The sequence below is a fragment of the Nelumbo lutea genome, chromosome 1 (assembly GCF_056320005.1).
Source record: "Nelumbo lutea isolate HS-2025 chromosome 1, American lotus-T2T, whole genome shotgun sequence".
Lineage (NCBI taxonomy): Eukaryota > Viridiplantae > Streptophyta > Magnoliopsida > Proteales > Nelumbonaceae > Nelumbo > Nelumbo lutea.
In genome coordinates, this window is record NC_142684.1 from 186,654,723 (window position 1) to 186,725,629 (window position 70,907).

At 40.9% G+C, this 70,907-nt stretch overlaps 4 protein-coding genes and 1 long non-coding RNA gene across 10 annotated transcripts; 2 read left to right on the forward strand and 3 right to left on the reverse strand.

Annotated features, from left to right (window-relative positions):
• Window positions 1-1,217: 1,217 nt before the first annotated feature.
• On the forward strand, window positions 1,218-8,134 carry FRO2 (ferric reduction oxidase 2). Of its 2 annotated transcripts, XM_088961561.1 has the most exons (8): window positions 1,218-1,654; window positions 1,805-1,910; window positions 2,073-2,270; window positions 2,417-2,651; window positions 6,218-6,545; window positions 6,652-6,895; window positions 6,978-7,684; window positions 7,811-8,134. In XM_088961561.1, the coding sequence occupies exons 1-8, from the start codon at window positions 1,480-1,482 to the stop codon at window positions 7,948-7,950; spliced, it is 2,133 nt and encodes a 710-aa protein (XP_088817687.1). In that variant the 5' UTR covers window positions 1,218-1,479; the 3' UTR covers window positions 7,951-8,134. The 2 variants fall into 2 exon arrangements, with proteins under 2 accessions (XP_088817687.1, XP_088817688.1); XM_088961562.1 differs by lacking the exon at window positions 2,073-2,270 and having other exon boundaries at window positions 1,295-1,654.
• Window positions 8,135-20,574: 12,440 nt separating this feature from the next.
• LOC148879854 (homeobox protein BEL1 homolog) lies at window positions 20,575-25,491 on the reverse strand. Of its 4 annotated transcripts, none has more exons than XM_088961565.1 (5): window positions 25,075-25,491; window positions 23,027-24,082; window positions 22,171-22,553; window positions 21,725-21,785; window positions 20,575-21,625 (listed from the first exon to the last, which is right to left on the reverse strand). In XM_088961565.1, exons 2-5 carry the CDS (start codon window positions 23,951-23,953, stop codon window positions 20,921-20,923), a joined length of 2,076 nt encoding a protein of 691 aa, XP_088817691.1. In that variant the 5' UTR covers window positions 23,954-24,082; window positions 25,075-25,491; the 3' UTR covers window positions 20,575-20,920. The 4 variants fall into 4 exon arrangements, with proteins under 4 accessions (XP_088817691.1, XP_088817693.1, XP_088817689.1 ...); XM_088961567.1 differs by lacking the exon at window positions 25,075-25,491 and adding an exon at window positions 24,792-24,927; XM_088961563.1 differs by lacking the exon at window positions 25,075-25,491 and adding an exon at window positions 24,293-24,687.
• Window positions 25,492-37,023: 11,532 nt separating this feature from the next.
• LOC148879855 (uncharacterized) lies at window positions 37,024-49,763 on the reverse strand. The gene is made up of 2 exons (XM_088961568.1): window positions 38,561-49,763; window positions 37,024-38,445 (listed from the first exon to the last, which is right to left on the reverse strand). Exon 1 carries the CDS (start codon window positions 46,797-46,799, stop codon window positions 45,570-45,572), a length of 1,230 nt encoding a protein of 409 aa, XP_088817694.1. The 5' UTR covers window positions 46,800-49,763; the 3' UTR covers window positions 37,024-38,445; window positions 38,561-45,569.
• LOC148879856 (uncharacterized) lies at window positions 37,024-51,787 on the reverse strand. 2 transcript variants are annotated; one of them, XR_016104360.1, is made up of 5 exons: window positions 51,448-51,787; window positions 50,628-51,350; window positions 50,189-50,429; window positions 49,770-50,108; window positions 37,024-37,273 (listed from the first exon to the last, which is right to left on the reverse strand). It is a non-coding gene; the product is annotated as an uncharacterized LOC148879856 (long non-coding RNA). The 2 variants fall into 2 exon arrangements; XR_016104359.1 differs by having other exon boundaries at window positions 50,189-51,350.
• Window positions 51,788-63,614: 11,827 nt separating this feature from the next.
• On the forward strand, window positions 63,615-69,462 carry LOC148879857 (phosphoglycerate mutase-like protein AT74). Its single transcript, XM_088961574.1, has 6 exons — window positions 63,615-64,062; window positions 64,191-65,142; window positions 65,654-65,773; window positions 65,934-66,147; window positions 68,682-68,762; window positions 68,867-69,462. The coding sequence occupies exons 2-6, from the start codon at window positions 64,551-64,553 to the stop codon at window positions 68,961-68,963; spliced, it is 1,104 nt and encodes a 367-aa protein (XP_088817700.1). The 5' UTR covers window positions 63,615-64,062; window positions 64,191-64,550; the 3' UTR covers window positions 68,964-69,462.
• The last annotated feature ends 1,445 nt before the right edge of the window (window positions 69,463-70,907 follow it).

The following is a 70,907-nucleotide window of genomic DNA, read 5'->3' on the forward strand; positions in this document are numbered from 1 at the left end:
CATGTTTACAACTTGTTACTCAGTTCCATGCACCCCTTCCAAACTAAGAATATGTTCCAACTATTATTTTCCAATCCACCCAGCTAACATCCGTTTTGGATGGTTAGATTCTTGATTGAGAACGTGGCTGGCTGAATGGCTTGAATTCAAGTAGGTTATGATTTAATTAGAGTCTCAAATTCATAGGTGTTTCTTCATAGAGTTTGACGCATTGTTTGGTTAATATTTGTCTCGGTTAATGTTAAAACCATCTGTTAGACGAACCTTCTTTTTTAATGTGTATTTTTTTGTTATTCAGCTTATGGAGCTAAACAAACCTAATAGGGTCTAATGGCAAGGGGTGCATGGAGCTAAATTATCAAAAAACCTAATAGGGTCTAATGACAAGTGCCTAATTATCAAAAAAACATTTTTCAACCATTAAATAGTGGACAATGGAGCCAAACAACCCCCTTAGTACAAACTGGCCAAGTGACCAGTTGTTGAAGGAAGGAGACAGGCCTAGTGTGGTTGAGTGAGTAGAGACCAGAGAGGAGAAGAGACTTTTTTGTAGGAATTCCGGATTATATATTTTGATCGATGTCCTATATCAGAGGTGGTCTGTGATTGAGGGCAGTGGGGATTTGGTCATCAGGGTGGCAGAAGAACATGAGACTAATGGATGACGGACGCATATATATGCCTAGTTCCATGAAGGAGCCATGACGTGCACCATCTCCACCAAAAGCCTTCTCAGCTCTTTAATATCCATCCAATGTACAGACTAGAGAGACAAGAACACACAACAACACGCGCCCGGGGAACTACACGTCAACCTGGCCACTTGTGCAACACGCAACGACCACACACAGACACACGCCACCACAACTTGAAATTAAATAATATATAGAGGAATAAAACAGTATAACCCACTCAAAATCCGGGTGAGACTTGATTTGTTTCAAAAGTTGAAGATTTCTTTTCCACTAATTCCCATTCCCAACTATCCAGTCCCAGATTAATATTAAACTCTCTCCTTTTAACTTCCACCGCTTCTTCCCAAGAAGTGGCAAAGCCAGGAGACATATAAATTGCGGTTGTCTGTATATTATTGTTAATTAATCCATCACCGCCATCATCATCATCATCAATCTTAATTTGCTTGCCCACTCATCTCCTTTCTAGGCCTACGTACATACATATATACTCCTCAACACACCGTTTGACTCTGAAATTAATACACATGCACATTCTCGAATGGAAGTCGATCGCCATAACATCAGGCGTGGCGTGCAAAAGCAACTTTGCCCTGTGTAAGCTGAACATGAAGCATGCTCCTTCCCCCCAAAATTTCCTTCTTTTATCTTATAATAAAATTAAAAAATAATAAAAATAATAATAAGTCGGCTATAAATAAAGGGTGTCAACAACACAAACCCTCCAACCAGCAGTGAGGTTTGGAGTAGTAGCTAGAGCTTGATAGCAATATATAGAGAGAACATGACGAAAGGAGAAGGGATGATGAAGGCCGTCCGAGCAGCGTTAATGTTGTTCATCTTGGTTATCTCACTTGGGTTTCTCATAATCTGGATCATGATGCCCACCTCTACGTATAAGCAGAAATGGTTGCCCAGTATCCGAGCAAAGGCCAATTCTACGTACTCCGGAGTCCAAGGTTGGTAGCTTCTTCTTTCTGATGATGATGATGATGAGTATGCTCCCAAATCATCCCATCTCTTAGTACTCGACATGTCACTATTTGATGATGAATGAGTTGCTGATGATTTAGTTTCATGCATGGTTTTTCTTTATTTTGTCATCACAGGAGCAACACTACTGGTCTACACATTTCCTGTCCTTTCCATTGCTGTTTTGGGCTGTTTTTATCTCCATTTGGGGAAGAAATATGGTGATCATCAGTGCATCCAAAGGTACGTATGTGTTCTGTACAATTAATCTTTTCTCCATGGATCAACAGTCTCATTATTTTTAATTTCTTCTCTCTCTCTCTCTCTCTCTCTCTCTCTCTCTCTCAACCAAGTTATGAATAAATGATGGACTTTGCTTGGTTAATTTTAATGTCTTCTTAGCAGAAACCCGGCTGAAAGTAGTCGGTTGGCCCTATGGAAGCGGCCTGTTCTAGTGAAAGGTCCCTTAGGGATTGTTACAGGGATAGAGCTAGCCTTCTTCGCCATGTTCATTGCACTCTTGGTCTGGTCTTTCTCCACATATTTGCACGTCAGCTTCGCAAAACTTACTCCACAGGCTGCCGAAAAGAAGGAGGAGCACCTGTAATGGATAGTTCCTCATTACTTGATGATCAATTTCTTAAATATATAAATATGATTAACAAAAATTATTAGACAGTATTGAGACTAACTGATTATTAATTAAGGGAACTTGGAATAATCAATGGTGTGATTATTGTGCATGACAGGTGGCAAGCTAAGTTGGACAGTGCAGCTTTAAGGCTAGGCCTGGTTGGCCACATATGTCTTGCCTTTCTCTTTTTCCCTGTGACTCGAGGTTCCTCAGTGTTACCACTTCTGGGTCTCACATCGGAATCGAGCATCAAATACCATATCTGGCTGGGACATATGGTCATGACCCTCTTCACCTCTCATGGCTTATGTTACATCATATTTTGGGCCACAACCCATCAAATTTCGGAGGTAATTCCAGTAGCTTAACGTCTTCCTCTCTCAGTAATTAAATACGTTCATTTGATATAAAATCTATATCTTTGTTCACAACAAATGATTATATATGTATGTTACAGAAAATACGTTTTTCTGTCTCTGTACTCGTAATAGATTATTTTTATAGTTAGTTCTTTATGGTGAGAGGAAAACTGATTAATATTGCTTCTTCCTTGGTGATGATGCGTTTAGTGTCATCTAAAATGAGACTGTTTCTGAGTAATTTTCTTGGTCTACGATCCAATATTAATTATATCCATCCAGATAACTTGTTTTTGAACTAGGAAGGGTTGGAAAAGGTAAAATGATAGAAAGGGACCAAAGAATCTCCATTAATGGCGTATGTGGCTTCCGGCCCCCAATCTGCTGGTAGGTGTATGGTGCATTGGTGCGCCACTAAAGAGTTGGATGAGGCATCCTTTTTATTAATTGCCGCTATTTTGTTCTTTTTCGTCAACTCTGCAAATAGGGCTTCTGAGTTGTGACAACTTAAGTGAGGTCCACAGGTTTAATCCATCATTCCTTTGGGTTGGGCCCCATTAAACATCATCCTTCCGTCTTTCATCTTTCAAAAAAAGAAAAAACAAAAACATCATCATTCCATTTACCATTTGCAATTGGATATATATGTTTTCCGCAGTTGGATATATATATGTTTTCCGCGGCATCAGACCAGTGTTTTGATTAGTCAAATCATCAAACTGTTTGATGCCATAGGAATTTACCGCAATTATTTTTATTTTATATGATGAATATATACTAATTTTTCTATTTTTCTTTTGGGCGTTTGGCTTTCAGGGCATTTATTCAATAAATATTATCACATAGGCATCACTTCAGTAGTTTTCTTCTCATGTTTTTTTGTATGCATCGAAAAGACGAGAATAGTAAAAAGTGATTTTGGTTTTTGTATATGTCTACCATTTGAGAAAATTATTTTTCAAAACTTTCTCAAACAATTAGATATTTTTTCATTGTTACACTGATGTAATGCTTAATTGTCATAAATAATCATAATAATTATCTTTTTTGGTTTTATAAACAAATAAAGTACAAATGTTTGAATGAAAAAAACATAAACTAAACCAAATACATAGCTTATAAGGCAATGGACTGTGGTCTCACCCTAAGGCTATGTTTGGGATGAAAGAAAAAAATAAGGAAAAGAAGAAAAAATTTATACAAAATTTATATATACTCCCCTATTTTTCCTTTTCTTTCCCTATTTTTTTCTTTAGAACCAAACACAGCTTAAAGGTATGAAGAGGATGAGTTCAAACCCGGGAGACAAAAAAAGGAAGAGAGAAGAAAATCTTGTCAGACTAATGGAGGGGCTGCCTACGTATCGACTAATTAGAGATTCAACAAGAGAGAGAGGAGGAAGTAAGTCGGTGGTGGTGATTCAAAAAAGTGAAGGAAAGAATATGAGAGAGAGAGAATGAGAGGGAATGGGTCTGTAAATAGTGGGTCCAAAAGGCCTTCAATTTGGGTGTGGCCGTGTGGGTTATTTATGGTAAATTGGGTCTCACACACTCCAAAAAAAAACTTGTTGGATTTTTGTCTTTACCATTTTACCTTTAATTATTCTGAAATGCTTTAACACTTAATGCACGTCCCTTTCATTATTATTCTGGAATTTGACCACAAATGTTCTTGATTAATGTTCTGGTATATTCTAACACAAATGCTTTTTATTGTTCGAACATTCTAGTGAATATAGAAGGCTTTAAAGTTTAAATAGACAATTGTTTGGCCCCAAAAACGGTTTGGTTTGACCAAAGTTTTCGCTTAGCTGACCGAATCAACATACTTTTATAACATCATCGTCTTATAGACCTGTTTGATCCCGAGGTTGGAACCATTCTCCTACCACGTGGAGGTGAATTAGGGGGGTTGCAAGTTGGGTGGGCTGGGCCGGGTTTTAACTCAACCTAGGTATAACCCTAAAAATTGGGCTTAAAGATTGAACCTAGTCCAAGCCTGAGATAAAACCTGAATTATCCAGCATGAGCTCAGTCTCAGCCCAATAACAAACCTGAACTATTCAGCCCGAACTCAGTCGACACTAAAATTTGATGCATTTGGATTGGGCTTGTGTGAGTGTTTTTCTAGAGTGGTAATGCCTTTCTGTCCTTCCCTCTTCCCCTCCACCCCACACCACCACATAGGCTTTCTTATTTATATTAATAATAATTTTGTGGTGGCCCTTCCTCCACCAGGAGTAAAGTTTGGGGTTTGAAAAAAAAAAAAGTTTGCATGTATGCATGTATATATAGTTTATTAAAAAAATATGTATATATGTATGTATGTATGCAAATATATGTTTATTTATGTGCATATACATGTATATAATGGAGCCAAGCTTGGATTAGGATAAGATTGAACCAGGTTTAAGCTTCCTAAGGGCTAGGACCAAGCCCAGCCCAAAAAAATTATAAACCCAAACTTTTGGACCCAAGCCCAGCCCAAGGACTAAAAGTTTAAACCCAGCCCATATAGTGGACTGGGCCAATCTGGGTTTGGGTTGGGGCCACCAAAGTTGCACCCCTAGTGAGAGTGCATGGGCTCCCCACATAGTGCACTCCATAGCATGATCCACCTTTGCATTGGGAACATCTCCCCAACTTATCTTGAGGAGATGTTTTGTATGCATTGGTGGTTGTGTTGTGGGGTGTGTTTTGAATATTCATATATGCATCTTATTTATAGAAAATATCTTTTCTAATTATATATATATATATATATATATATATATATTAATAAAATTTATACATATTTTTGTCCTTTCAAAACTGATCAATCCACTCATACCAGCCCAACCCAACCAGAGTTGTGTTGGACTAAGTTCGGATTAGGCCTGAATTGACCCCTAACCCGACCAAACCCACCCAAGTACCTGGATGGGAAAAGTCGTGTAATATGTAGCCCTCTTAATTAAATAGTCTTACTATAAATTTATGAATAGGTGGGAAACAAACTAAAGGAGACTAGTGGCCATTTGATAACAACTGAAGTGGCTGAACTAAATTAGGATTGTAAATGAGTTAAATTTGAATACAAACCTATTATTGTCTGAACTCGAATTGGGCTCTATCTCTTGGATTGTCTGAACTCGAATTGGGTTCTATCTCTTGGATTTCGATCATATACGGATATTATATATCATTAACAAACTAAACTACAAAATGAACAAAATATCATTTTTTTGTTAAAATAAATTAAAAATAAGTTCCACGGGACCTGAATTTATGAGCCGTTAAGGAAAATGTGATATTTAGACCACCTTTATCAATAAGAATAAGTTGATGTTATATAAAAATATGCATATACATTACTAGTGTTATTGGTCTCTGATCTTAATTGGACGGGATTGGGGTGGACTTATTATTTGTCCTTTTCAGGGAAGTTGAAATTGGGTTGATTATTATATATTTATATCCTTGAATATTTATTTATTTGATCAAAAAATAAAAAAGCAATAAGTCATTCAGTACATCACTTCAGTCATAACTTACAAATAATTTTTGGTTTCAATGCAGATGCTAAAATGGGATAAGATTGGGGTATCTAATGTGGCTGGAGAATTGGCATTGGTCTGTGGATTAGCCATGTGGGTCACCAGTTTACCTCGCATTAGGCGAAATATGTTTGAGCTCTTCTTCTGTACCCATTACCTCTACCCTCTCTTCTTCTTCTTCTTCGTACTACATGTAGGAATCTCCTATGCTTGCATAATGCTTCCTGGTTTCTATCTCTTCTTGGTGGATCGTTACTTGCGATTCTTGCAATCAAGGCAAAGAGCTCGGTTGGTTTCAGCACGTCTTCTACCCTGTGAAGCTGTTGAACTGACTTTCTCGAAGAGCCCAGGTTAGGCTAACATATATCATCGTGCATATATAAATTAAAGCCTATGATGAAATCTTTCTGTCCCTTCTTAAAGAAGAAATTACAGTGCTGGTTTTCTTTACCCCAGGTCTGAGTTACAACCCCACAAGTACCGTCTTCATCAACGTGCCATCCATTTCCAAGCTACAGTGGCACCCTTTCACCATAAGCTCCAACAGTAATATGGATCCAGAGAAGCTAACTCTTGTCGTCAAAGGCGGTGGGAATTGGTCCCAAAAGCTTTACCAGACTCTTTCATCTCCTTCATCTATGGGCCGTCTTGAAGTCTCTATTGAAGGACCCTATGGACCTGCTTGTACTCATTTTCTGAGGTTTAATTTCTAAACAGCAACTAAACCCACCAACATGCTTTCAAACTTGACCCCACTTGACACAGAAATTAAATGGATGCAGGTATGACATGCTTGTGATGGTAAGCGGAGGAAGTGGCATCACTCCTTTCATTTCTATTATTCGAGAGATCATCTTTCGGAGCATTACGCACAGCGGCAACACGCCGCGAGTTTTCCTCATTTGTGCCTTCAAAAGCTCTGCAGATCTCACCATGCTAGACCTCCTTCTCCCTGTATCCAGCACCCCCTTTGATATTTCCCGTGTGCAACTACAGATTGAGGCCTATGTAACAAGAGAGAAAGAGCCAAAAGCTGAGAACCAGAAGCCCCTACCAACCATCTGGTTCAAGCCCAATGCAGCTGACGCACCCATATCTGGAATTCTTGGCCCAAATAGCTGGCTTTGGCTTTCCATGATAATCTCATCTTCTTTCATAATTTTTCTTCTTCTACTTGGTATCCTCAACCGTTATTACATATACCCTATTGATCACAATACCAACAAGATCTACCCCTTCTCCTCAAGAGCTCTTCTAAACATGTTATTCATATTTGCCTGCATAGCCATTACAGCCGGTGCAGCTGTTCACTGGAGCAAGAAACAAAATGCCATGGAAACGAAGCAAATCCAAAACATAGATTGCCCAACACCAATTACATCACCAGGATCATGGTTCCACAACGCTGATCGAGAACTAGAAAGCTTTTCCCACCAATCCCTCCTCCAAGTGACCAAGGTCCACTATGGTCGAAGACCTGATCTTAAGAGTAGGTTACTTCTTTTCTACAAGAATTAATGGAAGGGGCAAACATTAGATGATTAAAACAAAAACCTCAAATTGGTTTAGTTTTGTTTAAGCTGAAACCTGAAAGTAAGCTTTGCTGTCTCTGCAGGATTTCTATTTGAGAGCGAAGGATCAAGCGTTGGAGTTCTTGCTTGTGGCCCAAAGAAAATGCGACATGAGGTTGCAACCATATGTTCATCTGGTTTGGTAGATAACCTCTATTTCGAATCTATCAGCTTTAGCTGGTGATACACCGTATACCATTTCAAATAAAAAGAAGGCCACGGCTCATCTTTTGTTGCAGGTTCCTTTTTCCTTGTCCCTTTCTTCTTACAAGTATGATTTGTTGTTGAATGTTAATTACCTCAAAATGTAAACAAACTCGGGAGAATTTTCTTCCTTTGAATGCATAATATCTGTTCATAGTTATCAAGTGGATATACTTTGCAGAAAAAGCAATTAATCCAAAAATAACATTGATGCGGGAGCTATACATCCTTCTTAAGGGGCCTGTGCTCCAGTCCAGAGTTCAGCACAACCTGGGCTATAGCCCATATCATAGGCGCTTCCGCACCTGGGCTATAATATGACACATATTCAGTCTACCCCAGAAGTCGATGTTAATAGATCAAAGCACAAGCATGACTGAACCACTGAATTCCCACACAAGTTACATTATCTGCTTCTCCTGAAAGACTCAATAGAAGAGGGAAGAAACGGGGAAAAATAAAAATGATAAATAACCCATGCAGATAATAAAAATTATGCTGAACCTTCCATCTTTCTGCTCTAACTTTCTATAGGAAAATCAAGGCCTTACAATGATATTTACATGTTGAAGTTCACTATATAATCACTTCTAGAAAATCATTGATGGTTTCACTCGTACAGGGAGAAGATCAACCGTCTTTTGGGCTTGTATCAGTTAGCAGTCATTCACCATTAAGACAACTTGGGATTGCCTTAACACGAAATGAGATGTCCAATTCCCTGCTTATTTCCTTTTCTAAATTTGGGATGGATTAGATTTTCTCTTCCAACACTTTCAGTAGATTGTTGTATTCGGTAAATGCCGGTTGCGACTGAAAAATCAAATATAAGCATTTCAAGAAGGCTGGGTGGTAGTAGGAAGCACACACAAGCACTCTTACAGTTTTGGGCAGGGAAGAAGCTCTAATGAGGAAAAAAAAAAAACGTACCTGAAGGGTTGTCATGTATGCATTCCATAACTGCATATCATATAAAAAAAGATCAAATAAAAGATGTTCAAAGAGTCCCATAAGATTCTACATCAGAGGATAATCACATAATAAAAAGGCTTTCAGGCTTAAATAAAGAAAACGTAAGATAAATTTCATTTGAATTTTTTTCTTTCTTTGTTCCGTTTCAGGTTTACTTGAACAAAATATGAAAGAAACCACAAAATATACTTTTTCCTCTGTTTTCTTCCCTTGCATTTCTATCAGTGTTGTCTGACTTGGATCACACCAGATGGTTGGGCCATTCACCAGAAACCAATATGGTTTTTGAGTTAACTGGTTCTTAGAAATGTTGACTTAGTAAGATTGGCCCTAAATACACGTGTTAATATGTGTTATAACCTCTAATATTTATTGCGTTAAGATCATTTGGACGAAAATAGATTTAAAAGACAATCTAACCATTTTTATTTTCACATTCTTTATTTGAGCAATTCAAACAGTCAAACTAGACAATTGAACTGTTCAGTCATGACCCAGTTACCAAAACAGTTTTATGTCCAGTCGAGTCTGACAACTTAGATTTTTACAAGCATGATTTATGCACCTTAGAGATGCATGACCAGAGGCATGATTTATGTATCTCTAGCTATGTCTTTCATGAATCATGAATCATGAGTGCCCCTTAGTTGGAAAAGCCAGTTGTGGATCCTTGTGAATAGTAAGTTTCCTAACTATGGTCTAAAATTGGTTAGTATGGCCTTCTAAGCTAATCCATGGGTAGGGCTTTCATGGAAGGTGGTCCCATATAGTATGGGTGGTAAATTAGCAAGGGGAATGTATGGTATGGGTGGTAGTTGATCCAGCCATCCAGGTCAGTCCAGATAATTATAAGTTTACTAGGCTAATTTTTTTTTGTTTAATATAAATGAGAGAACTTTACCTAGCTTCCAATATTATGCTAACATTGTATAAACAAATGTGTGCATTTTTAAAGAAATTAGGTCCTTTAGCCCAAAGTATACCATTAAGAAAGGTGTAGAAATTTATTATAAGCAACACTAGATCTACATGCTTGTGATGTGAGGTCAGATTGAATTGAGTGAAATGAGATCAGCAATTGTTGATTAACCTAAGATCAACAAGGAAACGACATTTTCTGTACCAGGTTCAAAGTCCAGGCATACCTCTGAACGTCTTAAAAGTGTTGCCAATACATTATATACAGACAGACTGTGAGAGATAAAACCTCTCATCTCAAAACAACCAGATCCCTTACAGTTGTGCCCAGAACAATGAGTATCTCTCCACTCCTTGTTTGGCTAAGGCATCTGCTACAGAATTAGCAGATCTCTTAACCCACCTAACAATTATTTCCATAACTCTGGTTAGCCACCTGATCTTCTTCCTTTCATTATTGAAAAGCCACAGTTTCAACCCCCCATCTTGTAACCAGCTAATTACCAGTTTAGAGTCTCCTTCCACAATTAGCTTTTGAATGTTCATCAGCTTTGCCCTTTGCATGCCTTTCATTACTTCCAACACTTCTGCTCTCATGGAGTCTCCTTCTCCAACTGGCCCTGAGAACATAGCAATGAATTTACCCTCCTCATCTCTAAATATACCTCCAATACCTGAAGGTCCAGGATAACCCAAGATGACTATCCACTCTTTAAACTTCACTGACACATATGAGCCAAAAGGAATTCAGCAGCTAACCAGCTCTACAAAGTACTGCTCATTTGTAGCTACAAGATATAACAAAAGTAAGATACCTGCTAAGAATACCGATAATTTCTTATTCTGACATATCTAATTTAAAGTTCATGAAACTTAGCAACATTCCTGATACCCCAACAGGGGACTTGTAAGCATTGATTACATACTGGAAGCTGCATAGTAGGCATATAATAACTTTGTACTTTATTTGTTTACCCAACTTCTTGTAACTTTGAGGGTTCAAAATCACAATATAGTAAAAAATAGTACACATTTTCCTTCCATAAGCACTTATATGATCATAGTTGAAGTCCCATGCTATTGCTAGCTCATGTTGAGGCCATTAAGAAACTCAATCATTTATTAAGAGAATAATGCCAGTTGGAATCAAGTTATAAAGCTTAATAAGGTATAATCTCTTTAAGGCTATAAATAGGAGAGCAGGGCGAATCCTTAGTACACAACAGAAATCATTTGAGTGACTGTTGATTTCCAAAGAGAGACAACACAATTTGACTGCACTGTCTCCTTCTCTCATGCTCTTGCCGCCATACCAGTTCGATCTCCACCTCTGAGAGCGATCAAGAAGAGTTATTGATATTATCTTTTGGTAGAAAAGGTAATCTAAAGTCGTGCTCACTAACCCTCCATCAGATTCTTGCTGAAGAACCATTCTGCTGATTCTGCTTCATCTTACACCGTGTCATCTTCAGTGGAAGTAGTCTTTGGATCATTCCTTGGGCGTGAACACCTTCATTGGAGGTTATTACTACTTCGTATCAGGTATATCCCTCCACTCCCTTTTGGTTTCAGATCTGGTATGGTTTAGGTTCAAAATTGATCCTTAAAAATGCGGTTTTCTAAAATAGGGAATGTGATTCCCACATGGGAGAGAGAAATTTTTGAAATTTCGCCCAACCTACCTACAGGGTTCAATCATCCACATGATAGATATCTCTCATCCCTTCAAAAATATATTATTTTTATAATTTGTATTTTTTATTAAATTTTTTGGGAAAACTAAATCTTAATTTTCATATACTATTTTTTAACTTGTATTAAATATGCAAAACAATCCAAATGTACTCAATGTACAATTTTGTCAAACTAGACATGGATACACCTCCATATCAATGTGTATTGGACCGTATCCACCGATGCAGAAGCGTACCATACCGATATGCACGACTCATAGGATACGTATCCAGTCGTAGCGTATCCTGTATCCATTATCATGGATATAGATACGATACGCCCCCATATCAGGAGTATCGTATTGATGCGTTAATCCTTGATCCGATCCATTTGCACCCCAAACTCTAAGTAGATCCCCTTTGTTAGAGTTTTATAAAAAGAGGTAAAAATGTCCAAAATGCCCATACAATTACTATTGAGGCTGGTTTCACATAAAAAAACAATACAAACTTTATAGACAACAAAAAATAGAGAACTTGAAGTTGCAACTTTACATTTAAATGATTGATATGAAGGGAAGACTTGGAAAATAAATCAATTTCAGAAAAGAGATCAAAAGGGTTTGGGCCAGTGATTCATATGAAGAGAAAATTGAAAAATAAACATTTTGGTCAAAAGTAACTGCATGGATCTTTTGAACATTTTCATACTTCTTTTTTGGAAGATTTTAACAAAGGGGATCTACTTGCAATATGTCCAAAAGTTCAGAGGAAGTAATTGCAATTACCAAACTTCAGGGCAAGTTTTAATAGTAACCAAAAACTTCAGGGGAGGTTTTAGCAATTTAGGCAAAAAAATGAAGCAACTGTTACAACATTCAATTGCCAGAATTCGGTTTATAAAATATGGATCTACCCCTATCAATATTAATAAAGTTGTTTTGAATGTCGTGCATTTTATAAGGGGGTGTTGGATTAATTTAAGTTGTTTTGTTCATGAAATATTGTAATGCTAATGTCATTTTATTAATAATATAATATTCTGATTTTTTTAATTTAATTTATTTATACTATTCAACATTCCAATAATCCCAATTGAGTTTGACTCGGATATAAATATGATGGACAAGATTTTAATTAAATTTGGAAATTAAAACAAATCAAATTTGGGAGTTCAAATCAGCTCCCCACAAGACTGCCCTCACAACATTCCACATTACATCCCTGCCACGTATTGAGGACATCTCCTGATGATAATACCAGGAATAATGATGTCATCATCAGAAGATGTTCCCAATACATTGTGGGGATGTGCTGTGGGACATTGTGGGGGGCAGTCTTGTGGGGGCTGATTCGGTCTCCAAATTTGGATCAACCTATATATGATTCAATCCAATCTGTTTACATTGTACTCCCATTTATGTCTTGCAATAAGAGCAGCGATTGTAATGCTAAATGGGGGTGATCATTTTCAGCTTAGGGACAGTCCGGCTGGCCTGGGCCTTGACTCTTATCAAGCGCGCAAATTTTTGGGCCAAGTCTGGGCCCAATACTTTAAGCCTAACCAATTAATATATATATATATATATATATATATATATATATATATAATATTTATACACATATATATTACTTCATGTTATATTTTTATGAGTTTATAATACAATTCTATAATGCATATTATATAAGGTTCGATTATGACATGGGAAAGAAATGATGATCAATCGATATATAACCAATGAGGTGGTATTTATTGAAATTCACAAGGGATTTTGATAGGGCTGTCAATGGGTCAGGTCTGAATCGGAATCAGTTAGAATCAGAATCAACCCAACATGAAATGTTGAGGGCTTGGACCTGGAACCGGACATGTTAGGGTCTGTAATTTTTGGATCCCGAACTGAATCGATCAGTTCTTGGTACAATCAAGTCTGACCTGATTGTAATAAATAAAAAATAAATATTTATATTTAATATATTATATATGAAAATATCTATGTTGGCGGAACATGCATACACCAGGATCCATGCACATATGTATCTATGTATGATAAGTCAACGTTCTTCAATGTAATATACGCATTAATGTTGGAGCTAGCTAAACTTGGCTAATCTTAAGTTTAAGAAATGGGAATATATTTTTCCCAAAGGCTCAGTTTGGAAAAAGTATAAATACAAATTTGTAGAGTGAAAAAACTTGTATTTTGTATTATTCTGTATGTATTTGCATTGTACATATTTGTATTTGTATTCTTTTCAAAATGAGCTTAAGGTTGTGTTTGAGTGCAGTGCAATTTTATTTGTATTAGTAGAAATGCATGGGAGTGCAAATGAAAAAAAAATGCAAAATTTTGTTTAATTTTATTCTATTTAATGTCTTAATTTACTTCATTTGTAATGCAATCAAATGAAATAAGCTAAAACTTGAAACAAAAATAAGTGCAAAACTTGAAACAAAAATCATTCACTGTAATAGTTTTGCATCAGTGCAAATTTATTTGCATTGCAACCAAATACAGCCTAAAAGATGCATTTGGTTTTCTGTACTAATGCAAAATTATGGTAGTGCAAATTATTCAAATGCAAATACTGATATATTTTTATTTTAAAATTTAACTTATTTTGTTTCGTTGCAGTAAAGATGAAGTAAAATAAGATAATATCCAAGACAAAATTAAAAAGAAATGCCAATAAATACATGATCAAACAAAATTTAAAAGGCCAATAGGTCCTAGTTCAGTGGTCTAATAATTGAAGAAGTGGGGTTTAAAAGATTCTAGTTCAGTGGTCTAATAATTGAAGAAGTGGGGTTTAAAAGATTCTAGTTCAGTGGTCTAATAGAAAGTTTAAAGTTTAAAAGGCCAATAGTTCATACAACCTACCTAATAAGTAGCTTGTTACAAAAGTATATTTTAATGAATTAAAAATGTAGCTGTTGCAGATCTATTAAGAAAAAGACGACGGATAGGGTCTGGAATCCGAATAGTTATGGGTTATTTTGATTCTAATTGTTTGGTTGGACAGAATTGGAATCATATTTTCATTTCTGGTGAAATAACATTCTTCCATTTGAGGGAATAGTCATTCTCTAATTCCTATCCCTCTCTTGGGAATGAAACCTTATTCCTATTAATTTCAATTTTCATTCCCATTTCAATATGAATCAAATGTATAAATTATGGGAATAAACCATTTCAATTCCAATCTAAAGAATTTCAATTCCGATTCTAACTGTAAACCAAAAGGACCCTAAGATTATATCCTCACCCTATAAGAAGACAGGCCGGTTACCAAATAGGGACAATTCTATCACAAAAGTAATCAGAAACATTAATACACTTCATATAATGCATAATAAATACATGATCAAACAAAAGTAAAGAAGAAATCCTTTCATTTAAGATAATTAAAATGGAGGAAAGTTGACAAATAGGGATGCAATTTTGATTACAAAAAACAGTCCACAAAATCTTGAAAGGCAGATCCATACTTTTTTTGAAAGAGTATAGATTTATTCTGGTGTGTAAATAAAATCTTGGGGTTGACAAATGAGAATATGGGGTTCAAGTATGAGAATAGAATAGCCACTTATTGCTACTATATTCAAGGTTAGGTTAGTAGTTAGTCCACTCCTCCCAAGTCTCAGGTTAATTTAGTCAAGATTGAGTTGAGTTTGACTTGGCCGGTCCGGCTACCAAAACCTGATTTGAATGTGGATCAACTTTAGTCCAACTAACGATCAAAAAGACCCAAGTGCCAGAGCCCGAGTTTAGTAGTGTCAGTATAGTTGTCCAATGAAAATGCTGTGGTTTGCATAATCAATAGAATGAATCAAAATGATCAAATAAATAGGTTTTAGGCTAGGACTAGGAGTACATCACGTCAATTAATGAAAAAGTCATATTACATTATATTAATGAAAAAAAGTAGTATGGACCCTAGATCCCCTCTATTTTATTACATGCAAGCTGGGATTCCAAATTCAAAGGCATAAAAAAAGACTAGAATTAGACCTACTAGGATGAAACAAAACAAGAGACTTTCAGAAAAAAAAAAAAAAAAAGCAAAATATACCTAATTATTAAAAATGAGTGTGATAGAAATGCAAATGTTTAGATGAATGAGTGATAAAGTTAAAAAGAATTGGGCTGGAGATGAATCAATACATAAGAACTTAAGAGTTGGCTTCTATAGGTGATAAAATAGGGGAGAGTAGATTGAGATGGTTTGGTCAGGTGTAAGGGTGGATTTGAGCCAAGCCAAGCTAAATAGTTAACTAGTCGAGCTCAACTCTTCAAGATAGTATGAGGCTCGAGTTCTGTTCAAGCTAGAGACTTGAATTTGAAATTGGCTTGAGTCAAAAGCCCATAAGCTCGAGTCGATTGTGAGTCAAATGTTGTATAAAAGTAAAAAAGAAAATTATATATAAAAATTTATTTTTATTTGATATTTAAAAGTTTAATAATTATAATAATTAGTTATTATTATATATAAAAATAAAAATGTTATATATTTGTATGTATGTATGTATGTATGTAGAAGCTTGATTAGGCTTGCGAGCCTCACAAGCCAAGTTTTATTAGGCTTGAACTCGGTTCAATTAGCAAATGAGCCTATAAATTGGGCTTGAGCTCGGCTCAAAGCTCGGTTTAAATCGAGTTGAGCCGAGCTCGAATAGCTTGTGAAAAGCTCAGCTCATTGCCACCCCTAGTTAGGTGTATAGAAGACCATCCACAACATCTGTTAAGAAGAGTGATTTGTTACAAGTTGAAAGGACTACAAGAGCTAAGGGCAAGCCAAAGGGATTGGGTGGAAATACCATATATGATTTAAGAATCCATAATTTACCGATGAATATAATACTGAATAGAACAAAAAAGACAATATAATTTGGACAATGCTTAGATGATGATGATGATCAACTAAGGCCATGTTTGGTTCACTGCTCTAGGACTCATTCTCTTAATTCTTGCTCATTCTAGGCAAGAATGAATAACATTAGTATTTGGTTACAAAATTCTTGCCAACGACCACATTTCTTATAGAATGAAAAATCAACCCCATGGCACAAAAAATTGACTAGCTTGTAGCATGAAAAATAATCATGCCCCATCTTACTCATTTCATTCTTTGATGAAACTCTACCTAAAACTATTGTCATAGATGTTTACTTTTGTGAAAGCACTTTTACAAAAATACTTTAAGAAAACACTTATAAAAGTTCTTTTGCGAAAGCACTATTGTAAAACTACTTTTACATGAAAGCACTTTATAAAAGTACTTTTATAAAAGCACTTTTACGAAAGTACTTTTATGGAAGTACTTTTACGAAAGCACTTTTATGAAAGTACTTTTATAAAAACACTTATGGAAGTACTTTTATAAAAGCACTTTTATGGAAGTACTTTTATGAAAACACTTTTATAAAAGCATTTTTATGGAAGTACTTTTATGAAAGCACTTTTACGGAAGTACTTTTATAAAGACACTTTTAGGAAAGAACTTTTATGAAAGTACTTTTATAAAAGAATTTTTATGAAAGTACTTTTATAAAAGAACTTTTATGAAAGTACTTTTACAAAACATCTATGCCAATTAGTAAACATTAACTATTGGAGACCTAGGTTGGCGGTTTGTGAGTAGTGGCACAATTTTTTTTTTTTTTTGAAGAATGAAAATGAGTAACATAGGACACTTGTTAGTCTGAAAAGAATTTATTTTTAGGAAAAAAGTGTTTGGTTCATAACAATATTTTCTCATTCTACCTGTTTTTACCCATTTTTTTTTTCATTTTAGAATTTCATCTTGGATAAGAATGAGAAAGAATGAGAATTGAACCAAACATAACCTAAGAAACCACCTAAACGGATTTTTTTTCTTTTAGGTTAATGGTTTTCAGTTTAAAGAAGAGCCCTATTCCACTAAGTTGAACAGGATAACCTCCCACAAAGGAGATGCTGCTGTAAACACCAAAGTAGCAAGGTCTGAAAATAATTAGCTCCTCTTGGAAAATAGGAGTTAGAGAGCACAACCATCACATACAGTACCGAATTCACTTGTTCTTACATTGAGAAATATTATTATAGAATTAAAAATTCCCAACTAATTGCCGAGTTACATGAACATTCTCAAAATATTTTGGATACTCTAAGAAACTCAATCCATTAAAAAGATTAGCAGTGCTTGTGTGCATCAAATATCAAATATCTAACGCTAAACCTATTCATTGCCATAAGAAAAAAAGAGTCAATGGCATGTTATAAGAAATTAACCAATAGACCTGCAACAACCTGGGTTGGGTCGAAAACTTCCGCCCCTATGAGGCTACAAATGATTTCCAACTCATCATGCCCTTATAATTAAGTAATTAATTAACTACATTATCAATTTTGAAATTCTAATATAAACAATACCAAGCATTCGCATGTAAGAGGCCCATGATCAACTATACATGTGATTTATGTGCCTTGATAAAGCCATTGTTAACATTTGATCATAATGTTCATAATTGAACATTGGTTTGGTGTTCCTTTCAATTTCTAATTATGTTTTATTGTTATCCCCACTTGATAAAAGTTTGGGTAAATTGCTGAAACCTCCTTTGAAAATTTTGACCATTGCTGAAACCTCCATTAGAATTAATTAGTAATTGCAATCATGCCCTCTGAACTTTCTGATACATTTGCAAGTAGACCCCCTTTGATAGAATCTTCTAAAAATAGTATAGATGCCCAAAATACACATGCAATTACTATTGAGACTGGTTTCTACAAAAAAACAATACAAACTTTATGAACAATAAAAACATAGAGAATTTAAAGCAGCAATGCTTTGAGTGATTGATATGATGGAAACTTTTGAAAAATAAATCAATTTCAGAAAAGGGATTGGAAGAGTTTGGGGTAATGAAAGTGATTCATATATATGAAAAGAAAATTTAGAAAATAAACTTATAAACATTTTTGTCAAATGCAACTGTATGGCTATTTTAGACATATTTATGCATCTTTTTAGAAAATTCTACCAGAGGGGATCTACTTGCAACTATCAGAAAGTTCAGGAGAGGTGATTGCCATTGCCAAACTTCAAGGGAGGATTCAAAAATTTAACCTAAAATTTTTCATATGGCAGTTTTCTTTAGTTTGCAGGGGGTCATTGCTTGGTGCAATGCTAAAACCCGGGGCTGTCAAGCATGAAAATACTGGTTCAAGTGTGAGATTTTTGTTCAAAAATGTCAAAAGGTTTAAGGTCCGTATTCAATACCCCCCTCCTCCAAAGGCCCCCACACAGTTGGGATCATTGTGGGGTAACGGCCCTGGATTTACTTTAGTCCAAAAACAATGAAACCAAAAGTCCTCAATCACATTAGATATTTTTTCTTTTTCTTTTTTTGCTTTTAAGCTTTTACATATGAATCATATTTGTCCATACATACAGTACCGAATTCTCTACACAGTCAACTACCAATCTCCTATTGGTAAGTTCATTTTTTGTATTACAAATGAGAGAGATACTATTTATAAGATAAAAGTATAATCTCTCTACGATTATTTTTTAAATAGCAAATGGGAGTAGGGTCCATGGATTGATTATATTTAAAGAATTGGAGTGACAAAAGCATCTGACAATCCTTTTTAGGTTGCTGCTGGTGCGTCTCTCTCTCTCCCTAAGTAGAAATACGAAGAGAACACGAGCAAATTTTGTCCGATATGACCATTCTTATGATAGATATGTTGAAAAAAGTATTCTTTTACTCTTTCGACTTGATAAGAAATTCCTAGGTTCATCATATAGATTCAAAAGTTCTAATCAAAAGTAGGTTAAAATCCCAGTTACTCCTTTCATCATCATTGTCCAGTGAGCTGCTCCATCAACGCATAACACTTCCTGAACTATATCAGAACTCCTGTACTATCCAAAAGCAATACATATATATATATATATATGGTTAAAAGGCAATGTTTTTTACTTTGATTAAGCTGTTAAAACAAAATTTAATGTAAAAAACTATATTTTCACCTACAAAAAAATGTATTCTTTGTTTTTAATAGATTGTTGACCAAAATTAATCCCATTAAGAACCATGAAGTCATGAAATATTTGGATTAAAATTCCAGTTTGCAACATTAATATCAGTATTGATTGCTGGAACTTGGAACATATATGCATTTATAATTATTTTAAATAATTTTGTCGTTAAGTGCTTTAGCCATATAACAATTGAATTATGACTGAAAATCCAAAAAATTAGTGAAATAGATTTTGAATAGTCAAATTCATAGCTGAAATTTCTGGAATAAAATAAAAAAAGAAAAATATAAGATTTTGCTAGAAATAAATCTAGTCCTTTATAAGTTAATTTCATAGTGCTTGAGCAATAAAAAAATTTTGCTATAGTTTGTCCACATTTAATCTAAGGGCACCTCCAGATGGGAAAAAGACTGTAATGTTAACTAACCTCAAATTCTAATGAATCAAAGGCTTGCGAAAAATACAGCTGCAGGAGAGAGAGAGAGAGAGAGTAGCAAGTAGTAATCAAGGACCACAATCTTAAAGTGATTGATCAGGATATGAGATTTAAGGCGACATTAATTGTTCAAGCTGAGGACTCAACCTGATGGCTTGTTATTTTGTCGACCATTATATTTATTGTCCATTATCATGCATCGATCATCTTGCAAGTTTTGTTCTATCTATGCATTCAAAAAGATTAATCAAGCTGCCGACTAATTAGTTGCTTTTATTAATCCTGTGGATCAAGCTCGGTTCTTTCTCCCAGTCCAAGATTACCTAGCTAGCATTAAATTATGTTAATCCTAACGATGCTAATGCCTGCTGTTGTTCATAACTTCATCTTTTGGGTCATCAGGTTCTGTTGTCGTCACCTTAACTCCGACTCTATGGCTTATCCAATTAAAAGAAAAAAAAAAAGAACAGATAAGGGGGAAGAAAAAAAAAAAACTACATTAAACTAGAACCACAAGTGATTCAGTCAGTCAAATTGGTGGAGGGGAGAGGAGAGAGAGAGAGAGAGAGAGAGATGAAGGGAAAAAAACTCAAAAAGTATATGTATATCCTTGCATCCATTGATCAATGGCAATACAAATCCAGACAATCAGATGTTGAATGAACTAAACAAGCTATATAGTAGACTATATATTAATTCCACGATTACGACACAAATATACCATTCCAGCTAGCTATATAGCTGCAAAGTAAGTACGTTGGATCATAGTATATGTTGATTTATGTTTATGTATGGGAGTATGTACGTATGTTCATCTATTAATTACCTTCATTCTTTGACATGCAATTAACTCCAGCAGGCCGTCTCGGCGGAGACGGAACAAATGTTGGGTCGAGCTTTAATTTTTCTGCTGATTTTGTCTATCCAGCCAAGTCATGGAGCAACTGCGCTCCCATCAAGTTCCTATACGGTAGATTATTTTGTCCTTCCCCATCTAACATGGAGTACTGATGAATTGATTGGCAGTCTTCATTAATGTGATCTCTTGGGAAGAAAAGAGAGTGTTGTGATGCTGGGGAGAAGGAAAGACTCACACCGCTCCCACCGTGCTGTTGCAGTCCCAGTGTTAGAGACACACCACCGCCGATATTCTGATGATGGACACCGCCATTATTTGCGAAAGATATGGTGCTAGCAGCTGTATGCTGGTTGTAAGCTGAGAAATCCAAATCCACGGCACCAAACAGCTCGGGTACTCTGCTGCTACCCAATTGTTGTTGTTGATTCTGCTGATGATGACAGTGGTTTCCTTGATCGTTTCTACCATTAATTTTGCTGCTGCTGCTGCTGCTACCATTTTTTTCAGGGTTGCTGATGATGGAAGAGAGAGACTCAGATTCGGCGCGGACAAGTTGGTCTGTTGTTGGTTTCTGATCCTCGGAGTTGGGCTGAGGAGTTTGATTGGAATTATGGTTTTGGTTTGGCCGGCGGCCGGCGTAGTCCCCGTGACTTGTACCACCTTCTGAGGCAGTCATGTTGTCAAGATCCTTTGTTTCTTCCAAGTACATCTCTTCCACCATGGGTTTCCATAGTCTAACCCTTGCGTTTATGAACCAATTGGACACCTGCGCGCATGCGACAACAAACAATTATTATTATCTTTTAATTGTTGTTCGTAATATCAATGTATGTACACAATAGTTGTGAGAGATATGGAAACGTGCCTGGCTTCTTGAAAGGCCTGTTTGGCGGGCTAAAATGTGTTTATCTACATCGCTTGGATACCTGCGAAAGTTAAGTACTAATTAAGTAGAGAATTATAGAATTTAGTAGTTGTTATTGGCAATGTAACTTAAGTAAGGTCACATACATATATAAATAAAAGTAGAGGTTGGGGTGTTAAATCACATATGGGTCCTCATGCATTATAAAGAAGCACAACAAAATCATAGAAAATATATATGGAAGAAGGCGTCTCAATTGGCATTTGAATAATGATGGACATGGACAGAAACAAGCAACGACGTGTTTGTTTGTTGGTTTTCAATAAGTTGAAACTGGTGAAAACACTACTATACATATATACATGGATGGAATGGAGAAAATTCAAGTACTGATTAATTTGATATAATAAGAGATCTATGGAGCAAGAGTCAAGAGAGGAAATTACGGGTGAAGGAAATGCTCGAAGAGCCAGGCTCGAAGTACAGAAACAGAACGTTCAGGGAGGCCTCTCTGTGGTCTCCAGGGATGACTCTCCATCATGCTCATTTGCTGAAAAGCCCTTTGTTGTCTCAGGGCTTGGTCAATAAGCCTGAGCCTTGGCGTCTCTCCCTTAGTCGTACCCGGTGCAACTAGATCCTTCTCTCCCATCGCCTTCTTCGTCGCCTTTATCTGACCAACAATTCCATCTCTCAAACACCTAAAATGCTTCGACATGGCCTTTGACGCTAACGCCGAGTACACTTTTGCGCCTCCCGTCCCAGCCACTGCTTCAAATGATGATACGACGCCCTTCATCTCTTCACAGTATTGCCTGTATCTCCTATCCACCTAAACAACAAAATTAAAAGAAAAATACAAAGACAGAATGTCGGTGAGTCTTTCTTTCACTCTATTCTCCTGCTGATCTCACCAAGGGGAAAGGAGAAACGGAAATAAAAAGTGATAAAAAAAATCACCAATTACAGTATGGAAGATATGAAAGACGACTGTGTGATGCCATGTAATAAAGAAAAGGAATAGAGATGATTCTGAAATTAATTAAATAAAGGAATGAAATGTCGAAATTGTCATGATGCGGGGCATTAATGGAGGAAGGCCCTCAAATCAATTAGTTCCCGATTTAATTTTCCACACCCAATCAATCAAACCACCCAGTAAAAGTAGAGCTACGTTTCCACTATTATTTCAGGTTGAAAAAAAAAAAAAGTCCATATATTTGGTGGAATAAAAACCAAAAAGTTGGGAACGGAAGAAGATTAGTTGCAGTAAAACTATAAAGAAGGAAACGCAAATCAATATACCTCCTCGAGCATGGAAAGCAATTTGGCTTTTCGTTTCTGCAATTCAAGTAGGTCTAGGGTGTACAGAGGTTGCTTTTTTGAAGAATCACCACCATTCTCCTCCTCCCACTGGTTGGCCTTAGGGGGCTTCTGTTTGGGTTGATCAGTTTGCTTTGTTCCAAGGTTGCAGACCTCGTTCAGAAGCTCCTGAGCAGGTGCTAAGTACTTTGAGTTCTTTAGCTGAAAGTGGACCTGGTGAACACTTGCAGCTTTTCCGAAAAAACCATCTTGCAGGATTTGCTGCTGTTGTTGATGATTTATTGATTTTCCAAACAGCCCATCTCTGGAGTTGGATGAAATAAACCTCATATCATCTTGATGTTGTTGATGATGATGATGATTCGTGTCTCTCAGCTCGAACGACTGTAGTCCTATGCTAGAAGGTTTACTCGAAGAAAGAGAGAGTGAAAGTCCTTGACTCGGCCTCTCGTTTCCTTCACATGGAAAAACGCACCTCAGGGAGGAATCATCTACTAGTAATCTATTGTCGTTCCAACCCGGTTCAGGTGTAACCATCAGGTTCTCACCCGTTGTTTCAGAGAACCCGGTTGGGAAGTCGGCAGGTTTGTTGAATTCGGGTTGGTAGAAGTCGCTTGTATGGCCGGTCATCGTCTTTGAAGAGGAAGATGCCTGGTTTCCTTGTTTGCTGAAGAACCCTTTCCACATAACCGAGTTACTGTCTCTCTGCTGTAGGTTTTTGGAAGGAAATCCTAACATCTCTATACCTGAAGTTAGGTTGAAAAGCTCTGGACTTGATTCGAAGCTTTGCATCTGGTTCACGAGATGGCTTTGAATGGTAGGGCTGCTGTTAGACGAGGTACCCAAGTAGCAAAAACCAGTCGGAGACACCAAGTTCCTGGATTTATCTTGTGGAGATTCACGAGCCATACAAGAAATCTTTCTTGTTGTTACTGCCGTCCTCTACATCTGCCGTTGGTTAAAACGATGTCCACGATACTGCAACTGAAATACCATCGCCCGCTTATTGTCCATTCCCAAACCGAATTCTCAAAAACCCTAAAAGAAAAGTAGAAAACCCACCATTAAAATTAAAAACACTATAGAAGAATTAAAAAATAAATAAACGAGATCAACGAAAACAACCAAGCAACCCAACTCCGCTTTTGGCTCAGAAAACTAAAAAAAAAAACAAATTTTCATTTTTTTCTCGTATGCGTGTGTGTGCATGTGTTTGAGAGTTGAACGAGAAGGAATCATGTAACCAACCGGCGATGGAGGTGTGTGAGATGTTGTTGGTGGTGGTGGTGGTGAAGGGTTGTGATATAGTGGAAAGGCGTGGAGGGAGGGAGCCGGGGAGAGCGCGTACTGCGCCTTTTCTTCTCTGACTTCTCCTAATAACCCAACATAGTGTGCAATGAAAACCAACCTCGGAAGGGAAGTAAGATCAGATATCTACTCAGAAACAGTAGTAGAAGGAGAAAGAGGCGATGATAACCACCAAGCAGTGATTTGATTCCCCCCTCTATTTTCCATCTCCCTACTGCACATTTTGGTGTGGGTCAATGCTCCGTGAGATAAATAACATCAAAATAGGCATTCCCAGAAATCTATCCATTCTTAAGTCTTTCCTCTCTCTCTCTCTCTCAATTATTTCATGGCATACGGTCCCTAGTCCATACCCAACAAATTATTAATACTGAGTACAATAATAATATAGCATAAGAAAGGAGAATAAAATTTATATTTTAAATAATGAAAAAACAACCATTCCCCTGCTTTTCCAAGTAGGTAGTGTCAAAGAAACAGCAATTGCAGAAAAGATAATCGTCCTTTTCCTGCTGCTTCACAAACTACAAGCCGCCACATGACCTATGCAGCTACGCTTTCACTTTAACAAGAGCTCCAACCCACTCAGAACAGCTTCATATCTTCGGATCTCTTTAAAACCCCATCAACCCAATAGTTTTACTTAACAAACCAAAAAAAAAAAACAGCAAGAAAAGGACAATAAACAAGGAAGAAAGAAAGAGCAATAAAATAACCCATACAGATTTCTGATTGATAACCCGATTCCCAATGACTCCTAAGTTCACTGGCTTTTCAGATGGGTGTCTGAAGTCTGTTCTGTTTGCTCTGGTGCATCAGAATTTCTGATCATATCACTGATTTCCTTAATAACACGGAGAGACTTTTCAGAAAAGGTTCTGGGGAGAGAGAAAATAGATGCTGGGTTGTGAAAAATGTTCTAAAACTGGGGACTGGAAAGGAGTTGAGATGAGGTGGTCCAGCATTTCCAACTAATTCCAATTAAAACGCCCATTAAAGAACTCCTATCTCCCCTTCTCGTGTATTTGATTGAAGGAAGAGTTGAGACGGGACCGCATCTTCTCTCTCTTCCTCTCTTCTTTTGTTTTTCTCCTCCTCTTTTTTTTTTAAGCAATTGGACCTATCATGCTCTCTCGCTCATTGCCTTTCTCCTACCTTTCCCTGTTAACACTATACAAAGCCCCCTATTCCCTTATCGTATTGGTAATTTGGTAATGCTGACGACACTTATGTTGGCTTTTCTAATTTTATTTATTTCCTTTTTTTTTTTTGCTTGGGGTGTGATGAATAGATTCAATACGCATGGAGCGTACATTACAATATAAATCAAGAGTGATTACCTTATTACATTTTTTTTATGGGTAGATTGCCTTATTACTTACGTAACATAATACTAACCTAATATTTTAGCGTGTACTACGTTTTGGCTTATATGAATGGGTGCGTATTACACACCCCACCCTCTCCACGGCGCATCATAACTCATGTACGATGAGTACAGACTACAGTCTACAGTAGAGCAGAAGAAGCAGAAGGGTTCAGGCTCCCATAACAGGCGGGGTTAAAAAACTGCCGCTCAACCACTAAGTTTTACAACAGCTTACGTTTTGGAATGTTTTTACAGTTGAGAAATAATAATAATAATAATAATAATGTGGTCCCGCCATAGTGTTACAGCTGCTGCATGGACCATCCTAAACTATGAGTTATCGCTACAACAGTCTTAACTGTTCAATGGGTGTGGGGCCACCATTTAATCATCCTGGATTCCTGATGATTAAATGGTGAGAGCCTTGGAAGTCTTTGTATGGAGAGACTAGAAATGCCCTTTTGGTAAATGGATGACTCAGATTGATTGGGTTGGTGGGCTGGGGCCTGGGAGTAAAAATGTAAAATGATGGTTGTAGGGCCCATCATGGATGATGACGATGGTCCTCCAAGTATATCATGACTTTGTCAACTTATTCCTCAATTTCTTTTTAGGGAGACACAACTGCGCTTCATGATAGATATACCACAAGCATGCCCCAAATGGGCCTTCTATTGGTGGACTAATTCCTCTCTCTCTCTCTCTCTCTCAATTTTATTTATTGTTGAATGGATTGTCAGGGTCCTCCCATATTTGATTCAATTTGGGAGCCATGACCAGTCTAATTTTGCTCAAAGTTGTGGGTTCTAGATTTTAATGCAATTAATGGGGAGACAGTAAAACGAAACCTTATATTATCATCCTCCCTCCCTTGGGAGTAAGAGTGAGAAAAGGGGTTGGTGATACCAAAAACAAGTCTGCTCCAGATGGAAAGAAATGGTTCCCCCCCCCCCCCTCCCCCTTCGATCCCTTTGTCCTTTACATTTGGCAACTCGACCCATAATTTTGCCACCGTTAAGACACTAGAAGGTTCCTTTCCTCAAATTAATTTCAAAGAGACTTCATGTCCATCTATCTCTAAATGACATTAATTGATAAAAAACATTGGAGCCCCGAATCCGAACAAAAGGGACACAGAAGGAACTCGAAGGGAGGCTGGTTTGTCTGAAAATAAACATAGATCCAGGCTCTTTCCTCATCACCGGTGATGATGTTTATAGTTCCAACAATTTTAACTGTCAAGCCCACAGGAGTAGACACTCAATACCCACTTATTTATAATTTATAACCAGGTTGGGTCCATATAGAATAGAAGTGATCAAACATGATTTGAAGAATTACATAGTAGGTGTACCCATCCTCCTCCATAGAATTACCCCAAGTAGAATTATCATCCAAAAAGAAATCGAATTAACCCAAGCCCATACAGTTGTTGAAAAAGAAAGAGAAGGTAAAGCTTTTTTCTGAGACTGAGGCACAATTGATTAAAAAAGCAGTCTAAAGAAAGAGCAAGCATAAGCTTATGGATGTTTTGTTTGGGGTGAAGTGATTTTACATGACAAGTTGGAAAATTAAAAGCAATCCCTTTGGAGGGGGATGATGTATATGCTGCAATGGTCCCCCATTCCCCGCAAAAACAAATGTAGCCTAGCCTAAACATGTGGACTATAAACGGGGTAGCACACGTGTGGCCCACAAGCATGCTAAGGAGTAGGAGACGGGACCAGTAATTCGTCCATTTCCCACCTTGGGGGATCCTCTAGTGTCCAAAAGAGATGATTCCATCAATAAAGAATTGTAGCCGTTCAACCAATACTCTCCTTTCTCCTGAGCAAATTACCATAAAATATGTTTTGTCATTCAAAAGTGTGAAATACATCAAATTGCTGAAAATGAGAAAAGAAGAGGGGGAGGAGGAAGAAGAAGAAGCGGACACATCAGGTACTAGTACTGACGACTGAAGCTAGCAATATATTTAATTAGCTAACAAGAGAAGAGACCCAGAGTCCCAGTCTGGATTTATCAATGCTTAATTGGTTCATTGCTTATGTACGCTTTCGCTGGTGAAAGACTACAAAAGAGAAAATTAAAAAAAAAAAAAAAAAGAAAGGGAAAGGAAGCTTGAGGCTCAGTCAACCATCATCAGATGAGCAGCGAAACGACCGGACCCTCAGACACCCTTTTTTTCTTCTACTATGTTGGTTGGGCTTGAAAACGAACGGTCAAATGAAAAAAGAAATAGAAAAACCTGGAGTTACAAGTAGTGTAGGAAAGTTGATGTATATATAAGTCCACCAAGATAAAGGGTGTGAGGCTGAGAAGGCTCGTGTGAAATGAAATAGTGTGTTATGGATATGGAAGTGTACGGGCGGGCGTCTGGTGACAGATTATGATGACAAAGCTAATAGCTAAGCCAGCCAGCCAGCCCATTCCGATGACCCATGAATTAAATGATCGTCCAGTTTTATCGCATTATGTCGGAGGGATGGTCGGAAGAGAACGGCCCACTTCCACCCGCACCACGAAGTAGTTGTGGAGCAAAGCGACTGATTGAACCCCCCTCCACGTCCTCCATTGCTGGTTTGGCCGGGGAGCTGCGCGACGCACATACAAAGGCATGGCTGCAGTATGTATATATGCATGTAATCAGAAGATGTCAAAAACCAACAAAACCCAACCCGCATTTTTTACCAAGTCTCCATGAGAGTGAAGGTGGTGGTGGTCCCCAGCCCCACCACCGTCACCACGACGGAACCACCAATTGCAGCACCACCTCCGCCTCACCGGAAAAAAACAAAACAGAAGGGCAGTGGGATTAGATAACAAGAGAGGATGGGGAGGGGGTGTTTCTTGGGGACTGGGGACCTCCCAAAAAAACTTTCATGATTGAGGGGTTGTCTTGCGTCATCACCGCAGCAGCTTACTTTTGTCCATATCTTGAGTGCAGATGGTGGTGGGGGCCTCTGCTTGTGAGTTTTTGGTGGTGGACGCTGTGCGTCTGTGACTGTGTATCCCTTTAGATGCTTGTTTGATTTGATCAACTATTTTTTTTAGACGGTGCCGTGCCGAACTGCCGACCCACTCACTTTATAAGGTCTCCAGCTGGTTGTAGCGGAGATACTTGAGATAAAATCCATTGTCACCAGGGGTTGGGACTTGGGAGTTGCCAATTGGGGATGGGGTGTGTTATGGTGGTGGCTAGGGGGACGGGCTACCCCATTAGTGTAGCAAGTTGTAGCACCCGATTGCTTAATTTTACATGCATGACCGTAACGAGTGACGACTGACGACGTCGTCGTTCTCAGTCTCAGACTCTCAGGTGCATGCATGTGCGTAGGACCCCACCAATTCCATGAGATCATCTGGGCCGTCCAATCGGAATTCTGTAAGAAGATTTTTCATTTTTGATTCCTCTCTAACTTGTAATTCTAATAATCCACACAGTACGTATATAAATACCACATAAAAATAAATTAGGAATTAAAGATGGGGAAAACGACAAAACTGCCTTTTTTTTTTTTTAAACAAATTAAAAATATGAAAATACTAATAAAGGTGGAGCAGCAGCCATGCCAGCCAAGGCCCAATAGCAACTTGGCAAGTATGCCGTGCGTCCAAGGAATTAAGGAAAAAGGATAACATCTTAGCCAAGACTAAGAGCTAGCATACGTCCACCGTCCACTGCTTTCAAGGGAATCGAGGAATCCATAACGTGCTGTCACCTTCCTTAGTATTTTCATGTACGCCAACATCAGGGCCGTACGTTTGGTTTGTTTGTACAACGTTACGCTGATCAAGACCGTTGTATCTTCCAGAATAGTCCAGACGAGACGAAACGCAAACGACGACACCATCTTACTTCTTAGGAAGGCCGATAGCCAGGCCCTCCTAGGCCGGAAACAACCAAAACGACGATTCCATTCCGACTGCGATATGGCCTGGGCCGCCTGGCTAGTGGCTGTCTGCCCATCTGCCTCTGCCCACGCCCCCTCTGAAAGCCGGCGTTGTATATATATATGTATGTTTTTAAAAGTAGTAAAACGTCCCTTTTTAGAAGGTCATTCCATTCCCGTTGACTTGCGGATCCCTGAACCAAGTTGGATGTACGTTGGTTTGTAGTTGTACTAAGGCCGGTCCGACTGGATCATATAATGCCATCACCTCCAAAATCCGGGTCCGGATAGTCTGCGTTCGGGTTCCAAGGAACTTTCCTTTCACTCCAACAAATGGCCTCCACGTCAAAATACAACGGATTACGGGTTGGCCTTGTAATTATAGAAGTACAATGCAACCGCACATCGAGATGTGTGACTGCAATTTAAGAAGAGTGGAGTGTGGGGAGAGAGAGAGTAATGGGCAGAAAATCGTATTAGGACAGTCTTTGGAGCTGATGCTGTCAATGCATATGGCATGCGAAAATATTTATCGACGGGAAAATGTTCAATGAAACAGTGAGCGTTTCTTCAGAGAACATATTTTTTCAGTTCAAAAAACCTACTATGATACCGAAATGGTTACTATATTCCAGTTGGTTGGGTTTAGAAGCTTTTACGGTATCATAATCAAACCTATCTAGTATCTGATTTTATCCTTCTTTATCTTTAAAACCTTTTTTTAAATAAAATAATGAAACGATTTCCTCTTGATATCTCTTCATTCAATTAGACACCGAGCGGGGTCCCCATCAATCAATAACAGCAACGACAACAAAAATGTCCCTAGGACCACTTTGTCATTTGTGGTAGAAAGAACCAGATAATGCGGTCTGTGGTTCCTATTTCATCAACTGTGATTCCTATTTCATTCACGAAGCATCCCTTAATTATAGGCTTCTAGGGTTGCAACTTGGGCCATGTTAGCCTCAAGTCCCTGAACCCAACCCAAAAAAGAGTAGTCAGGTTGGCAATCAGGTTGGGACATGGTTTTCAGACCACCGTTGATTCAGATGCTCAGATAAAAAATCACTGTTAATTTGGACGGTCGAATTGTTCGGCACGGGAACCGTTCAGGCAACAGGTTTTGTTTAATCCCAAATTTGGTCTTTGGCCAATGAATGTTGAATCAGTCAATGAGCCGTTGATTTGAGTGATCGAATCATCGGACCCGTTTAACAGTTTTGATCGTTTTTTATTTCATATATCGTTTTTAATTTTTTTTATCAGAGCAGACCATTTATTCGAACCAAACAACCATCGACCCAAAAACAAGTGGCCAGAACAATTCCGATTCCAGATCGTTTTGTAAAACATTGGGCCATTGACCAACCCAGCCCAATTCCATTACATATGAATGTTAAAGCTCTGACTTTAATAACAAGTTGTCAACTTTTATTATTGTTGATTTCATGAGTTAAAGATTTTTCAATAGGAGATGAATCATAATAGGCGCATTCCATTTAACCAATAAAATAGGATACATCAAGAGGGGTAATTACGCAACAATAAGTTCAAGCTGCACTCAAGAAGAGAGCTCACCAAGCTCTTAGTTAAGAGAGTTGAAAAGAAAAGCCTGCTGCGCTAATGTCTGAGCAATACCCCCACTCTGTTTACATTACATGTAAAATCGAAAAGATAAAAAAGAATGAAAGATTGGAGGAGGGCCTGCACTCGGTCCTCACCTGTTGGAGAGAGAGATCTTTATTTATAACAAGGCATGGACTACTTCCAACAAATCTCTTTCAATCAGAATTTGATCCCCATGATTCCAATCATTTAAATGTTTTTCACGTTCATACCAAAAGAACAAATAAAAACATTAAACAACAACTAAATACCAGTAAAAATTAGGTATCAATTGGCTCAATTGAAGGTCTCTAGCTAGTTATAGTAAAGACTTGGGAGTTGGGATTAAATTACACATTCACTAGGGCTGGGGGATTGGTACCTCCCGTTCTGTAGTCCCATCCAATGGAACAAATAAAAAACCATAAAAAAAAATATATAATATATATATATATATATATATATATTAGATTAATACCATCATCATCATTATAATCGCCACCATCAAAGCCTTATCCCAATTATATAAGTAAGCTACATAAATCTTATTTTGCCAGTTTGTTCTGTTTAATGCCATATCTATTTTTTAAACGATTAGTCCTTAAATCATTTCTTACTACTTATATCATGTTTATCATTTCTTCTTCTATCTCCTTCAATTTGTAACAAATCGCTTCTTATAGCCATTAGCCAATTATATATTCCTCTATGCACATGACCAAAACCATCTTAAGTCTATTTTCTCTCATTTTATCATTTCTAGTTTTCTGCACTCACTTATCTCAGCATTCACATTTATGTCACACACATTTTTTAGACATGTTGTTTTTTTATTATCCAACACTTTGCTTCATAGAACATATATGGCCTCGCAATTATTTATAGAATTTTCCTTTTTGATTTAAATGGCATTCACTTATCACAAAACCCCAAATGCACCCCTCTAATTTGTTTATCATGCTCTAATTTTATAAGCATCTCTCTCTTATTATGAATTATCAAACCAAGGTAACAAAAAAGGTTGAATTTAAGATTAAAAGTAGTCTAGAGAATTTATGAGATTTTTAGGTTATGTTTGGTTTGAAGGAAAAAATAGGAAAAGGAAGGGAAAGATATGAAACCCTATACATGGTTTGTAAATGTTTTTCTAATTTTTCGATCTTTTCTCTACTTTTTCCTTCAAACCAAACACAACTTTAAGGAGATGGAAGAAAGGTCGGATTAGAACTAACCCAAAACCTGAGGTTAGGATTAGGGTGGGGGTCGAGAACCACGGATTGGGATTAGGGTTGACCTCTCAGCCCAAAACTAGTAAATTTTGATAGAAGGAAAAACATGTGATTCTAGAGCCTGAAACCGACTTTATTTTTAGGAATAAGAGACCAAGGCAGAGATAGTAATATTTCTAAAGGCATCCAATCCATACGTTTTGACTACGCAGCTATGCTGCTGCTTCTTTTGTTGTTATTTAATTAATAGGCCAAAGCCAATTAGAGTTGACGGGTGTGTGTGTGAGTGTGACAAACAATAGCGTAGTAAAGAGGTAACATGGCATGAAAAAATCATATACACAACCATACAGTCCAGCCCAGTGGTCCTGGATAAGTCCACGCATTTTGCTACATCAATCACTCTCAGGTCTTGTGGCAAAGGTTCAGTCCAACAACCTCTCTTACACACACACACGGCACATCTTTTCCTGAGCATTCATCTGTACTCAAACCATTGATGCATCCATATTGCTGATGATGAATTTATTGGTGAAGATTTAAGGCTGACATGGACCCTCACCAAGAAAAGAAAAGGCTGACATGGACTGTTTTCTAGCTATTGATTAACACATTATATTACCAATTCATCAAATAGATCCGCCACCCCTATCTAATGGAAAGCTTGGACTAGTTCTACATGTCCTCCACATAGTCAAAAGTTATTCCATCACTGTCTTCAACTCAAATGTCACGTATGTTGCAAGAAAATATCTCTTCAATAATGAAGATTTGGACCCCTTAGATACTTCATATGCTTAGCTAGTTAATTAAAACGTCTCTTCTTCTTAATTTCTGTATGGGTGTGCAAAGAAGTTTTAGGGCTTATTTGGTTTGTTGGAATAGGTGTTTAGAATCAGAATCAAAGTGGATCGTTCTGATTCCAATTATTCGGTTGGATGGAATCGAAACCTCATTCCCATTCTACTGTGAAATGGCATTTTCCCATTTGAGGGGGAACAAAATCCCCTTTTAGCTGAATCAAACAAACTACGGGAATAGATTATTCTAATTAGGGGTGTTTACATTAAACGTCAAACCGACCAAATCAGCTCGACTAAACCCGAATTGGTTGGTTTTCAAAACTGCCAGTCGGTTTCGATTTGTATGAGAAAATAAACCGACAACTCGGTTCAGTTTAAAGATGAAAACTGAAACCAAGCCAAACCGAACCGGTCCTATATGTTTAAATAATTATTAATTAGTCCCTGCCCAATATGTTAAATGTATATATTTTATGTGTTTTGTTTGAACTTTGAAAAATTGGTTATTTATGATAAAAACTAAAAACATAAAACCAATACAAATATAATATAATGGTACAATATTTAATTCAGTTTAGTATAAATTTAAATATATATTGACAAAAAAATCAGTTTTGCATAAAAACTAATCGATTTAAATATATATTTTGATTTTGCATAAAAACTAAAAAGAAATAAACTTAAATATAAATAAATATTTTAGTTTAAAATATATAAAAACTGACTAAACTGATAAACCGACCCTTCATGTTTGGGTTGATTTTGCTTCAAAGTCGGTTGGTTTAAGTTTAGTCAATAACTAAACCAAATAAATTGAGTCGGTTGAAGAAAATGACTTAAATCGATAAGATCCTCCCCCTGCCCCCCCAAATAAAAAAAAAAAAAAAAGAAAAATCAGAAGGAATGGGAGAAAGCACCGACAGGGGAGTAGATGAATTTGCACTAATGAGATTAAAGGAAATAATATATCATTATCGAGTGTTGACAAAACATGAAAGCACCTTTTTAATTGCTTTCCCACTTTGGCAAACAAAATTTTCTTTTGTCTACTTTTGGAGTCTGTGTCAAGTTGTCTGTTGTTTCTATATCGTGGTTTCGTCATGTATTCCACAACTCCATCCATCTTGTACACAGATTCATCCCTAATTGAACTTACACGAGTGTCTACAGAGTAATCTATATTATGTTTTAATTTTATCAAAGTCTCCCAAGTGCCTAGCAATTGGATACTGAGAGAAGAAATCAAAAGCAAATCTAAAAAAGGTTAGTCCCTATGGATTGTGATTATTTTATTGATCTCAATCGTTGAAAGATATGAAGATTATATTTGAGTGTGTTTAAGTTAAAAATAACTGTTTATTGAATAAGTGCTTAAAAAAAAGTGTTTATTCAAATAAGTACTTATTTGTATTTGGTACCTAACTTTTTTAAGTGTTTATTTTTTAAAATAAACATTTATTTTATATTAGACGCTTGATAATTTTTTTCTCTAATAAGTACTTAAATAAGCATTTATGACTATTTTGTCTTTCATTTTCTTTCAAATTTAAAAAAAAAAATACCCTTTAAAAGCACTTTTAAAAAAATACATTTATGAAAACATTTATACAAAAATATTTTTATGAAATCACTTTTGCAAAAATAAATGATAACAATCATGTAATACAAAATACATACAAAATACAAGATTATGCATTCTACATATTTGTATTATAATCTTTCCAAACTGAATCAATGTCCCGATACTAAAGGTAGGGTTTAATCAGGCCAAATAATAGAGAATAGGGTTGATATCAATACTTTCGAAGAAGACATTTCTTGACCTTCTAAGAACCTGTGATTCAGCGACAGAAGATATTTCTGAATCATTGAAAGCATCATTCATTCAATTTCAAGCGTTATATGTCTTATCAAAGAGCTTGAACTCTTACATTGATCCCTCACAAGCTAGAAGGCTTTAGGCTTCTATGTAAACAGTTGTTTCCGCCTTCCAGTTTGAGTGGGGGGTGGATCCCTCACAACCTCTTAATAAGTTTAATTCGGTAATTTAAATCCTCAAGGCATGTGCAAAATATCATAATTTTCTTGTTTAAAACTTTGGACCGGCAGTCCATCTTCATTCCCAGAATCCCAAGTTGGGATTAGTAAACGGCCAATGACATCTTCAGAAGCTTGATTTAGATCTCTGGGGTTTTTTCTTTGGCCTAATTGACTTCTTCACAGGCCACATGATGTTGGATAAAACCCTAGAGCGATGCAAAGAATTCACCTATACACAAACCTCTTTCCTTTGAAGAGATTGACGAGCCCATCCATTTTTTATTAGACATGTTTATGGTCTGGATTTGAGTTTAGCTTTTGCCAAAATTTAAATGAATTTGAAATAAAACTTAAACCCAACATAGTATAAGTTCAGGCCCGAAGCACAGCCCATGAACAGGTCTGATCATGTAGCTAGGGGCAAGGCCTGGTGATTGAATTGTGTTACTTCCTACTGCCTAATTCATTTTTTTAGCTTGTAAAGTCGAAGTGGGGATCAAATTCAATGAATCTTCATTTGGGATTATCTTAGAACTTATATATATTTCAACAAGTAAGCAGGCCCCCACAAGCATCCTCAACAATAATGCCCTACATTCTCTACTTATTTGACTACATTTAAAAAGCGATTTTTTGTAGGTAATAATAATATGATGGAAGTCCAAATCCATTAAATTTTTATTAAACTAATAGATAATTAAAAAAAATTACTTATTACAATAATTCTATCAATTAAATGGTATTAATTATTGATTGCATGCTGATGAGAGGTGAATTTTTAATACTTAACCATGCACTAATTCCTAGATTTTACGATAAATTAGACTTAGTACCAGTGGATCTAGATAGAGTTTATATAATAATGTTTTGTAGATTTATTATATGATTAAATATAATAATTAAATAAATTGGCTTATAATAAGATTTTCTATGTCCAAATATGATGCCCAGGCATTGTTAAAAAATAGGTAATGACTAAATGGCAATGTATTTTATAACTCCCACTCAGAAAAATAAAGGACTAAATAATTTTTAATTTAAAAATAAAATTATATAAGGAGTAGCTGGATTCCACTTTGGTTTTAACCATGTTGTTTCCTAATCAAATTAGAAAGCTAGCTCATATTCTTTAATCACAAATCAAATCAAATATAATTCAGTTTCCTGACTCATGACTCAAATAAAAAAAAACCCAACAAAAGGCTTTGAAGACATTTCACTGGTACAACTGTGCAAGTCTCGTTAACCCAAATTAACAAAATATGTACACATATGTAGTTGTTCACTTGCTCTATAGTAATTAAGTAAGAAAGAGATCATTAGTAGCTATAATTTCTAATTTTTTTAGAGCTCAATTATATTCTGATGATAGGCACATTGCAACTCTGGATAGTTGCGTGGTTTCTAATTAATTAATGCGCGCATACAAGAGAAAAATAGCACTTATAATGCAGGTGAACTTCAGTAACTTGTAATTCTACATAAGAACTAGCGGGGGAGCCCCTGCGAAAACAGACTGAACTATTTGGTTTCTTTAATAAAGTAACAGAATAACTTGTGTTCAGAATTAAATTCAATTCGAAGTTCTTGATTTGTTCCATAAAATCAAGTTCGAAGTGTAAGAGGAGCAACATAGAAAAAATGTTAAAATGGATTTTGAACCATTTTAAGCAAAACTTTCCATATCAGAAAATAGTGAAGCTCAAGTAGTCGGTTTGAAGAGTCTAAGTTTGAAATGTTAGATGTGATTACCCTTGAAAACCCATCATATAGATAGTTAACACTGTTTGAATATCTATAATTGTACATCTAATTAACATTGTAAGAAAATACATCCATATGTAAAGTACAAATTTACACCAAATACAAATTTGAATCTCTCCTATATGCATTCCCTTTGTGAAGTAGCACAGGTTCAACCTCCACAAGAGCAAGATGTTATCGCACCCTGGGATCTATAACTATCTAGGCTATTCCTCCTAAACAATCAAGTCATTGTATGTAACTATCCAAGGTACAACAATAAGCAACTGTAAATATGAATAATTCAAATTTTTGATAGGTCCTAGGAAAAAAAATGCATTCCTTGTAGAAATCCATGATGTATAAGGCTGATATTTGTAATAATGAACCTTATCCATTTTATATGTATATAAACCTTACATATGTCATCTATAATTGTACTTGTTAAACAACCAAGTTAACCATTTCATTGGGTAGAAATCAATAGGTTGGTATCCTTTCCAATTTTCTTAGCAAAAACCTATGCAAAGAAGATTAGGGCTGATAATAAAGTAAGATTTTCTTACGCAATCACTTTACGCTAAAATGAAAGCTATAGAAAGAAAAGTACAAATAAAGTTCATAAACGAAGGAGATCAAATAATCAAGAGATACAAAAAATACTGGAATATAGTAAAAAATTTATGGGGAGATACCACATAACATAATAAATGCCATTGGTCCTTACGAAAAATATAAATAAATGAATAATGAATGCCTTGAGGAGTCTAATGTTGCTAGAGGATCTTATATGAGTATGTACCTTTATTAACTAACTGTTGAAGCTTGTCTTTTTCTTCCATCAAAATTGTTCACCATTGAATCCCAAAGGTGGGTATCAAGAGTCAAGACTATTATTCTAATTTGGGGAAAAAAACATAGTAGAATTCTCTGTTTCCTTTTGCAGTTTAGATTATAGAAAATTAAGTAGAATCTCATTCTCATATTTGAATTGAACACTTAATCATTAAAATGTTATGAAAATTAAGTTAAGAAAACACAACTCTTATCACTATTGCTTTGTCCAAGATGTGCTCAAATATTTAATGATTTTTTTTTTTTTGATAATTTGTGCTCAAATGCTCAATGAGTATGTTAATTTACAATTGTGCTACATCCTAACTGGTTCGATAGAAACACCTCTAAACTCTCCCTTACAATGCCCTCCTCTCTCCTTGGCAACAATGGTTTAACTTGAGATTATTAGCTCACTGCGCCTTAATTGTCAGTTATAAGTCTTGAAATACATTTATGAGATTCAAAATTTGAATCAAGAAAAGAAATTGAATATAAAATAGTATTGATGGAGCGCAATCCGACCAGTCTTAGCTGTCAACGATTTCACCTCTGAGCTGGAGCGACAGGGAGCCTGAAACAGAAAAGATGAGGGAATTCCGGGGGGAACCCGGTGAGATAACTCCGAAGGTCAAGTTAGTAATCTCTCAAAGGCAAAGTATAGACAAGATGGCGCAAAGTTCGCATACCTTGTTGTTGGGGGTAGGGGGCCTTTTATAATCACTTCACGCACTCGCCCCGAAGCCCTTGTCAGGTCGAGTATGATTACCCTCGCATCTGTCAGTTCGGGTGTCGTCCTTTCTGCTGAGACAAAACCGTCACTGCCTTTTGTCGGAACCGTCTCTCTAACTGGAGATGGCGGTGTCAGGAGGCGGAGGCAGGTGGCCGTTTGGAGTGCGGCCGTCAAGCGTCAGATCCCAAGTCAGTCAGGTGCGCCACCCTTGGGTACGGACTTCCTTGGTGTCATGCATAGTACAGTTTATTTGGTTTCGGTGCCCTGAGGGCGATGTGGTGGAGTGGTGAGCGAGGCGAAGTCTTGAATTCAGAGGTATGTATAGGGCGGGTCAGTTCGGCGAGGTGTATCCCGAACTGTTGCACGGTAGGCCAATTCGGCGAGGTATGTCCCGAACTATTACAAGGCAGGCCAGTTCGGCGAAGTATGTCCCGAACTGTTACAAGGCAGGCCAGTTCGGCGAATTATATCCCGAACTATTGCATGTAGGCCAGTTCGAATTACTTTCTGGTTTGGGGCCAAGGGTGAGTTCGGGCCCCTAGTAGGGAGTTCGAACCGCTGGTTTCTCCCCTGGGTGCTCGTGCCTTAGGCTTGCTTTTGTGCCGAGCTGTTGCCTTTGCCACATGTCGCATAACTGTGAGGTCAGGCCAATTCTTCCTTCATCAATTGCCCCCCACTCCTCGCACCAAGGGTCTTGCCCTGGTGCAGGGAGTTTTGCGAGGTGGTAGGTGGATTTGTCCCATTCTTCGAATCTTGACTGCATGAGGTGCTTTTGCCAGGGTTCTTCGGTTTTCTGGAGTGTCCGAGAAGGCGGGAGACGTGTCTACTACTCATAAATGTTGGTGGACGTGGCAGCGCGCATTTATTTTAAATTTCAAAAATTCGCACCGCTGTGACGTGATAGCGGGTCTTTCAATTTTGAAAAAAGCGTGCCAATGCCGTTTTGAAGGGACGTGCGCTGGCGGTTTTGTCAGTTGCAGGGAGACATACGGCGCGTTGTCAGTTTCAGAAAGACGTGCGCCGGCACAACGTCGGTTTCAAAAAGAATTGCGCTGACGTTTCGCTCTTTTCGGAAAGACGTGCACCAATCACGTCTCGATCTCAGGGGATGTGCGGTCAGCGCGAATGCGGGCCGTCGAATTGTCTTTGATCTGCACTGTCGGTTCTTGGTTACTGTAGCTATAAACAGTGGGGGACCCCGGTCGATTTGTCACTTTTGCGGTTTGCCTCTTGAGCTCGCGTCCAACTTTTTAGCTTGCGTCTAGGTTTTTCAGCTCACGTCTAGGCTGGTTACTTAGCCTTCAAGGTTTTTGGCTTGTTCCTGTCTCCGGAGCCTTCAAAACTTTCTTCCGATGAGTACCTTCCTGAATCCACCTCTTTTCCTCGATGTCTAGCTTTGATAGCTCAGACGACTCTTCAAATAGGACTGATGTAGATTCTACAAACCGAGTCGTATCCCCCGACTGCCTTAGTGATCCTGAGGTGGAACTTGAGGATGACTATGAACACGTAGGCCGAGCCGCTTCGGGTAGTTTGGCGTCTACCTCTCGCCGAGATCGGATGCTAGACAGGTTTGGTCCCTCGACCATGACGCCCGAGGGGCTCCAATCTATACTTATGTCTTACAATCTGCCTGGGGGGTATACATATTTCATTCCTTCGGGTAGCTTTCCTTGGGAACACGGTCCTGATGATATCGTGATTTCTCGTCGAAGTCATAAACCAATTCGGTGTTAACATTGGCTAGCTTCATCCAAACTCTATTCGGAACCTGGTGGGGACAGTCTCCCTTTTTTGCGAGTAGAATATCCCTTTAGACTTGGAGATATTCACCTCCATCTTAATGCTTAAGAAACAAGCGGGTTCTCTTCCTGGGAAGACGGGCGTATTACCTGTCTCCTCGCCCTGGCTTTAAGCTTCTGCACGAACTTCCCAATAAGGTCCCGGCGTGGAAGCGGGACTACTTCGGTGTGCGAAGTGCACAAAGATGGCCCTTTCAGACCGGGTGGGGTGAGGTCGCTCTTGATTCTGGTGTCATTCTCAACAAAGAGACGGTGAAGGGCCTCCGGCAATGGGCACGGCAAGGTTTAAAATGCTATCAGTACTTAACAGAGGCCAAGCTTATTGTGGTCGGCCTGAGTTCGGGTAGGTTTCTAGCTCAAAGGTTTCGTGTTTGCTTTGTTACTTCGTTTTTTCTGATGTCGAACTCTTTTCTGCAGGTGTGATGGACGCAGAGAGGACTCGTGGGGGGGTGCCTGTTCCAAGGCATGAAGAGGAGGAAGCGGGTCGCCAAGCGAACTCATACCGAGCTGCCCCCGGATGAGGAGCCTCAAGTTCCAGGCCACACGCTGGAGGATCTGCCCAGGGAGCCCGAGGTGACTCCACCGATGCACGAAGCGGCCGGGGCGCCTTACGCTGAGACCACTCACACGGGTGCTCCTGCATACTCCAGTGCTCCTGCTCACTCTGGGTCCGCTCATACGCGGGCTGGGCCCTCGGGTTCGGGAGCTCAAGGGGAGTTCAGGAGCGTGTTGACGCCGAACTACACTCTTCAGAAGAGTAGGGAGGCTACATTTCCCGAGGAGATCGCGGCATGGATTGATCTTCCTTTAAATCAGGTCGCCTGTCGAGCCGTAACACATGCTATGGTGGTAAGTCAAATTTCGTCTGCCTTCTTCATTTTCTATCCTTCTTGCTGTTGTTGCTTACTTGTTTCTTTTGGTAGGTGAATTCTTCAATTCACGCCTTAGCAGCCCAAGTGGAAAGGGCTAAGGTTGCCGCCCATGCTGCCGAAGAGGCTTTCCATGCCGCCGAGGCGAATACCTGAGCTGCTGAGGCGGCCGCTTATGCTACCAAAGAGGCTGCTCGCGTTGCCATGGCCAGGCAGGCGATGTCTCAGCGGGATGCCGAGGCCATGGGGGTAGTCGTCAAGCACATGGCGGACTTGATATTGGACCTGCAGCATCAAGTCGAATATCTTCAAGAGGACATTAGGGAGAAAACGCAGATTTTTTCCCAAGGTATTGAAGACGCCAAGAAGAAGGCCGTTGAATACTATATTGCTTCTCCGCGTTTTGACGACCAGATGGTGGATTCTTACAAAAGGGGATTCAAGCTAAGCCGGTGGATGATACGAAACACGTACCCCGACCTCGACGTTAGTGCCATATCCACTTCGCGTATAACTCAGGAGATGGCCAATGCTGCCGATGGCGAGTTGGATTCTAAAGGAGAGGCAGGGCCTTCGGGTGTTGTTGAAGTGCCTTCTGATGGCGAAGAAGTAGCTCCGGGAATGTAAAAGTGTTCTTTTTTCTTTTTTTTTTTTTGAAGTGCTTTCTGATGGCCAATGTACTCTCCTTTTTCTTGCAACGGAATAGACGATTTTTTTGGTTGTTCTTTTTCCCGAACTGATTTTTTGCTGAACTGATAATATGCCATTGTTTCTTGTCCGGTTTATTGTACTCGCGCAACCTGTTTCGGCGCTAAGGCTTTTGTAGCGAACTGATTCTTTTGTCGAGCTGACAATATGCCCGACTTTTCTTTGCTTGCTTACGCCGAGGTTCCTCTTGTTGGCTCTGCATCATGGCCCTTAGGCCCTTGTAGCGATTTCGTCCACTTCGCTTGGCGGTTTATAGGTAGTATCACCTTAAGTTAACAATGTTCCACGCTCGGGGTACTTGTTTGCCTTCTAAGGTTTCGAGCTCGTATGCCCCTCCGAGCGTTCTCTTTACTTTATAGGGTCCTTCCCAGTTTGGTCCAAGTTTGCTCACGCCGGGTTCAGGCACCATAATCTTACGAAGGACCAGGTCGCCAACCCAGAAGCTTCGCTGCATTACTCTGGCATTGTAGTAGCGAGCTACTTGCTGCTGGTAGGCCGATGTCCGGATGTGCGCGAGGTCCCTTACCTCGGCCAGTAGGTAAGGTTGGTACGTAACTCATCTTCGTTTGTCCGATCGTCGTATGTTTCTAGTCGCAATGTTGGTATTTCGATTTCCGCCGGGATCACTGCTTCAGTGTCGTAGGTGAGGTTGAAGGGGGTTTCTCCCGTGGCGGTTTTTTCTGTAGCTCGGTGAGCCCATAAAACGCTTGGTAGCTCGTCGGCCCATAATCCCTTAGTTCGATCTAGACGTGCTTTCAGTCCGCGCATGATGGCTCTATTCATAACTTCTGTCTGACTGTTTGCCTGCGGGTGCGCGACTGATGTGAAGTTCTGTTGAATCCCCATGTTCTGACACCACTCTTGGAACTTGATATCCTCGAACTGCTTGCCGTTGTCGGAGATTAGTACCCGAGGTAACCCGAAACGACATACTATGTTCTTCCAAAAGAAGTGTTGTATGTTTCGGGCCGTAACTATTGCTAGAGGTTCGGCTTCTATCCACTTCGTGAAGTAATCCACTGCGACAACTAGGAATTTTCTCCCACCTGTTGCTGGCAGGAATGGCCCCAGGAGGTCGATGCCCCATTGTGCAAAGGGCCACGGGCTGGCGAGGTATTTGAGGTCGGAAGCAGACTGATGGTGGATATTGGCGTGCTTCTGACACTTGTCGCATTTTCTGACGAGCTCGACTGCTTCTGCCTTCATCGTTGGCCAGTAGTATCCTTGTCGAAGTGCTTTTTGGGCGAGTGCTCTGCCCCCTAGGTGTCCGCCGCATAGACCTTCATGAGTGTCGCGGAGTACAAACTCGGCTTCGGCAGGTCGCAGGCAATGCAAGTAGGGGAGCGTGTAGGACCGTCGGTACAACCGTTCGTCAATTATGACGTATTTGGCTGCCTGGCGCTGCACCCTCTTGGCCGCATTGCGTTCTGCATGGAGGGTTCCGTCTAGCAAGAAGCTCGCGAGTGGGTCGATCCAGCTCGGCTCTACTTCGAGGACGGGAGTGACCTCCTCTGCCCCGCCGAGAATACTAGGCCGAGGTTAAGTCCTCTATGTACATGGTTCTCATGTTGTTGTGGCTTGTGCTGGCTAACCGGGACAGAGCGTCGGCCTCAGTGTTCTCTGACCTCGGGATTTTCCTGATGAAGTGTGAATGGAAGTTGAGCAGGGCCTCTTTTACTTTCGCCAAGTATGCGATCATGGAGAGCTCGCGTGCTTCGTACTCGCCCGTAACTTGGTTGACCACGAGTTGGGAATCGCTACAAATGACCAAGTGCTTTGCTCTTACCTTTTGCGCTAGGTTCAGTCTGGCTATCAGTGTTTCGTATTCTGCTTCGTTGTTAGATGCTGCGAACTCAAAGTGTAATGTGTATTCCAATTTTGTGCCGCCCGGGCCACATAAGACTATTTCAGCCCCGCTGCCTTGTTGGTTCGAGGAATCTACGTAAAGGATCCAGGGATCCTCATCCCAATTCGCGTTTCGCCTGACCAGGAGAGATGCCACACTGGCTGCTACTTCATGGGGTTCAAACTCTATTGGCTTGGGAGCTCTGGGTTCGCCCGAACTGGGGACCTTGGGCTCAACCTGTTGAGGGGCTTCGAGGCTGAAAGTGCACTTGGCGATAAAATCTGCCAAAGATTGGGCTTTAATTGCAGTCCGCGGTTTGTACTGGAGATCATACTCGCTGAGTTTGATGGCTCACTTCGTCAGCCTACCAGAGACATCGGGCTTCAACAAGACTTGTCTTAGGGGTTTGTCGGTTAAGACAACGACGGTGAAAGCTTGGAAGTACGGGTGGAGTTTCCGAGCTGATATCACCAGTGCGTAGGCTATTTTTTCTACCTACGGGTACCTCGTCTCTGCTCCCTGCAGAATTTTACAAACATAATAGGCGAGCCGCTAGACCCGATCTACTTCCTTTACTAGTACCGAACTGACCACCTCGTCACTAGCCGAGAGGTACAGTTCTAAGACCTCGCCCTCCTCGGGTCTGGCTAAGGTTGGCACAGTGGCGAGGTAGGTCTTTAGCTCGTCGAACACGAGTTGGCAATCTCGGGTCCATTCGAACCCTTTGCCTTTGATTGCCTTAAAGAAAGGCAGGCAACGGTCTACCGACTTAGACATGAAACGGCTCAGAATGGCTATGCGGTCGTTTAGCCTTTGAACTTCTTTTACTTTCCGAGGTGGTCTCATATCAAGGATGGCCTTTATTTTGTCCGGGTTGGCCTCAATACCGCGCCGGTTGACAATGTACCATAGAAACTTACCCGACTTGACACCGAAAACACACTTGTTTGGGTTTAGTCTCATTTTATACTAACGCAGAATTTGGAAAACAGAATCCAAGTCTTTTATTAATTCATGGGAGAACTGTGTTTTGACGACCATGTCGTCTACATAACATTCTATTTTCGTGCCGATTAAGGGCCGAAAAAGCTTATTTACAAGTCTTTGAAAGGTTGCCCCAGCATTCTTTAGCCCGAAGGGCATGACCTTGTAACAGTACAGGCCGAACTCGGTAATGAAGCTAGTTTTTTCTTCGTCGGACTAGTCCATCTTGATTTGGTTGTAGCCTGAGTATGCGTCCAGGAAGCTTAGCAGCTCATGTCCTGAGGTCGCGTCCACTAGGCGGTCTATTCGAGGCAGGGGGAAGCAGTCTTTTGGGCAAGCTCGGTTTAGGTCGGTGTAGTCGACGCACATGCGCCACTTGTCGTTCGCTTTTTTCACCAGCACTGGGTTGGCTACCCAGCTCGGGTAATGAACTTCCCTTATGAAGTCCGCTGCGAGGAACTTTTCGACTTCTTCGTCGACCGCCCTCCAGCGCTCCGGGGCTAAGTTGCGTTTCTTCTGTCTAATGGGTCTAACTACAGGGTCAGTGTTAAGTTTGTAAGTTATAAGGCTGGGGTCAATACCGGGCATATTTGTCGCGGACCATGCAAAAATATCTAAATTTTGAAGTAAGAAACTCACCAGTTTAGTTCGCAAAGGCTCATTGACGGAAGCACCGATCTGTAGTATTCGCGTTGGATCTGTAGTCGAGGTCGGGACTGCGATTGTCTCCTCAGTGGGTGAAGCTCGTTCCTCGCCCTACTCCGCAGGTTGCTCTAGTTCGAGGTTGTCGGCTACCTTGGTTTTTCCCTTTAGGGCGGCAACATAGCATTTGCGGGACTCAAGTTGGTCGCCCCGCGCTACCCCCACACCGAAGTCCGTGGGGAACTTTATTGCCAGATAATAGGTGGAGACCACTGCACATAAAATATGCGTAATTGGTTGCCCTATTATGGCGTTGTATGGAAAGGGGGCCGCGACCACCAGGAAATCGTGGTTGAGTCTAACCACACACGACCATGTGCCGACTTCCACAGGTACTGTTATTTTCCCCAATGGCCTAACTTCCTCTCCACTGAAGCCTACCAGAGGAGTGTGAGCGGGTTTCAACTCGCTTTTCTGCAACTGTAATTGGTCGAACACCGATTTGAATAGAATGTCCGCCGAACTGCCTGAGTCCACCACTACGCACCGGACTTCGAAGTCGCTGATCCTTAGCTTTATGACGAGCGCATCGTCGTGGGGGTAGTGAACACCTCGCGCATCGTCTTCTGTAAAAAAGATCAGTTTTTCTGTCTTTGGCCTCTTGGGAGGGTTCTGTTCCTCTCGGGCTGCTTCGCGAACTGACGTCCGTGCTGCTGCCGAAGTGCATCCTGCCACCACCGAACCGCCCACTATCACGTGGATGGTTCCCCGGATTGGCCTCTCTTCTGGGGGAGGTCGCTGCAAGGCTTCAGTCGGTCTGCTGCTCGGCTCGGGGACATCCTTCTCGTGTTCCCCTTGCCCACCCGCTTTATTACAATTGTCATAATGTACAAAATTTCTCAAGTACCCGCGACGGATGAGTCCCTCTATCTCGTCACGGAGATTATTATATTGCTCGGTGCTATGACCGTGATATTTATGAAAACTACAATATAAATTCTTGTTCCTCTCGTTTGAGTTGCTCTTCAGGCGAGATGGCCACTTTATGTAAGGGGCGTCCTTGATCGTCATCAGGATCTCGGTCCGCCTTGTGTTCAACGGCGTGTAATCCTTCCGAACTGCTAAGGGAGCTCGAGATGGTTGGCTTGGCTTCGCCTCTCGGTTCTGGCTTCTTCTGTCACCGGGGTTGGAGGGCTCGCCTTCTCTTTTTCTTTTTTCAACCCCGCCTTCGGCTCTCTGATTGATCTCTTCCTCTATTCTCATAAACTTGTCCGCGAGCTTGAGGAAGTCGACTACGGTTGCGGGCTGTCTAGCCACCATGTGCCATTTGAATTCTTTGTGCATCACCCCTCTTTTGGCTGCGACGAACTGTACCGCGAGGTCTAACCGAGGGATCTACAAGCATGCTTCATTAAACCGCTTGATGTAGCTCCGAATGGGCTCTCCCTCTCTTTGGATTACCCCGAAGATACTTTCCTCGGTTCTGGGGCACCTCTTGCTAGTAACAAAATGCGCGGTGAAGATCTGCACAAACTGGGCCCAGCTTCTTATTGACCTAAAAGCAAGGTTCCGGTACCAAGTGTGGACCACCCCTCTGAAGGTGGTGGTGAAGGCCACGCACATGCATGACTCGCTGGCCCTAGCGAGGTGCATTTGCGACTGGAACGCGTCGACGTGGTCGTTGGGGTCAAAGGACCCATCATACTTGTGCAGAGATGAGAGTTTGAAATCTCTAGGCAAGGGGACTGCTAGAAGTTCTGCTGAAAGGGGGGAAGGAACTAAGAGAATGAGGACAGTTTTTACCTCGCCCAAGCTCGTTTCTTCCTTGCCTGTGAGCTCGGGTAGCACACGGGTAGCAGTTCGGCAACTTCGCCAACGCCTTCTTTGAGTGGGCCTAGTGCTGGCACTGCTGGCCTCCGTGTTGCCAAGCTCGATGGACCCGAAATGCTGGCTTGCTGCTAAGGCGCTAAACCGGTTCTCCGTGAGTAGGAACTCGGGCTTGGAGAGCCGGGGTGACTTCGTGGGCGAGGTTCCTGACCCACCCGCGGGCTGCGAGGCGGGGGTGATCTTTCTTTGCTTTCGGCTCGAGGATGAAACCTGACTATTAGGGGGGTTCTGTGGTCGGGAAGCCTCTCCTTGGTGAGGTCGTCCACCTTGAGGGGAGGCCTTGATCGGCTTTGAAACAGGGTGCCGAGGGGGAAGTAGTGGCTGGTTCAAGGGTAGCTGAGGGAACTGTTGCTGATAATGGTGTTGGGAGAGGTGGTGCAACACCTGGTGTTGCTGGAGTTGGTGCTGCTGGAATTGTTGCATTTGGACCTGCATTGCCTGTATGCATTGTATTAAATCATCTAACTGGTTTTGGCGGACTGCTAATGGGACAGCAGTTGGTTCCACGAAGTTCGTTTCAGTGGGGAGTGGAAGAGGAATGTTCAACGAATGAGTGTTCAGAGGTGTCACCGCCTATGTATTCAAACTTGGGATCCCATCCATTGAAAGGGGGATGGTGAACTGCCCAATGCACACTGCTGGAACATGGAGTTGCTCTCCGGTAGTGGTTGTTTCTGTTCCACGTCCGGCACTGTTGGAAGAGGCCATTTTGGTGTTGGAGTGGGTGTTGGAGTTTTTGAAAGAATGGTAGGTAAGAGAGATTTAGAGGGAGGCTTTTAGAAGCTTTCCCACAAACGGCGCCAATTGATGGAGCGCAATCCGACCGGTATTAGCTATCAACGATTTCGCCTCTGAGCTAGAGCGACGGGGAGCCTGAAACGGAAAAGATGAGGGAACTCCGGGGGAAACCCGGTGAGATAACTCCGAAGGTCAAGTTAGTAATCTCTCAAAGGCAAAGTATAGACCAGATGGCACAAAGTTCACATACCTTGTTGTTGGGGGTAGGGGGCCTTTTATAATCACTTCGTGCATTCGCCCCGAAGCCCTTGTCAGGTCAGGTATGATTACCCTCGCATCTGTCAGTTCGAGTGTCGTCCTTTCTGCTGAGACAGAACCATCACTGCCTTTTGTCAGAACCGTCTCTCTAACTAGAGATGGCGATGTCAGGAGGCGGTGGCAGGTGGCCGTTTGGAGTGCGGCCGTCAAGCGTTAGATCCCAAGTCAGTCAGGTGCGCCACCCTTGGGTACAGACTTCCTTGGTGTCAGGCATAGTACGATTTATTTGGTTTCGATGCCTTGAGGGCGATGTGGTGGAGTGGTGAGCGAGGCGAAGTCTTGAGTTCGAAGGTATGTATAGGGCGGGTCAGTTCGGCGAGGTGTATCCCGAACTGTTGCACGGTAGGCCAGTTCGACGAGGTATGTCCCGAACTGTTACAAGACAGACCAGTTCGACGAAGTATGTCCCGAACTGTTACAAGGCAGGCCAGTTTGGCAAAATATATCCCAAACTGTTGCATGCACGCTAGTTCGAATTACTTTCTGGTTTGGGGCCAAGGGTGAGTTCGAGCCCCTAGTAGGGAGTTCGGACCGCTGGTTTCTCCCCTTGGTGCTCGCACCTTAGGCTTACTTTTGTATCGAACTGTTGCTTTTGCCACGTGTCACATTACTGTAAGGTCGGGCCAAATCTTCCTTCATAGTACAAATTACAAAACCAGCATTCATATATCAAATGTCAATCATTGAGCCCTATCTTATTTGAGATGTAAATATACAAAGGCACGTGTATCATATAAGCAAATAAAACAATGTTTTTTCAGGAATTATCAAATGTGAGTGCAATTTTAAGATTTATAGCAAAACAATCAACAATGATTGTTTTGTAATAAATCAGGATCTTCTTCCACGCAAAAGACATTTGTTAAGCTATATGTTTTTAGAATAAAAAACAATTTTTTGTTACATGACTTCAGTATAAAATGGGCGAAAAAGCCAATACGGAGATTTTTTGCACCATATCAAATCAGGAATGTGACCATGATTCTACTTTTGCACTCTTTCAACTGGAGTCAGAATTTGCTCCTAATAACTTTCTCAGAAAACTTGTTAGAATATATAGTTGTCTTCTTAATAATTTTGAAAATAAAATGTTCAATTTTTTTATCAATGAAAATAAAATGTTTAATTGCAATGCCTTGAAGCCTCCAAATATGAACAATCCAGAATCCCAATATAGAGATGAATTATCATTGTGAGAGAAGAACATCAGTTCTATGTTTTCTACATGTTTTAAGGATAGTTTAATATTAATTTCAATTATTTGAGGTAATGCTACGACTTCCTCTGCATATTTGCAGATTATCTAAGACAAACCTTTTAATCATAGAGATAAAAGTAACTCATAATATAGACAAAAGATTCAGATTTTACCTGCACAAGTTTTTTGCACATGCTGAAGCTAAGATCTTCCTCATTTCTCTCGATGCTGTGTCTCCTTCCAATGAGTTGTACCATTGATGCTGGGCCTTCTGGTTGTGAACCATAATTTCTAATACCAATTGGTTGTGCGAGCCCAGCCCAATGCACATTTGACCTAGACGCTATAACTTACAACAAATGCAGGGAAACCAACAGCAAACTGGTTCATGCTATCCATCTGATCAGAGTTCACAGGACCTCACTACTCATCCATTCAATGTGAGAGAGAGAGAGAGATTCGTTTACGCTCCAGTCTCTACGTTTAACTCTTGGATTGCGGTTTTTTCTTTTCTGCAACAGAAGTTTCAGGGCTATGATTCGATGTTTACATTTGCAAAATTTTCCAAAAAAATCGTCGAATACTTCAGTACCATTTGTCTCTTAACTGTACTATGACCATTAACCGGAACGGGATCTGCTCCTCACACAGGAGCGCCTCACATGCACATCCACCGTGCATTGGGAACATCTCCCGTGTGGTACGATGTGCGAGTGAGGCGCCCTGTGTGAGGAGCAGATCCGGTCTCCCATTAACCCTCCTTCGCACGTGCCACTCCTTGAAAAGCCATGTCACGTTATGATGATGATGCAGACCAGGAAGATGATTCCCATCTGATGGTAGTCATGATATGGAGAAAGAAAAAAAACAGTGAGTTTTTAGTCTGAGTAGGTTCTGCCATATTCGTCTTTACTAGCTTATTCTACGCCTACCGCACTCGAGCTCTCTTTATTGTTGTATCTGCAACTCGAACCACAAGGAAGAAGAGAAAATAATATCAAAATGGTGAAGTATGCAACCATAACTTCTACCTTCTTCTTCTTGTCCAACTATCTCTCTGTTCTGTGTTTTTTTATTCTCTTTTATCGATTTTGGAATTCTTGACTGGTGACGGACTGACGGTATCGTGTCTTGTTTCAGGAAGAGAAGAAACCGGAGGGGAAGAAAGTAGAAGATCAGAAGAAAGGAGAAGGGAAGAAAACAAAACAAGAGAAGAAGGAAGAAGCCAAACCCGATAAGCCAAGTGGGGAGAAGAAGGAGAATAAAACAGAGGAATCCAAGGATTCCAAGGGTTTAGAAGAAGCCAAGGAGAAGGAGCCCCCTCCTCCACCAGAAGAAGTCGTTCTTAGAGTCTACATGCATTGCGAGGGGTGCGCTAAGAAGGTCGAGAAGCTTGAGGGGATTTGAAGGTTCGAATTTAAGAGATCCATTTTGATTTTGACTTGCTCTGTGAGAGGTTATTGAATGTGGGTCTCGCCCTTTTATTTTTGTGTTGAAATTTTTTTTCCAGACAGAGATGAGAGATGAGAAGACTTCACTCACTGTTCGAGTCTTCGAAAGAAGGAGAGAGGGAGCATTACCCAAGAGAGTTCGAGAGACCCGAGGGCACTGCTACTGCTGCTGGAAACCCAAGAAGCTTAAGCAGGTCGGAGTCCGAGGGGTTAAAGTTATGGAGCCGGGAAGAGGAAGAGGATGACGATGGAGAAGATGATGACGACGATGACGATGAGAAGCGACAACAGAAACAAGAAACCCTAGACGACAGAAACAATGCACGGAAGATGAGATTAAAAAATGAACAGAAGAAATAAGTGTATATGAAGAAAAATCAAGAAAAGAGAAAAGAAATACCTGCGCGAAAGAGAAACAAAGAGAGGATGCGATGGGCTTGAAGAGCAGATCGGTCGTTCAATGGACCACATATCTTCCATTGAAGGCCTTCTCAGGCCGCAAACCCCTACCGAAAGAGACCAGTGAAGAAGAAGAAGAAGAAGAGAGAGGAGGGAGAGAGAGTAATGGGAGAGAGAGAGAGGGAGAGATAAAGTGGCCTTCTCATGCCGCAAACACTCTGTCATCTAGTATGAGCGGCGAATTGACTTCAGTTCTGAAATCAGGAGAGAGAGAGAACGCGGGGTGAGGACTGAGTAGAGAAGTGGAGAAATAGACTGACACATATAGAAAGAGAGGGAGAGATGAGAGGGAGAGCGGGAAGACGGGAAAAAAAGTAGACACGCGTTATGCATGATAAATGGAAGGAGAGAAGTGATCAGAGTTATCTCTCATAGCATTGTTCACACGTGCAATTCATTGATCTAATGCTAACTATAGTACTAAAACAATAAGATTCTATTTTGCGCTTTACCATATATATATATATATATATATATATATATAAAAGATGAGCGAGAGAGGTCGACCCACATAGAATAAGGTCTGAATTTGGGTTGAAACAGAGAGAGAGAAGAAAGGTTAAAACCGGAAAATATCTGAGATAAATAGTTGGTGTTGATGATAAGCAATAATGATACGAGCAATTGATTTTGTGTATAAAAAGTTAGCGTATTATCCCAAGGATGAGTCGAGGGTAAGAGTGTAATTACACTTCTGAAATGAGGTCGTCCGAGGATGATATAACCGAGGGCCTATAAGTCCAACCGGCAGAGGGAATAGTACATCAAAGGCCTCGGGTAATATCCCAAGGGTGGAGATTCTTACGGTCAAGTTAGTAAGTGCGTATTGAGAGGTCGAACGAGTCCCAACTAGAGTAGTTCAAACAAGGTCACCAAGAAGTTAGAAAGCTTAAAGTAGTAAATGCCAAGATAGCTTACCTAGGGAGTGACACCGCTTATTATATGAACCTGCCTAGAGTTAGTTATGAGCGGACAACCAGGATGCGATCCAACCTGTGCCATGTGTCCTTATCTTGGGCCTGTCATGTGCGTCCATGCCATTGGGTCTGTCATATGCGCCTACATCATTTTCCCCCCACTCTTGAGGCTATAGTAGAAGTCTGAATTGGGACTTCGGCTTCAGTCGAAGAAAGTGTATCATCCTTACTAGGAGGCACTAAGTAACGTGTTCTAGCGAGGACCTGGACTTCAACTTCGGCCTTGTTAGAGACAACTTGCTGCAGAGGCATGGAAGCGTCGGCTTTGGCTTTGGCTTTGGCTTCGTTGGGGATAGCCTGGCTCGAGAGCATGGAGATGTCCGCTCTAACTTTGCCTTCGTTGGAGATAGCCTAGCTCAGGAATGTGGAGACGTTGGCCTCGACTTTGGAGGGCTTCCCTTACTTGTCTCAATGACAGGTACTTTGCTTATTCCACCTCTTGAGAGAGTTGTGGAGGGCCAAAAAAAGTGAAGGCATTGGCCTTGGCTTCAGAGAGCTCGGTACTGTGCTTTGTATAGGTACGAGATGCATGTGCCCCCCCCCCACATTTGTGTGCTTCATAGATGTGTTGACGAGTCCACGCATAGGTCAGGCATCAACCTCGGACGGTTGCCACCGTATGAGGTACTAGTAATGAGCGGGCATGTCGTGGCCATGCACGAGAAGGGTGTTAATGTAAATGAGTTGTGGTCGTGTAGGAGACGAGTCTCGGCGTCGGGTAATAACCGAGTGCGTGATGGGTCTCAGCGTCGGTGCGTCAGGACCATGCCCGAGACGGGCGTCGAGTCATGACTGTATGCAATATGGGTTGTCGCATCGTGACCGTACACGAGATGAACATTTGGTCAATCGGGTCGAGTTGCTTCTAGCTCAGGATCGGCGAGCGAACTGCCTAATTCAATGAATGGACTTGCTGACTCACTCGGTGTTGTTTCATCTTCCCGAAGCGATTGACATGTGTCAGGCATCGAATTGGATTGTTGAGTCAGTTGCTCTGTGTCCATTAGATCAGAGATGATATGAGCTGTCCATTTTCCTTTAAATAGGGCACTTAGTCGAGACAGCCTTACCATTTGCCTTCAAGAGCTTGAACCTTCAGAGGCCTCGGCCTTCAACTTTGGTCACCCTTAAACTTTCCAAGACCTCATCCATTAGGTAAAGACTTTAAACCACTTTAACCTCTCAGGAGAGAGCTCGCCTCGTACCATGACATCAACCAGTAGTAGTGAGAGCTATGGCTGCAAGTCTAAGGGCTCTCGTCTGAGGCCTGAAATCTAGGTGTTGAAGGAGAGGACTGCTCTTGTAGGCTCCAAGTGTAGCCGAGGGGGTGATGATTCTCCTAATGAAAGCGCCAGGTTGAGGAGGCCAAGGGAGGCAAAGGGTGCCTTGGGGTCGCCTGAGGTGGTGGAAGGTGAAAAGGCCCCAAAGCCGAGCCCAAGGTTGGTGGCCGGAGCATGCAGCCCTAGGGTAATAATAGAGTGCCTTGCACACTATGAGCTGGACAACACACTTAGAATAGAGCAACTAAAGGCTCTTGCTAAGGAATATCACATCTTGAAGGGATATAGGCTTAGGTTCCCTAACATTGGCGATCGACCATGGCAGCCAGACGAGGGCGAGGTGTGTGTGCACCAGCATTACCTTGACTTTGGCCTTAACTTTTCCCTTCCTCCCCTCATCCCCGAGTTGCTAAGGTGTTACAACATCTCCCCGAGCCAGTTGATCCCCAACACCGTCAAAACTATTATTGTTGTGATGGCTCAGCTCGGCTCTGAGGCGTCAAGATGACGACGAAGATCTTCCTATGCACATTCATTCTGAGGCAGCATCCCTCCAAGGCGGGTGTTTATTACTTCCAAGCACACCATGGAGGGTGGTCAACAACCCGTCGTCCATGCACAACTAGAAGAAGGTCTTCTTCACGTCCTGTCCCAAGGGCTGGTCCTTTAGATTAGATTGGGGGAAGTTGGACCTCCTAGCCGAGAGAATAACACCTTGGTACAAGGACGAGCAGGCCGAGGTGATAACCCACATTCGATTGAACGAGACCATCAGAGCCGAGCCCTTGGTATCAGAGGAAGCTTTGGTGTGGGTTGGCCTTAGCCCTGCCCACCTCGGTAGAAAAGCTCCTATAGTTGGCTTAACACGTCGGCTTGCTTTTTTGTGTGTAAGTACTAACATGCTTGTTGTCCTTTTGCATAGATGTGTCTGAACACTAAAGAGTTTCTGTTGGAGGCGGCGAAGTCACTGAAGAAGAACCCAAGCGAGGGCCCGTCAATGAAGCAGGCACTGGGAGGAGGGGCACCAACCGAGAGGACCCCTAAACTGCAGGCACCCACTGGTGATAGGGCTAAGAAGAAAGAGACCAGTCGAGGTAGATCGACAAAAGGAGCCCGCCACCATTAGGCTAGCTGAGCCCCTTTAACCGCCGAAGGTCAAGAGGTTGGCGACTAAGGACTACCCTGCCGAGGGCAGAGACAAGGGTGCAATGAAGTCGAGGGGGCACCCATTTGAGGGGGGCATCAGAGGGTCCCACCAATCGGGGCCCATAACTTGTCCAAACTGAGGGACGATATGCTATTGATGGCGTGGCATACTTTCTATCCTCAGTGGAATGTCAAGGATGAGGATTCCATTAGCACCCAAGGGGTTGGCCGAGCCTTGCTGATTGGGATGATTCCTTCGGCCAACAGGCACACCATGACCCAGAAGGGCGTGCAGGGTGTCTAGGACACCCTATGGACCGCATGGCCAAGGTGAGTGTTGCTTTCTCTGTCACTTAGGAGACTTTTCTTGTTCTCGCTTTCTTTTTGTCGATGACCATTTTTTTTTGCTGCAAGCTACATGTTATGCTGTCAGCCTATGCGACAAGGTGGAGGTTCTTCTCTCTCAACTAAAGACCTCCGAGGAGAAGAGGGAGCAACGTGACTTCAAGCAGGCCCTCTCGACCGAGAAGGAGTTGACGTGGGCTCTGAAGGAGGCATTGAAGACGGCCGAGAATAGGCTAAAGGCGTCCAAGGAACAAAGGCTTCGAGTCATGGAGGGGCACGTAATTGCCAAGAAGTGGGCAAAGCAAGCTATGGAGCTTTGGAAGAAGACTCTAGATTATGACAAGGCGCTGGCTACCTACAATGCTTTGGCTTATCTAGAAGGCATTAAAGACACAAAGGCACAGGTGTTGGCCCTGATGCCTGAATTTGATGTCAGCAAGATGGGGCTCTTGCTCGAGGTGCCCGTGCTAGCTGACGAGGTGCAATCACCTGAGGGTTAGTCCGTCGAGGAACAGCCTGCTAAAACGGCCAAAGGGAATGTCGAGGTGTAAAGGGGTGCCTATAGTTGCACTTTCTTTTTTTCTATAATTTTGTAAGGGGCTCGACCTCCCCCTTTCGAGGCCATTTTTTTGTAAAGCATACACAAATGACATCAATGAAATACACTTTTTCTGCATAGCTTGTGCCTTCTTTCTTGTTTATTTTTTTTTTCTTGGTGTAGATGCCCCCTTCCGAGAGGTCACAAGTAGCGAAAAAGGGTAGTGACTCATTACTTAGATTTCGCTTAGGAAACTAAGTTAAGGGATTTTAGTCGAGGTTGAGCTATGTCGCCGAGGGCTCGGGGCCCCTTTCCTTAGTAGGAAGGAAAGGGAAGAGAATGCCTTAGCTTTCTCAGCCTGTTCTCTATCCCCATCAAGGTAACTAGGGCGAGGCCGCATTGTGCCATCGAGGGGTCAGGGCCCCTTTCCTTAGAAGGAAGGAAAGGGAGGCAAATGCCTTAGCATGCCTAGCTTAGCTTTCCTTGGGGATTTTGGGGTGTGAGCCTATGGGCAGCCGAGGCCGTGGGGACATGCCTAGTTGAGGTCATTGAATTCTTCTTGTTTTAGCGAAGTACTTAGATAGATTTAGTGTGTTTGTCCATGATGTGCCGAAGTTTTTGGCTGATGTCATAGCTGAGGTCCCCATAGTTTCTTGCCTTAGCGAGAAGGTCAAGTAGGCGTATGACTCACTAGGAGCCGTGTGCTTCATCTAGTCACATGGCTAAGGGGTCCTGGAAGTTGTGCACAATTAGAACATACACTAAAGCTGAAGTCGAGGGGGAGGAACTTTGCACTTTTACATTGATACCTTAAAAATTTATAACTCATTAGTAGTACATTCTGAGATTTTCAAAGTTCTAAGTCCGAGGAACTGATCTTCTATTCAAATACTCGAGTTGAAAGGTGTTGGGGCCAACGACCTACTTGATTCTGTAGGGACCTTCCCAGTTGGGGCCGAGCTTTCCAACACTGGGCTCGGGCACCATGAATTTTCTGAGGATGAGGTCTCCTTCCTTGTAAAGCCTTTCTTTCACCCAAGAGTTATAGTAGTGGGCTACCCTTTACTAATAAGCCACAACCTTGAGTTTAGCATGCTCTCGAATGCCTTCCAATAGATCCAAATTGACTCTCAGTTCTTCATCATTCTCAATTTCATTGTACGTCTCGATTCAAAGCGTCAATTAGCCGATCTCTACTGGAATGATAGCCTCGATGTCGTAAGTTAAGTTGAACGGGGTCTCACCCGTGGCGGTTCGAGGTGTCGTTCAGTAGGCCCATAAGATGTTGTATAGCTTGTCGGCCCAAAGGCCTTTGGCTCTATCAAGTCTTGTCTTCAACTTGTCTAAGATTGTCCTATTGGTAACCTCAGCAAGGCCGTTAGTTTGGGGGTAGCCTACCGAGGTGTACTATTGCTTGATGTCGAAGCTAAAACACCATTCTCTAAACCTAGTGTCATCAAATTGTTTGTCATTGTTAGTAATGAGCATGTGAGGGATAACGAAGTGACAAATGACGTTCTTCCAAAAGTTCTAGATCATCTTGGTCGTGATGGTGGCCAAGGACTCGACTTTGACCCACTTGGTGAAGTAATCAATGGCAACGATAAGGTACTTTTTGTTTCTAGTGGCTTGAGGGAAGGGGCCGAGGAAATCTATTCCCCATTTGGTGAAGGGCCATGGACTACTAAGGCCGAGGGAGTTGTGGCTAGCTGATGGGAGATGTTAGAGTGTCTCTAGCACCGGTCACACTTTTGCACTAGTTCGGTTGCATCATTCTGAATGATTAGTCAAAAATACACTTCCCTTAGTATTTTTTTGTCAAGGCTCTACCTCAAAGGTTGTTGCCATAGATGCCTTCATGGATCTCTTGGAGCACGTATTCACCCACCTCCCAACGAAGGCATCGAAGGTAGGGCATGGTAAAATATCTTCTATACAATTTCCCTTCAAGAAAAGTGTAGTGGGTTGCTTCCCATTGGACCCGTCTTGCTTCATTCCTATTAGTGAGCAGTTGCTCATTTTGTAGGTAAGCGAGGATAGGGTCCATTCAATAGGGGCTGGCTTGAACGGAGAGCACTTGGACTTCTTCAATGCTGGGTTGCCCTAGCTTCTCAACATGGACAATGTGATCGAGGGCTGAACCCCATGTACTTGCCAATTTGGATAGGGCATTGAACTTCATGTTCTCGGCCCGCGGAACTTGCGTCAAGGCAAAGCATTGAAAGTGGTGGGCCAGATCTTGTACTTTGGCTAAGTACTTGCCCATGTGGGGTTCTTTGACCTCATACTCGCCATTCACTTGGTTCACCACCAGTTGGAAGTCATTGAAGATTTCAATGTGTTAGGCACCGAGGTCTTTGGCAAGTTGCGATCTAGTGAGCAGGGCCTCATACTAAGCTTCATTTTTGGAGGTCAAGAAATCAAATCTCAATGCATACTCCACTTCATTATGATTCGGGGTGAAGAGTATGAGGCCTACTCCACTTCCCTTAGCCTTGAAAGATCCATATGCAAACAATTTCCATGTCAGTCGAGTCCCTCATCATCTATGGGAGTCGGGCCTATGGCTCTGCTGAAGGTGCACTCCACCAAGAAATCCATCAAGGCCTATGCTTTGATCACAGGCCTCGGTTGGTATTATAAGTCGAATTCAAACAACTCAATAGCCCATTTGGTCAACTGACCCGAGGCCTCAAGTTTGGAGATGATAGACTTGAGGGGTTGGCTAGTCAAGACTATGATGTTGTGGGTTTGAAAATGTGGCCTAAGTTTCCTAGCTGAGACCACTAGGGCGAAGGCTAACTTCTCCACCTCGGGATAGCATTCCACGGTGTCATAGAGGACCTTGTTGACATAGTAGATGGGCCTCTGCACTCCATCTTCTTCTCTCACCAAGACAGAATTGATGGCCTCGTCCCCGATCGAGAGGTATAGGTACAACATGTCTCTTGGAAGTGGATGAGTGAGCAGAGGGGGCAAGGCGAGGTAAGACTTCAGCTCGTACTTGTTGGCATTCTTCGGTCCATTGGAAGTCCTTTGGTTTCTTGATGGCTCAGAAGAAGGGTAAGCAGTGGTTGGCCAACTTTGACATAAATCAGTTGAAGGTAGCCACTAGGCTAGTAAGTCTCTGAGTTTCTTTGATCAATCGAGGTGGTGCCATGTCAAGGATAGCCAAAACTTCTCTGGGTTAGCCTCGATACCCCACTGCGTGACGACGAAGCCCAAGAATTTGCCCAAGGTGACGCCAAAAGCACACTTGTTAGGATTAAGCTTCATGCTATACTTTCGCAAAGTGGCAAAGGTCTCGGTTAGGTCCGAGGTGTGTTGGTTGACATTTAGGCTCTTCATAACCATGTCATCTACATAGGCTTCAATGTTTCTCCCCATCTGATGCTTGGAAACCTTATTTACAAGTTGTTGATAGGTGGCTTCAGCATTCTTGAGGCTGAAGGGCATGGCATGACTTTGTAGTAATAGGTGCCATGCTCAGTGATCAATGAGGTATTCTCCTTGTCCTTGGCATGCATCTTGATCTGATTATATCCAGAGAAGGCATCCGTGAAGCTCAGTAGCTCGCACCATGTGGTGGAGTCAATGAGGTGGTTGATCCTCAACAAAGGAAATACATCATTGGGGCAGGCTCGGTTAGGACCTGTGAAATCAATACAGATTCATCACCTTCCATTAGCCTTCTTTATCATGACCATATTGGACAACCAAGTAGGGTAGTGTACCTCTCGGATGAAGCCAGCGTCAAGTAGCTTGTCAACCTCCTCTCTGATGGCTTTTCAATGCTCAAGTACAAAGTTCCTCTTTTTCTCCTGAATTGGCCTACAGCTCTGGTCCATGCTCAGCCTATGAGTAATGACCGAAGGGTCAATTCCGGGCATGCCAGTGGCAGACCAAACAAAGATGTCGATGTTAGTTTTGAGGAAGCTTACCAATTCTAAAAGGGTGTCTGGAGGAAAGTTGGACCCGACGCACACTGTCTTTGCAGGCTCGTCCTCGTTTAGGGGAACCGAGACAAGGTCCTCTGCTGGTTGGCCTTGGTTCGTTGGCTCATCCCTGAGGTTAAGCCCCTCCAACAACAATGCTTCCTTGTTCTTGCCCTTCAGCGCTGCCACATAGCACTACTAGGCTGTTTGCTAGTCCTCGCGAACGACTCCAACACCGTGCTCAATGGGGAACTTGAGGGCGAGGTGGTAAGAGGAGATGGCTGCCTTGAGTGCGTAAATAGTCGGCTAGCCTATGATGGCATTATAGGGGGAGTTGATCTTAATGACTAGGAGCTCGGTCATCCTCGTAACCTATCGAGGCTCCATTCCTACTGTGATTGGTAGGGTGATTCTTCCCTCCAATTTGATGACGTTCCCAGAGAAGCCAATGAGTGGCACGTTGGCCAATTGTATCCGCTTTGTAGTCATCTCCATCTTCTCAAATGTATCATGGAAGAGGATGTCTTTTGATGATCCGTTGTCGATGAGGATCCTCTTTACCATGAAGTTGGCGATGGTCATCGTCACCACCAATGCATCATCATGGGGTATTGAGACCCCTTCAGGTCGTCATTTGAAAAGGAGATGACCTCGTCCTTCTTTGGCTTCTTGGGATCTGGATGGTGAGCTGCCTAGCGTAGGCCTTTCAGGCCGAGGCCAAGGCACCACCCAAGGCCATGCCCCCCACTATGATGTCAATGACGCCAGATAGGTTGTTGTGCTACTACTGCTACTTCTTTGAGGAAGAGGCGCCAATGTCGCCCCCCACGTACTTCTTCAAGTGACCACGATGGATGAGGGACTCGATCTCATTCTTCAGGTGGTAATAGTCCTCGGTGTCGTGGTTGATGCCGCGGGGGTACTTGTAGTACTTTTCTTCTTATTACTCCTCTTGGGGTTCCTCTTCATTTTCTCGGGCCACTTCATGTACTCTCCTTCCCTACTTGCATGAGGATTTGTGTTCGGGTGGAGTTGATTAGCATGTACTTGTTGTAAGTTAAGGCCGATGGATTTTTGTTGCCATCTTTGTTGTTGTTGTTGCCATGACCATCTTCATTCTTCCTCTTCTTCTCTAAGCCTTGACGACTGGGGTTGGCCTCGCCTTCTTGGCGCTCGCTGGTCAAGGCCTCCTCGGTAGCGATGTACTTCTTTGCATTTTTCAAAAATTTTGCCTTGGTTTTGGACTGTGTCTTGGCAATAGAGCACTTATGGGGCTCAGGCAGGAGGCCGTTGACTGTTGCATGCATGGAGACCGTGGGGTTGAGGTCTCGGAACTCGAACTCTTCTTTCTTGAAGCGATTGATGTAGGACCGCAAACTCTCGCCATGCTTTTGCCGAATAAACATGAGTGAGACAACACTCTTCTAACATAGTCAGCTGTTGACAAAGTGGGAGAGGAAAAGATCGGCGAATTGCTCCCATGATTTGATGGAGCAAGGTGGGAGCCCATCCCAAAGAACCATCGACAGGCTGCCCCCTTAAAAGTCGCCTAGAAAGCCCGGTACGTCAAGGCATCAAAATATCCATAATGGAGCATGAACGCTTGGAAGCTTTCTAGGTGGTCATCCGGATCAGTGGTTCCATCATACATCTCCAATGTGGGGGCTTTGAAGTGGGGTGAGAGGGGCTCCAAGGTGATGAAGTCGGTGAAAGTGTCGATTTTGTTGGATGAAGCATTCTGGTTTGCAGAAGCATCACCTCGTATCACCTTGACCTATCGATGTTCATTTTGCATAGTGTTGATCTACACCTATAGGTCGACAATCCTTTGGTCAATGGGAGACTGGGTTCATCCTAGTCCTCTTGGACGCGGAACTGGTCACCCTAGTTCCTATAGCATTTTGATTCCTTCTAGCCCATCGGTCGTTGAGGAGTTCTCGAAGATCTGATACATGAGGGAGAGGCATGGTGTCGGCCTCCAACTCTCGGGGGAGGACTATAGTTCCTAGAGCACCTACCTTCGTCCCAGGGGCTTTCCACTCGATATTGCCTATTGTGGTTCCGATGGTTATTACGGACCCTATTGGATCTCCTCCTCGTCGACTATGAAGGCGGGAGATCTTCGACGGCTTGCTAGCGCATTGGCTGCTGCTATTGGACATTGAGGGGTCGACCCTGTTGGGTCCGATGGGGCGCTGAACCAGTGGAGGTTGGGAAGAGTGTCCACTATGGTGCCCAAGCTCCCAACAGGGCGGCTACCCTATGGGCGGCCTCCTGCTAGTCGCCCCACCTCATCCAGTCTCTACGTGATGTTGTCAAGCCAGTCGAGAACCATCTAGAATTGGTCCATGGTAAAAAAGTTCTGAGCATTTTGAGTGTTGTCCTGGTTATAAACCATTACATTGGAAGCTTAGTAGTTTATTTTTAAAGTAAGTGTTCAGTTGAGAGAAGTCTTCGCAGTCATTCCCACAGACGGTGCCAATTGTTGCTACCAAGGATGGGTGAAGGGCAATAATGCAATTATGCTTCTAAGATGAGGGCTTGCTATGTGTCCGAGGGCTAATAGAGCCCAGGGCCTATAAGTTTGACCTATAGAGGGAGAAGCACGTTAGAGGCCTCGGGTATTATCTCAAGGGCGGAGACTCCGACGGTCAAGTTAGTAAATGTGTACTAAGGGGTCAGACGATAACTAAGTAGAATAGCTTAAACGAGGTCACAAGGAAGCCAAAGAGCTTAAAGCAGTAAATGCCAAGGGAGTGATGCCACTTATTTATACTTGAACTTGATTGGAATTAGTTATGAACAGATGGCCAGGATGCGATCTGGCTTGTGCCATGTGTCTTTATCCTGGACCTGCCATGTGTACCAACATCACTAATATAACGTAGGATTGGAATTATTTGGTAGAATAAGATTTGCTGCTAAATTCCAGAGACCACGATATAGTTGATGAAGAACGTATGAGTCCAACTACATCAAATTCATTTCAAATTTGAAGCCCACGCTTCCAGGGATGCTGGCCAATCGCTAGAACCATAAGAGTATTTATTCGGTATTCGTGGATGGGTCGTGGTCCAGTAACCAGTCCAGCAACCGCTTTTTAGTGATAGCTGGTGGTAGTGGTAGGCATGGTTTTCAAAATCGGGCCGGACCAAATGGTCAAACTGGAAAAATTGGGTGATTGGTTCTGTTTTACCTCAGAATCATTATTTTACCAAAAACCGTTGATTTAGTAAGCAAATCATTGACCCAAGAGTTCAAACTGTCCAGCGGTTTATCCATTTTTTTTGTCAGAATGGGTCGTCCGTTCAATTCGAATGGTTAGACTGTTTGACCTAGAAATCGGACCCTGACCGGTTTGTTGTCCGGTTCAATTTTAAAAAACCTTGCTTGTAGGTACGCATAAAGGAGCACTCAGCACTGCACTGGAGCAATTACATATTAACATAACTAACCTTTGCTCGCTCGATCAGAACTCAGAAGTCAGAAAGGAGCTTCCAGTAGAAGGACAAAGAGCTGTAGAGGACTAGAGGAGAGGTGGTATGGACTATGGGCTATGGGTCGTCATCCAAGTGGCAGCAGGAAAGTACCCCTGAATCTAACAACAAGAAGGAAATCACCATAATTGGACCACAGAATGGGCAATTCCAAGATCCAAACCACAAAGGGATACTAAGTCCAAATTAGAGGCCGGAAGCCCAGACAGCCAGACGGCCAGACCCATTCTCTCTTATATTGTTGGTGTTATGGTGTTAATGGAATATGGATCAATCAATAACGAGAATACAGGATAGGATAGGAACCGGATGAAGACCCTGAAGACTAGCGCCTGGGTTGGGACTTGGGAGAACAGTGGAAGAAAACACCCATTCCAATTCCCAACCCAAGGGCCAAGGGGAAGGGGACAGCAGCAGATCCTGAGGAGGCGCAAAAAACATAACCGACTCTTTTTGTCTCCTTCAGCCACATAGGCATATCCCACAAGTTCTCAACTTCGATGCGTGGTGGTTGTTGCAGAGCTGAGACCATGACGACCATCACGTGTTTTGTTCTTCAGTTAAGCAGGTGAGGCCAGGCCATCATCGCTATTATTCACTCCATCACTCGTTCAGGTTCAGTACTCCCGTCCATCCAACACTATCACAAGCACCTGATGCAGATGCAGATGCAGCAGCGCCTCTTGCCTCCTCCTGGGGTCCACTGCTCCTCGAGGTTTCAATTTCATATTCACTTCTGCAATTTGATGTTACTTGTTAACTAACCAAGGCAATAACGCAGCAAGGACCAGGGACGACAGTGTGGTTGTGGGCTTCTTGGCCCTTCCAGTTCTCCTCTGTAAGACTGTAATCTCTCCTCATCTGGTCTGAATCAATGACAGTTTTTGCTTCTCTGACTTTAGTAACTTTGATATTGCCGTATGACCTTTTCTTTTTCTAATCCTGCTTTCTTCTCTACACCGGTAGCAATAGATTAGAATCCAAAGGCCAATATTGATAAAAATCAGTGGAAGAAGAAGCATTGTAACTCCAGTCTTCATACAAGGAATCTAATCCTATCTTATCAGTCGCTTGAATTGTGTGGTGTGGCCGTGTGGGTCCATTCATCATCTGTCATTGAAAAAACAGATGAATAAAACTGAACCAGTCATTCGTTCCAGTTGACGATTCAGTGGGCACTGCTGCCCCCCCTCCTCCGTCTCTGCCACTGACCGGAGGCGGAAACAAACTCTCATTATTAGCCTCCAAAATTGCGGAAGAAGACGTTAACGGCCATTATTTTTGCAATTCATAAATGCTGCAATATTGTACTACGACTTCATTGAAATGACTCCTTCACTTTCACTGTCCTACTCCTACCCACGTTGTATTCACATCCTCCTCTTATCCCCACCTTTCGATCCCCTCTCGAAAGCAATGGCCACCACTGCCCTCATGCTATACCCTGCTACTTCTTCCTCGTATGCGCACCGGAAACTGTTTCATTCTTCTCATATCCACTGCTGTGAGGACACTGTCGGACGTCCCCGAAAGCCCCAACTCGCTTCCCTTAATGGGCTGGCCGGTTTCCCAGAGAAGAATGCTCTTCTCACCCCAACATCCGCACTGCCGCCTCGCCCTCGGCGTATCATTTTGGTCCGCCATGGCCAGAGCGAAGGGAACGTCGATGAGAGTGCCTATACTCGGGTTCCGGATCCCAAGATTGGACTTACCAAGAAGGGAATGCAGGAAGCGGAGGATTGCGGCATTAGAATCAGGGAGATGATCGAGAAAGATGGCGCCCCCGACTGGAAGGTCTACTTTTACGTCTCGCCTTACAAGAGAACTCTTGAGACGTTACAGGGTCTCGGCAAGGCGTTTGAGCCATCCAGGATCGCCGGAGTCAGGGAGGAACCTCGTTTGCGCGAACAGGATTTTGGTATGTAACATGAATTCTCCTACAATTACTGAAATCTCTAACTATACAGACTATGTTTGGAGATTGCAAATTGCAACAAGGAACACATAAACAAGAAAAAGAAACGAAACCCCTTTTCGTCTTAATATATTAATTTTATTGGATTTCTTGCAGAACCCCTTTTTTTTTGGGTAAATGAAGACCCACTTAAGTTTAGGATCAGTCTCACACCTTCAATTGGGAGCCCCACTAAATAACTCATGACCTGTGCTAACCTAGTTGCTCTTCCAGTTGAAATTCTTTCATGGTTCACTTGTCACAGGAATCTTATTCCATGCTCACAAAAAAAGAATTATTCAAGTTGTTAGGCTAACAATTTGGAAATCTTTCATTGTGCTTCTCTTTCTAAAATCTTAACTATGTGATGAATTGGTTCCCCATTGAGCAAGTTCATGCAAAGTCTTCCTGAATCCAACAACATGTTGCTTAGAATTAGCTTCTACTTACGTTTTAAGTTTTCTGCTCTACGAAGGGAATTTTCAGGACAGAGAGAAAATGAGGGTTGAAAAAGCTATTCGCGTTCTGTATGGCCGCTTCTTTTATCGCTTTCCTAATGGGGAATCTGCTGCTGATGTTTATGACCGAATAACAGGTAAAGTCAACGAGTTGTGATGCATGGCCCAATTAGCTAGCTAGATAAAGGATCACAAATGATGGTGCAAAGTACATGTTGTTGTGGAATAATATTTTAACATCTCTGTGTCTCCAGCTAAGGTGCAGAATTTCAAATTTATGGAACGTTTGTGCTGCAGGATTCAGGGAGACCCTTAGAGCAGATATTGACATTGGACGATTTCAACCACCTGGTCAACGGAACCCAAATATGAACTTGGTCATAGTTTCACATGGCCTAACATTGCGAGTTTTCTTGATGAGATGGTACAAATGGACGGTGGAGCAATTTGAAGGCCTCAATAACTTCAGTAATGGAGGCATGATTGTGATGCAAACAGGATATGGTGGAAGGTGATTGTTCCATTTTTCTCCTTTGCCATTCATATGTAGATTTAGCAATTTCCTTAAGTTCACTTAAAAATTTTGCAGAAATAAGTTAATAGGGTAACTGGTTTACACTTCTATCTTGCTTGAAAAATGTGCAGTATGAAAGGAAAGGGAACTTATCTAATTTAAACACAGAAATCTGATTCTGCAACTTCTAGGAGTGGACAAAATCATTTATGTTACTATACATATTAAGGAACTTGAACCAACTCTACAATCTTTATTTTCTTCTTTACCTTTTGTAGTTCTTTACTGGTAATATTACATGCAGATGACCATATCATTTCTTTGTACACCTTGCATTCTTGTGGATTCATCATTATTTGCTATATATGAGTATAAAATAGATTTAGCAAATTGCCATGCTTTCATCATTTGATATTGTTTACTGACCACCACATGTCCCTAGGCATGAGACATATCAAGTTTATTAATTAACTTTGAATGACCAGATACTTGTGGTTCAAAATCTAAATATGAAAATCTGTAAAATTGGATCTTTATGCTTTCTAGAATCAGAACAGATTAAAAAAAGGAAAACAGAGGGCACAATAAAATTCTATAGCAATTACAGAGATCCGATGCAACTAGAAACTTGCAAGGCACTGCTTGAGCTAATACTGAAATGGATGGAAACAACAATATGGTTTGCTTCTATAAATTTACCTTCACTTGGCTATTTTTACTCCTTCAATTATAGTTCAACAGCCTTATATATTGGGTGTATTCATTAAGTTTCTATTGATATGTTGGAAAGATATAACTTCACAGAATTAGAACACCCACTGGATCAAAAAACCCAATCATCAATGAACACTGAACTGGAAATTGTCCCTGAAGAGCTGAAGGTAAGTTAAAATTCTCCTTGTAGCCAATCAGTGGTTCGTGGAATTCCAAGGTCGTACAAACAATCCCAAAACGATACCATCCTAGAAGATATTGTAGTAACACATATGGATGGAAGCCCATCTAGAGGTGTTTGGACGAGTTGAATGTCTTTGACCATGCCTTCAGATGTATTATTTATCCATTGATCATAAGATACTGTATTCAAAGAATAAGTTATTGATTTGGGTAACACTAACCTTGCACATTCACGTGAACTAGAAGGCATAGAAACAACAAATGAACTGAAACAACCTTACAAATATATTTCATATATGAAAGACATGAAGTCCATATCAATATTATCATACTTGATGAAAGCTAAGTCCTATAAAGTCAAGATAGTGACCAGGGAGGCATACAGGTAAGCTGGACATTTTATGGTTCGGTGTATCTAATTCAATGATCAAATAGTCAAGTACCAAGAGTAGTTGATAGGTAGAATTGCCAGTACTAGGTGAGGACATAATCAGTACAGTAATGCAGTATGCATTTCTCTCTCTCATAAGGGATAGTATATCCTATAGTTGATGGCACAGTGAAATGGCTTAAGTTGGCTAAGTAGGAATTCAGAATCTTCTCATAAAAATGACTTTTGTACCCAAAATTAACCCTTACATAGGGATTACCAATTTATACCTGGACGCAGCACTATGAACTACATTATGCAATGCATAATGAAACATATCAACATCATTAACTGCAGTTACCACAGGTACAGCATTAATGTTGGTAAGCCAGGTATATGGTTCTACACTTCTACTAGATAGTGACCTAAATGAGTAAAAAGTCAAAACCCTAGTAATATTCCTCCATGAAGGATGTAATTCTCATAACAGAATTCCATGTGAGATCATGCAGAGTGAAAAGATCCATTGCCTAGGCTTGCAATTAAACATTCAACGCTATTTGGGACTATAACCACATCAAAACTACAAGTATTGGAATTTGAGAAATTATTATTAAGTTTAACCTATGAGAATTGAAACATCAAAACACTGTTAAAATAGAAATTAAGTAAAAAGGATTTTGATCCATTCAATTCAAAGAGCTTGAGTGATGAAAGTGTGAATACAGTCAAATGCATGGAATAAGTTTGGCATCAAGAATCATGTTTTCCTATCCTGCCCAATCTAGGATAGCACAAATTACACATACATCATCTTTTCTAAAATTACTGATGCATAACATGGGTAATTGGGAATCAGTCCGTGATGCATAGCTTTCATTTGATTTGATGTCTTGACGCTGTAGCTTACTATATAGTTGGTAACCTTTTCCAGTACCTTGGTTTGATAATTCATTACAAGGGAGAGACCAAGGAGGATGCCAACCATAAAATTAGAGCAAGATGGGTAAAATGGAGGGGTGCGTCTGGAGTCCTATGTCATAGGCAAATATGCAAATACTATTTAGATTAAAAGTAAAATTCTATGAAACAGTTGATATGTTTGGGATAAGGCTTAGATAATGACGAGTAACTGAAAAGAATGGTCACTAGACTTGAGAATGGATTTTAATAATTTTACATTTATTCTTATATCTTCCTACAAGATTTAGGATAGTTAAGTGTATGATAACTGATAACCCATCGATATCCATCATGTCAACAGGTACAGCTTACTAGTACATCACACACCTGAAGAACTGAGGGAGTTTGGTTTGACAGATGAAATGCTAACTGATCAGGAGTGGTACGATGTCATGACCTTCCCTAGAACATCATACTAACAGTAAAAGAGCATAACTGACTTCACCTCTCCTCTATATGCTGATTGTCCTGTTGATCTTGATCCAGGCAAAAATTTGCAAGACCAGGTGAACTGAATTATGACATTTTGACGACTGGACAATCATTTTTTACACACTTTGATACTGGAAACAATAAAACTTGAAGGCAGAAGATCATGTCCTTGTCAGCAGTGTATTCCTAGCATAAAAGCTTCAAGATGAAACTCGTCACCACATTAACTTGATACATGCAACAATTGCTGATGCAGTTTCCAGGAAAATGACCCCATAATAAAACTCATGAATTTGAAGGCAGAAAGTTATGCAAGATATTGCAGATGAGTGCACAGAAGAAAAACAGATGGATCTGAGAGAAGGATCATTTGCTATTACTATCCCCTTGGAATCCTGCCAATGTTTTTTAATATTTTTTCATTGTTATGTATATGGGTTAAATGAAAGTTTTGACAGTCCATTTTTGTTACCATAGATTCTCAATTCAATTAGATTAAAAAAAGATTCCATTTGTAGGCTTCCAACTTGAAAGGGGGGGAATTTTGTGGTATTGAATTTCTTGAAAACCTTAAACAGGAATCTGAAGAATGCCCTATCATATTGTAGTTTTTTCTTTTAATTTCATATGAGAATTTGTGGTCCAATTACGCCTAACAAAAGAAATCTCTCCTATGTTTTACTGGAAGGAAGTGAAACAAATGACAGATTTTGACAGTCCAATTTCTCTACCATGACTTCTATTAATAGGCCTCTTCCTTCCATGGAGAGAATGTCCCTTTCATTTTTTTGCAAGTATTATACTTGAATACCTTACAATATATGTCTGATGAAACACTCTTTCATTTTGTAAACCGAGTTTCTTCTCAAATAAGAATTGTTAGTCCTTTTTTCATTTCTGTAAATTTTCTAGAATATGCAGTTCACCCCTTCCAATATCTCAGCAGCGAAAAACTCTTATTTGATAAGACTCTTCCAAGGTCTACCTACACATTAACTTTTAGCAGGATGTCTGTTATTTGATTAGCCTCCTAAAGAGCACTGAAAGTAGTACACTCCAAGTATTTAGAGTTCTAGAGGAGAAACTTGAGCAGGGATCATCCAGGAGTGACACTCCTTAGACTTTTTTTTTTTTTTTTTATAGATACTCATCAACTCAACCCGGTAACTTATCCATACTAAAACCAATTTTCTTGGGTTTGGTTTGCTGTTTGTAAATTTCAACCTACAAAACCACGATTTTTTTACCTTTTAATAGTTTTTTTTTTTATTCTTCACCAAACAACATTTGATCCTTAAAATATAATGGATTGTAGTTGAAATCACAAAACTAATCTCTTTATATACGGGTAAAAAATTTAAGACCTTCATATGGACTTATTTGGGCTTGTCCTTGGGGGCTTTTTTGGGTGAAGAGGGTCATTGTCTAGAATTAGGAATGTCAAGGTGTTTAACATTACATTAGCTACCTGAAGTAATGCATTTTCAAAAAAAAAAAAAAAAACCTGAAGTAATGCAATTGGGAGAGAAATAAATAAATTAAAAGTTTTACATGCTCGAATAGTTTTATATGTTATGTTTGATTTTATTTCTACTTTTTCACTCGGAATATGTTATGTTTTTTTATCTGCTATGTTTATGTGCTATAATTTGAACCAATAAGCATTATAAAACATTTAGTTTATTTTTTAAATTAAAGTTTGCATTTTTTTTCTGGACTAATAAAATTTTTATTCTAATTCTTAATGGTTTTTTAATTTTTAATTGTTTTAAAAAAAATTACTGCTAGAGTTCTCTAGGAGTCGATATTTTCATGAGTTTGGAATCGCACCAACCACAACAGTGAAGAAATTATTAACTCATAAAAGGATAATATCAGAAAATTGAGTTTATGGGTAATGTAAGGCTTGTTTAACATATATTTCGAAGTTCAACTCATATGTGACCACAATAATATTGCTCTTGACCAATTTCAAAGTATTTCAGTGTCCAACATTAACAACCTATCAACTATATCCTTGAAAATGAGGGTAACATAACTTCCAACTAAAGAAACCTAGCACTATCCTAACTAGATCCTTGTGATCCTCCAAACT

Coding starts and splice junctions, on each gene's coding strand:
- LOC148879855 (XM_088961568.1), bottom strand. CDS start 46,799: ATGCACAAAGAATTCAAATGGCACATGGTGGCTAGACAGCCCGCAACC.
- LOC148879857 (XM_088961574.1), top strand. CDS start 64,551: ATGACTCCTTCACTTTCACTGTCCTACTCCTACCCACGTTGTATTCAC. Junction 65,143..65,653: donor TTTGCGCGAACAGGATTTTG/GTATGTAACATG, acceptor TGCTCTACGAAG/GGAATTTTCAGGACAGAGAG. Junction 65,774..65,933: donor TGTTTATGACCGAATAACAG/GTAAAGTCAACG, acceptor TTTGTGCTGCAG/GATTCAGGGAGACCCTTAGA.
- FRO2 (XM_088961561.1), top strand. CDS start 1,480: ATGACGAAAGGAGAAGGGATGATGAAGGCCGTCCGAGCAGCGTTAATG. Junction 1,911..2,072: donor GATCATCAGTGCATCCAAAG/GTACGTATGTGT, acceptor TCTTCTTAGCAG/AAACCCGGCTGAAAGTAGTC. Junction 6,546..6,651: donor GACTTTCTCGAAGAGCCCAG/GTTAGGCTAACA, acceptor TCTTTACCCCAG/GTCTGAGTTACAACCCCACA.
- LOC148879854 (XM_088961565.1), bottom strand. CDS start 23,953: ATGGCTCGTGAATCTCCACAAGATAAATCCAGGAACTTGGTGTCTCCG. Junction 22,554..23,026: donor TGCTTTCCATGCTCGAGGAG/GTATATTGATTT, acceptor TTTGTTGTTTAG/GTGGATAGGAGATACAGGCA. Junction 21,786..22,170: donor TTCGAGCATTTCCTTCACCC/GTAATTTCCTCT, acceptor TAACTTTCGCAG/GTATCCAAGCGATGTAGATA.